A 70,773-nucleotide genomic window follows, 5' to 3' on the forward strand; every position below is an offset into this window, starting at 1 on the left:
CTAAAATGAGATACAAGTGGAAAATTATTCCTTCCTATGAAGTTTCAAAACCAATAAGCCTTCCTAAGGTAGTTGAATGCTTTGGCTTCCCATTAAAAAAAAAAAAAAAACTCACTTGAAAATACCCAATAATAACCTCCAACATATTTGGTATCATACCTCTTTATCTTATTAACGAAAGACATTAAATTCGTTAATTTTGTTCAATTCCACCGTGGGGACAACACTACAATATTTACATAAGCAAGCCCTCTCTCTTTGTCAACACACACGAATCCAATCTTATTATTTTGAATTTAAGAGAAGTTGTTAAAAAATAAAACATGCCAATTTTGTACATTCTTGAACAACAAATATTTGCATACTCAATTCAAATCCATTTGTTTTGATGACGATCACAATCTAAGCACGATCCGAGGCTTGATAATTCATCATTTCCATGATATGATTTGCTTCGTATGCTTTGTCTAGATTTTGAAATTTTGGGAGACAATTCTCTGTATGTGTGTTTTTGGTTCTTGGGGAGAAGAGAAAAATATCTTTTATATGTACTTTGTATTAATCTCCCAAGGGAGGACAGTTTTTGGAGATATATATATATATATGTAATGTATTTTTAATTTATTTTCACTACTATTTATGCTTAGGATAGGAATATTGATTAAAATAGTCACTTTTTTTTTCTATTATATAAATATGATCATATTTTAAGTTGATTTTATCTTTAAAAAAAATTATGAGATTTAAGGTTGGCTGGCCAAGTATCCGGTCAACCAATTTTTTTAAAATAACCATTGGGCCAATCATCCAGCCAACCTTTCTTTCACATTTTCATTTCATTTTATCTCATATTTTACTCTTGATTGGGTGAGTGGATAAATTTTATATTTTGATTAAGTGAGTTTATGCTTAGTGAGTGAGTCTTGGCTAGATGAATATAAAACATAAAAATATTTTATATTTTAAATTATATATATATAATAGGGAAAAGAAAAGTAGTTATATATATATTTATTTATTTTAATCAAAACCCGTTAGGATAAGTGTCACAACGCAGACTAATTTTAGAGAAGTAACTTATTATAGTCATAATTATACATAATAAAAAAAGATACAGCAGCGCATACCCCGTGTATATATCAGTACACAGCACACCTCTTACCCTCAACGCTTAACAAAAATCCTTCACCCAAATAAGCTAGCGTTAAACTAATGGAAAAAATAACATACGACACACAAGCATACTTAAAACATTCTAATCAGACCCAAAGAGAACATTTTTTACGATGGGACGAGCTCTACACATGACCTCCAATGCTTCGGCTTTGGGCATGGTGATACCTTTTCCTTCAGCCATATCAACCATTTCTTCACCAATCCTTTCCCACTCAAAGCACTGAATCAACGATCCCAAAGCCAATCCGACGACCCGCTGGGCCAGGCCAGCTCCAGGACAGGCCCGCCTTCCGAGTCCGAATGGTATTGTTAGCTTGTGGGCCTGACCTTCATCATTGAAAAACCTCTCGGGTTTAAAGTCGCTGGGGTCATTCCATAAAGTGGGGTCTCTATGAATGGCCCATGCATTGACCAATAACATTGTTTCACGTGGCACATCGTATCCCCCTATTGTGCAGTCATTGGATGACATGTGAGGAACCAGAAGTGGAGCCGCTGGGTAGAGTCGAAGAGTCTCTGATACAATGCTTTGAACATATGGCAGTTTAGATAGATCAGGTTCATCTATCAAACGAGCTTGGCCAATTTGAGTGTCTAATTCTATTCTTGCCTTCTTCAATATTTCTGGGTGATTCACCAAATTTGACATTGCCCATTCTAATGTAACTGATGATGTATCTGTTCCCGCTATTAGCATTGCCTGTAAAGGTAAATTAAATAAATGATTAGTAAAAAGAAAAGGAAATTATATAATTTAAAAGAAAAAAAATGGCTTTATCTAGTTTTAAAATATATGATTTAGCTAGAAGAACACTTTTGTTTCTCAAATTAAGAACTATGCAAAAATAAAATAAGTTACAAGACCATATTAGTTATTTAAGTGTTTCTCCACGAGCCCTAAGCAAAGTAGCGTATATTTATAGAATAACGATTTATCGTGATAGATTATATAGGTTTCTTATCCTAAGTCCAAGTGTATATGTATATATATATATATATATATATATATATAAATTAGGTGGTAAGAAAATTTAACATAGAAGAATCTAAGAGAAGATCTTTTCATTTTTATATAACATATAACTCCCTAAAGAGATGTGCATGCAATTGCCCATCAACATATAAAGATAATTTAGATGTATAAAATATAATATGTACATTCAATATGAAAGAAGATTTAGTATGAAAGAATAAAAATTTATCATGACAGATTGTATAAGTTTTTTAAAGCATAAATAGATAAAGTGCTAAGAAGATTTTATAAAAAAAAAAAATCTAAAAAAAGATTCATTTAGATTATATATAATGTATAATTCTCTAGAGAGATGTGCTTGCAATTGCCCACCAATATTTAAGATTATTTAAATAAATTAAAATAATAAATATATTGACCATAAATATTAACAAAATTAATAGAATATTAAGATTTTTTGAGAAAAAATCTAAATTCAAACATCTATGTCATAGATTTAGCTACCGTGACAATATAGGCTGACCCAATTACCAAAAAAATAAATAAAAAAAATAATATAAGTTGAATTTGACTAACCAGTATAAGACCTTTGATGATTTGATCAGTGTAATACTCTGGCTGTGATTCTTGCAATGTAAGCAGATGATCAATCATAGTATTCATGCTCTCTAAATTACTCTTTTTACATCTATGTTCATCAATTAAACCTTGCAAAAACCCATCAATGTTTTTACTAATCCTTGAAATTTTCTTCTGAAAATCACCACCATCAATCCAATTCAAGATGGGCAAGAAATCTCGTGGATTCGAGACCCCACCAAATGATACAGCCTCCTTAACAATCTTCCTAAACCTCCTTGCCTCTTCTTCATCCTCCACTTCATCGCCGTAGTACCGCTTCCCTGCAACCATTCTCATCATAATATTAAAAGTTAATTCTGAAAACATTGTCTTAAGCTGCACCTTCGCAAACCCTTGTAGTGATCCACAAGACAGTTTTTTTAGTAGCTGTCTGATTTCTTCCCTTCTGATGGATAAAAACATGTTAAGACGATGTGATGAGAGCACTTCAATGGCAGCTATGCGACGAAGGTTGCGCCAGTGATCACCGTAGGGGGATTGCGGAAGAGTGGTGTAGTTATAGCCAAGGTGCTTGCCGATGAGTAACTTTGGTCGATTGGCTAAAACAATATCGTTTTTCGTAAAACATTCCTCAGCAACTGCTAGAGATGAAACTATTGTCACAGGGCGGGAGCCGAATCGAAGGGACATGATGGGGCCATATTTTTGTGACAGTTTGTGCAGAGAGCGATGCATAGGGTGTTTGATGAGGTGAAGGTGTCCAAGAATGGGTAATGAAGGCGGGCTTGGAGGAAGATTTTTGCGGCTTTTTCTTGAATGAATCAGCAATTTCAAAGCGAGAATGATGAAGAGAAGAGAAAGAGATGAGTAGAGGATGGCTGTGTCTAGCATTTTTAGTAGCTAGGATTCAGCTTTGCTATGATTTTTTAATAATGTAGGATTTGATGATGGATGATGAGCAGCAAAAATTATTGAAAAGATTTGTGATTTGTGGCGTATTTATAGAGGCTGTGACTGTAATGAATTAGTCCAAGCTAAAATAAATAAAAATGGTGGCGATAAGAGTTTTAGCTCAATTACGAAGAAGGCGGTGTTTGGACGGAACTTGATCTCTTCTGGTTCACGTTCGCGCACGTGTCAGTGTCCAAAACATTTGTTTATCCCAAATGTATTTCCCCTTTTATATTTTTTTATTTATTTGTTAGAAATTGGAGTTACCTCTAATTACACAAATTTCAAGAAACATCAAACGCGACAAAAATAAAAGTTATCGCATCTCATGCATCTTTATAGGATCCTCTATGTGCAAGACCAAACATCAATGCTGGCTCATATCTAAGGTTAAATTTGAAATAAGTATGTTGGAGTTTAAAATAAGTTTGATTCATAAGTTTGAATGTAAATATGAGATAAACGAATACGAAATTAAATACAAGTTAGAGAGTAATAAAGAAAATGAATCTGAATAGAAGTCATGTTCGGTTTATTCAATTTGCAAGCTAAGCATGGTTTGTATTATTTAAAAAAAAAAATTTAAATCTTTTAAGATAGTTAAACTGAATAACTTGTGTGAATCTAAGTTGAGTTCAACTTGTCCACATAAACTCTTAAATCGTAAAACAAGTTGAGTTCGTGTGAATAACACAAATTAGTATTTCTTCATGTTTGATTAATCTAAGCTAAAAACGAGTCAAATCCATCTAAAAAAAGGTAAAAAATGACTTTTAATTTGTTCAAATTCGATTTGATTTGAATCCAACCCTATTATAAATAATAAGTTCAACAAAATCAATCAGTGTGATAAATTAAAACTAATAGTGAATTGAAAAAAAATTTTACTAAAATTATGCAAATAGTAATTTTGACGGCCAAATATTTACCCTTTCATTGATTTTTTTTTTCAATAAAGCCATCTTTTTTAGTCGTGCCAAAGTCCTCTAAATTCTGATTGAGTTCCAAGCAGTTGATCTTCAATATTTGAATATTTCCCTGCATGAATTATAATAGGAGAAATGCTTGCTCTTAGAAAGTGAAGTTAATTGTTTAATTATGTAATTGAAGTTAATCTCTTTTTGATAAATTTATTTTGGATTATTTATATCATAAAATGATAATTTAATATTCAGTACAATAAAACTAAATAGATTTATAGCGATTACTAATTTAGGTACGAATATTGATATGTTATTTTGTAAGTAGATTATTTTAAATTTATAATAAAATAACACATATCATATAATAACACATCATTATTAGTACTCATTATGAATATCGCATTCCGACTTCAAACTTCAAACCCTAATAATATTGAGTGGTAAGTTTCGGTGAACCGAAATTTGATTATTTTGAAATAAAATTAAAATCATTTATAAAATTGGATGAAATTAACACTTAGTCTCTTAAATGATAATTCTAGGTTGACACTTAAATTGTCTCTAAATTTGGGTGAAAGAAATTAATTTTGTCCTCTAAATTAATCATTCAAAGATGAAACTAAAATCATTTCTAAATATTTTGTTGTTGAAATTGAATGCTAAGTTTTGGTAGATGAACTTAACATTTCGCCCTCTAAAATGATTATTTTGAAATGATACTAAAATTGTTAATAAAATTAAGTGCTAAGATTTAGTGGAGTAAATATCAATTTTAATATCGTTCTCTACAATGATCAACTCAGGACCAAACTAAATTTCCCTTTAAATATTTCATTTTAAAAATTGAATGATAAATTTTAATTGACAAATTAAATTTTGTCTCTTAAATAATCATTTTAAGATGAAACAAAAATTGTTCTTAAAATTAAGTGTTGAGTTTTAGTGGACACAAATAAAATTTTATCCACAAAAGTGATTATATCGAGACGAAACTAAAATTTTATCGGAATATTAATTAAAATAGGCAAAAATTTTTCTGCTTATACCTTTTTAGGTAAACGCACAGTAGTTTTACTTTTATAAGCAAATTTTATTGTAACTCCAAAAATACCCTCCCAACCCTGTATACGTAGGCACTGGAAGGAAGGTTTGAGTGCGTGGGTGCGTGCGGAGTGTATGGATGCATGCGGAGTGCGCGCAGAGTGGGTGAGTGCGTGCAGAGTGCGTGGGTGCACGCGGTGCGCACAGTGCATGTGCAGTGCGCACACTGTACATATATATATATATATATATATATATATATATATATATATATATATATATATATATATATATATATATATATATATATATATATATATATATATATATATATATATATATATATATATTATATATATATATAATATTATATTATTATATATATATTTATTATTATAATATTATATATAATATATAATAATATAATATATATTTAAAAATTATTATTATTATTATTTATATATATTATATTAAATATTATAATATTTAATATTTTTTTATTATATTTTTTTATATTATTTAATATATATATATATATATATATTTAAAAAAAAGGGTGTGTGCACTGCTCACGCACTGTGCGCACCACGCACACACCGCGCGTACTCCGCACGTACTTATGCACTCAAATTTTCCTTCCAGCACCTACGTATACAGAGCTGAGAGGGTATTTTTAGAGTTATAAAAAAATTTGCTTATAAAAGTAAAATTACTGTGCGTTTGTCTAAAAATGTATAAACGGAAAAAATTTTACCTATTTTAATTAATATTTCAAAATTATCCCTTGATAAAAAATATGTCATCTCTTCTAAATATTATTGGACAATAAAATTAAAACTATCTCTAAATGTTCGGCTCCTAAATTAATAAATAATTGGTGTAGTATTTACTGGTTACCTAATTTTGCCAGGGAGAATATACAAATAAAATTAAAATTATCTCTAAATGTTTCACTCCTAAATTATCAAATAATTAAACTAATGTTTACTGATTTCCAACTTTTGCCACGAAGAAGATACCAAAACTAGGTTTATAGTCAACACGGGGAAGGATCAATTTAAAGTTTGTATATAAAAATATAAAAATAATATAATTACTTACATCAATTTTATATACAAATAATGATATATTATAATATAATTAGATATTAATTTATTTTTAATTTTTAATTATCTAATTATAAATAATATTATGTATAAAATTATACTATTACTATTACTCATATTAAAATCATATAATTGTTTGACAAAAGCAAAAACGTAAAGATAAAATTGTTACGTATTATTTTGTGCACCAGTTACTGTATTCGCTTGTGCAGTATGCGGATTTTTCCTCTAAAGGTGATGATGTTACGTCAGTGAATATACAAAAAATCTCTTTGATAATAAAATATTATTTAAACTAAATATCTCTGAAAAGTGAAGATGTTTACGTCAGTGAATACGCAAATAGACTAAGACGTGCTAGAATAACAATAGAAATCAGTGATGGATCACAAATTTTACTTTTCTGCCTAGGCATTCTCATCATCTCTTGCGTATATGAAGAAGAAAACAATATCGTTGTTGCAGCTTTTGTCGGGTGGCAGGCAAGTCCACGATCACGTGACTAAGAAAAAATCAATATATTAAACCTGCAGAGTAGGGCTGGATTCGAGTTAAACTGAGTTCGATTCGTAGTCAATTCGAGTTTAATTTGGTTTTTTTATGGTTGGCTCGAGTTTGGTTTGCGTTTGACTCTAACTGAATTTGGCTCGGTTCAAGTTCAGCTCATTTTCAGTTCAACTCGTTTACGGTTCAATTTGACTCGTTTTTCATATCAAAATGAATCATTTTGTATATATATGAATCAAAACGATGTCGTTTTGTATAAAAAATTTTTAAAAAAATCTATCGAATCAATCCGAGCCAGCTCGAGCTTGATCGAGCCTAGCAGAGCCCAACTTATTTCGGGCTTAAATCGAGCTGAACCGAATTTGAGCTCGAACTAGCTCGATTCGAGTCCACCCCTTATGTAAAGAAACAAAAAGCAAAGAGCTGGTAAGATTTTTAATGTGATTCATCTCATAAATTAAAAGTTTATGTCAATAAAAATGTTATTAATTGAATATTAAGAAAAATAATATTATTATAATATTAGAAGTTGTAAATATTTATATAATGTTAAAAATGTCATCCCTTTCTATCTCACAATTTAAAATTTAAATTAGTAAAAGTTAAAATGATATGAACTTCAAAAATTAATAAAATTGATGAAATATTAAATATTAAGAGGTCTTCAGTTATTCAAAAAAAAGTTAAAATTAAATGTATAACTGAATAAGTAAAATGTAATATTATACAACAAATATGTGCAGGATCATCAATTACCAAAAAATGTTACCAAAAAAAAAGTTAAAATTATATATGTAACTAAATAAGTAAAATTTAATTAGTATTATTATCATTATGTAATCCTGATATGGTGAAGAAAAAATTGGATTTTGAATATAATTATTAAAATTATGAAAATTAATTCCATGATAAAAAAATTGTTTTTGGAAGAGATTATGTTCTTACACAATGTTTTTAAAATTGGATCGATAATCGAATCGATTATTTTACTAATTTACGATTTAATCGGTTCAATCGATTAATTTTAATCTAAATCACTATAATTAAATAAATGATCATAAGCAGTTAAATTAATATTTTTATAATATTATACAATTATTCTATTAATTATTGTGAGTTTCATCTATTAAATATCCTTAAATTTATAACTATATTTAAATATATTTATTTATACTAATAATATAATACATTACATTAAGCAAAAATTATTCACATGAATTTCATTTGATTCATTAATTCTTGACTTCAAATTTTAATAGTATAAATTCTTCCACATTTGGAACAAAGTATAAAAAGAAAAAAAATTTAAACCGAATTTTTTATTTACTCACACATCAAATTTATATAAATCATTGAAAGTTCATTTTTACCAAATCATTTAACTAAATTAATACAAAATCATACTTAATACTTACTCTACCTTCTATCTACCCAATAAAAAAGTTGTTTTTGAATATTGAAAATTGAAATTTGATAGAGACATGCGAGAGAATTTTTGGTTTCGTATTTTGACTTTTAAAATAAATGTTGAAAGACTTGTTCTCACCTATAGTATGGTAAAATTCTAAAGTCTCAATTTTTAATTTTTAAAAATTTAAATATTTATTTATAAATTAATTTATATTAAAAATATTAATTAGAGTTAGGGTTGACTTTTAAAATAAATCTAATTATAGAATGGGATTAGACTTTAACTTTATCATTTTTTAATTTGAAATTTTAATATTAAAATATTAGTGCATTTAATGAAAATGAAAACTTGTAAATCAGGTTTTACTGTTAAAAAAAAAAAACTGGGTTAACCAGTTTTGACCAAATTGTTGATAGTTAATATTTAAAAATAAACTAGACTGAACCAAAAATCAATTTTTGATTGAATCAATTGATCTAATCTTATTTTAAAAATACTAATTATATGTCATTTGGTGAGTTTGACTACGAAGAAGCTTTGACCATATAACCTTTCAGTTTGTGGAGAATAAACAAGGCTTCACGGTTTAAGCTTCATTGAATTTATATGCTCTTTCCCTCGAATTTACAGAAAATCTCTGAAAAAAAAAAAAGCTAAAATTAATGTTATTTAATAAAACCAATAAACTAAAAAAAAAAACGAAAATAAAACAAATAAAAAGATAAATTAAAGCCAAATAAAATTAAAAAAATGGAAGAAAAAAATTTTAGTACGAGCAATTAGAGACGTCGATGGGCCATGCTAGGTTAAGCTAGCCCTGACATGACTCATCAGGTATTTGGGTTGGGTCCTAGGCTTGTATAATAACAAACTTTCATATCGGATCGGTTTGACCTATAAATTTTTAAAGGTCTAAAGTTTGACCCTATACATAAGATTCGGTTGGGCCTAAAATGGGTTGACCCATGAAATTTAATTGGGACAATTTATTTAAACAATTTTTAAAGATTTTTAAATACAAATTATTTTTTAATTATTAAAATTGATAACAATACCTCAAATATTTTATTTATAATCTCTTACTTATGAGTGAAAAATACCGTGATTATATTATCAAAAATATTATAAGTTTATAACATAGTATAAATAAATTAATTTACATATATAATTACAAAGATAAATATAATATATATACCATAACATTTATCTCTTCGTTCTCAACATCCAAATTTTTGAATTTATTTGACATTGAATTCATTTGATATTAAATCTATTGTAATATTTTATAATGATAAAATAAAAATAAAAATAAAATTATAAATATAAAAAATTATTATTTATGAATTCAGACAATTTCTAAAAAAAGAATTGATAAGATAAAATTAAATTAAATATATAATGAAAGAATTGAGATTGAGAAATTTATCAATAAAATTAAAAATAAAAAATATTTTGATTGGTTTATAAAAAAAAATTAAAAAAAAGGCTTTTGCTTGTGGCAAGCAGAAGCCATGAAGGCTTCTATCTTTTTTTTTTTTAATATATGAATAGAATAAGATATTGGATCAATTTATGAGTCTAATATTAAATCTTACAGTTAGGTCTAAAAGGCCTATAAGCCCGACCTATGATATTACAGTACTATGTCTGACCCTTTCGAGTCAAAGTTAAATTTTGGGCTTCACACATAGGGCTGGATTCGAGCCAAGCCAGCTCGGGCTCGAGCTCGAAACGAGCTGGGCTCAACTCGGCTCGATCGAGCTCGAGCCGAGCCCGAGCTGGCTCGGGTTGGCTCGGTATATTTTTTTAAAAATTTTTTTATACAAAACGGCGTCGTTTTGATTTTTATATATATACAAAACGGTGTCGTTTTGATATAAAAAACGAGCCGAGCCGAGCCGTTACCGAGCCGAACTCGAGCTGAGCTGAATTCGGCTCGAGTTGAGCTCGAGCCGAACTCGAGCCGGCCCTCAAAAAGCCGAGCCGAGCCCGAGCTGGCTGCGAGCCGAGCTCGGCTCGGCTCGAATCCAGCCCTATTCACACAGAGCTTTTAATTGGCCTGCCTAATTACCATGTCTAGCAATAAACAATACCTAGGTAAGGTTTGGCAAACATCAATGTGCCTATATTAGGCGTTGCACCTATCAATTGCCCCCCTAATGCTAATTAGGTGTAGTCAAAATTCGTTTTGCCCTTTACTAGGTGTCTCATCAGTAAATTATGTTAGATTCAAACTAAATCTATTTGAGTTTAAATTTAAATTTGATTCGAATAAATCTAAAACGAATCAGTCTTTTATATGCTTGGTTGAGCTCAAGTTATTCGTTAAATTTTTCAGATAAAAATTTTAATACAAAATAATATCATTTTAACCAATATATATTAAAACGACGTCATTTTAATAATAAAATAATTAAAAATTCAAGCTCAAAACTAATCAAATTAAATTCAAACCAAATTCAAATTAGATTTCTATGAGTTCAAACTCAAACATAAACTCTGTTATATATAAATTGAGCTAATAAATCGATTTGAAATCAACCCTACCTATAAATATGCCCCCCAATTTTGAATGAACATTAACTAGATGTGATGGACAGTAGGTACTTGCAATCACGTCTATTGTGTTTTAAATGTGGATGACGTGAAAATTGTCCAATTTTTGAAACAAAAAATCACTTCAGTCAACAAGTAAATCAAAAAAATTAACTAGAAGGTGAAAGGACTACTTCCCACCCAAGTTAAAGTGTTTTTTCAAAGCCACATTTACCAGATTTGAAAATAAAAAAGTCTAACTTTTCTATTAAAAATTTCAATTAGGATTAATGATAAAATTATCATTTAATAAAAAAATTAAAATTTTATTATATTTGTCTCCCTCAGCTTGAAAATCTCACAATTTCTTTCTATCTGAAATTTAAAAAATCAAAATTTCTCTTATAAAGTTTACAAACTATTATCAAATATGACAAACTTTGTTATCTTCGATGGCGTTGACTCTTTCTCTCAGCTTAACTCTCTTTGTGGATCACTTCTCAACGACCAATGAAGTTTATTTCCTTCGACGAAGACGATTTCATCTTCGTCATATTGTCTTCATTTCGGATGAAGATGATTTCGTCTTCATTTCGGATGAAGATGATTTCGTCTTCATCTGAGACGAAGACAATTGTTAGAGGTCTCAGATGGCCATGTCATTTTTGTCGAAGACCTCCAATGGTCGTCTTCATCTTGGACGAAGACGATTTTGTCTTCATCCAAGATGAAGATACTTCAATAAAGATGATTTCATCTTTATTGGTGGTTGGGAAGTGATTGGTAAGGAAAGTTAAGCCAGGAGGAAGAGCCAATGTCATTAGAGACGGTCATCTCCGGTGACAATTTGCAAACTTTAAGAGAAAATTTTTTATATTCCAAACTTCAGGTGAGGAGAATTGTGAGATTTTTAAACTAAGGAGGGTAAACATAATAAAAATTTAGATTTTTAAATTTTTTTATTAAATAACGATTTTACTCTTAATTATAACTAAGATTTTTAATAGATTGACAAGACATTTGGATTTTCAAATCTCACAGATATAATTTTGATAATGTACCTGAGCTTAAGTAGAAAATAGTCCTTTGGCCTAACTAGAAACAATATTTCAATATCTTAATTTAATTAATTTAATTTAATTTTCTTAAATAAATATACAATATTTCAAAAAAATTAATTTAATTTAATTAATTTTCTTAAAAAATATAATCACTATTTATATAACCGATAAAATTATGTATACTTATTTTTAAGTATATAATTAGTATATATCATCATCTAATTAAATAATTTTGAATTAAAATAAAATAATGTTTAATCATTATGTATACTAAAATTGGGTGTACTTAGTAATACTCTAATGTAACTAGTTATTTTTTAAAATAATAAAATTATGTATATAAATAATGATATGTCACAATGTGATTGAATATTATTTTATCTTTAATTTAAAACTATCAAATTATATAATAATATATTATTATTTATAACAAAATTATACATATTATTTATGTACATAACACTACTCTTTTAAAAAAGGCCAAAGAACTATTTCCCACTCAAAGTATATTGATTTATCAAGTTTTCTCCCTTTAACTTTGCCCACCCATGATGGTTAAACTTAACGGTTTTAAAGGCAAAATCATCATTTTATCTGAAATATTTAAAATAAACTTAAATTTGGTTTTTTTCCTCTTCTAAACCTTAAAAACTAACAATTTCTCCCAACATCAGCTTTTAAAAACTGTATTTTCCCTCAGGGTTTCCAAACTTTTAGATCCAATTTAGTCAGCGACGACCAGCAATCTCCAAGCACCTACTTTTTCTCTTCGATGTCTCCTTCCGATCATGCATCTTCGGATATCATGTGACATCATCATTGATAATGATGGACTCAATTAATTTTAATCATCTATAAGTAAATAAATGTGATTTTTAAAATTAACCAAAAAAACTTGAAAAATCAACATGCTTTTGGGTTTGGGAGGGGGTGAATAAGTCCTTCGGCCGTTAAAAAGTACCCGCTATGAGTTGTACAGATCAGAGGGAGGCCCAACACTGGCTCTAAGAAGACGTGGCAACCCAATACATTAGCTAACTCGTGAAGCCCAATCATAAAATTCTGTTCCTCTGCGCACTCCCTGTAAGCTTGATAAATTATTAAAAGATGAAAATTGAAAAAGACTAGTGCAAAGTATCTAGTACTCTCGTATCTCACTTCTAAACGACGGTCTCCGAACCTCTCAGCACCTTCACCGGTGCAAAACGCACTCGCTTCTCGCTGCGGCATCTCTCTATGTTATTGGTGGTCGCGTCGGCCGCAAAATTTGTTGGTCTCCTGCCGCAGCCATTGATCTGGAAACTTTTTCGCAACAATGTCCTCCTTCACTTCAGCTGAATTGAATTATCTCGTCTTTCGCTACTTACAGGAATCAGGTTATTTATACTGTAAATTTATTTTAGTTACTTTTGGAACTTTTTCTCGTGGAGAAGCCGAGTCTTATTTAATTTAGAAATTCTAGGGTTTTTGTCATGTTCCGTCATGGATTGTAATAAAGGAGGCTTTTGAGCTGCTTTTCTTTGATTCAATCATTGTCATATTGTGTTAGGGATTGATTGGATCGAAAAAGTTATAATCTTGGAACCGATTTTTCCAATACTGCCTCCTTTAAGGAGTAATGAACATTTACATCTGTAAAGCTTTCGTTTTCTTTTTTCTTTGCATTACGAATGTATGAATATACTGTGTGCCTAGGGATTGTTGTTTCATACAACATTTCACTAGTTTCTGCTATTTTCTATTGTATCTGGGATGACTTTAGGGCCATTTTGTAGTTAATTTTTCATTCAAAATAGTTGTGGTTGTCTTCTTATTTGATTCGTATAAAGTCAAGACTGCGGGCAGAATTTCATTTGAGTATTCTTCAAATTAGCTGGCCCTTTAGTATATAAAACCTTAGTTTACCATGGTTGAGATGTAACTCTTCTTTTCATTACTTTTTAGCGATAGGCTGAAGTTGATGTGACATTTAATTCAATCAATTACAAAGATGAACATTTGTGTCTTTTATAGTGTACTAAACATACGATAAATTCTCTGTTTGACTAGCATTCTTATTTATGCGTCTATGATTATTATACAAGTCTAAACATCCCTTTTTAAAATTAGAAACGGAATTTTGGCTGATGTTTCTATTTCTTTAAATAATGAGCAGTTGCTAGTAGTAGAATGATGGCTGTTAAATGTCATGACAAAGTGCCCTACGCATTATGAAAATTGATCAATCATTAGACAATTTTCATTAGTTGGAAAATCCTCAAAGAAATGCACTGATTGATACCTTGTATCTTTTTGAGTTGTAAATTTGGAGTTTCTTAGAAAATGATAATTAAGCATGTTCTGACGTGTCATGAATCTCACTCCTGCAGGATTTACACACTCAGCTTTTGCTTTGGGGTATGAGGCTGGTATTAACAAATGCACTATTGATGGAAATTTGTTTCCACCTGGTGCTCTTGTTACAATTGTACAAAAAGGACTTCAGTACTTGGAGATGGAGGCAAACTTGAGTAATGTTAGCATGCTTAATTCCTTCGCCTGTGCTCATCAGTATATTCACTTATGTTTCTTTAAGTGTTTTGCTTTAAAATGTCATAGAATTTATTGTGATCAAGGTATGTTTAAGCTTGCCAGAGTGATGTTGACATGGATGAAGATTTTTCATTCTTACAACCTTTGGATCTCATCACAAAGGATGTCTATGAACTGCGACAAATGGTGAAGGAGAAGAAGAAGAATGTGCCAGGGGATAAAGAGAAAGAGAAAGAGGTTGATAGGGAACATGAAGGAGAGCGTTCACATGCAAAAGAGAAGGAGAAGCATGATAAGGAGAAGGAACGTGAAAGGGATAAAGAAAAAATAGATAAGGGTAAGGAACGAGAGAAGTTGCATGGGGATCAAACTGACCAAGAAATGCTTGCTAATCAAGAAGAGAAGGTTAATGAGAAACCTGAGGAAAATGGAGTTCCCAAAGGTGAATAATATTTTACATCAGCACTTTTACTTGTCTGCATATAAATACTTTGTATTCTCATAGGTTTTTTATTTCATCCGATTGAAAATTCTCAACTGTTTTTTTGTTTTCCTCAGTAATTATGGTATTACTGTACTTTGTAACAATTGTGAATGAAACTGGTATTGATGGGTAAGGTCACTGGTCTCTTAATAGTGCGGTTGTTGATTAGCAAATGAAAGATCAGCTATTAAAATTAGCTTTTATTCATTTCGGATTAACTTAAGTTGATTCTAAACCTCTAGAATGAAGAGTTTTATTAACATATTCAGGTGATTGTATTGTGACTTTTTAACTGGACAGAGTAAAAATTACTTTGGTTTGGTTTGGTTTCTATGGCTCTTCTGTTTTGGTACAATGCATAACTTAAAATGAATCTTTAGAATAAAATATACTTTTTAGGAAAATGAATTGGGGCAAAGAAAATTCGTGTTAATGTGGAAAGAATTTCCTGGTAAGAACCTCAAAAATTGGTTTACAAGCGTCTGTTGGCTGGGTTTTCATAGTTTCTTATTTTTGACGCCTTACATGATGTGAGTGCTATATAATTATTTAAAGGAGATGCACCCTTTGAAGAAAGATGTCTTGTTCATATTCAGTTCCTTGGAATTTGTCTCATGTATAATGTTACCTGTGACTAGAAGCTATCAAGGATTAATGCCCTGAAATAATTTGCTATGACAGGGTTATCCATTTTCATTAAGAAATGCTGTAGGAGATCAATGAATGTAGTTTTCAATTATCTTCTAGATTTTCTGATCATGTTGAAATTATGAACCTTGGTTCTTTTTATTTGCAACATAAATTATGAAATATCTCTGGATCTGTTTAGTAGGACCTGAACCAATGGATATTGCGACAACTTCAGCATCACAGTCCTGTGAAATTCCTAGTTCTGATGTGACAATTTTGGAAGGACATACCTCTGAGGTTTGATCTTTTTCTCAAACATCTTTATTTACATTTGTGTTTGTGGTGTACTGATTTTTTTAATTTAATTTTTTCTTCTTACCTCAGTTGATGCCTTTTTTGATAGAATCTGATTTTGCACCCTTGCAGGTTTGTGCTTGCGCATGGAGTCCAACAGGTTCACTTCTTGCATCTGGGTGGGTATTTTCTCTTTGTTAACATTTCATTTTTGTGTCCAATTGGTTTTTTTTTTCTTATTGGGACATTTTACAATGTATTGTGTATGTTAGCTTTATGCACTATTCAATTGAAGTGCTGAACATTGAAATATACGTGTTCTTCTGTTGAAGGACAGCAATTTTTAGAATAGCTGGTTATGAAAGAATGACCTTATTTCTCGATGAAGTTCTCTTGAGAGATTATTTCAGACTCTGAAGAGCACTCATCGATGCAGGAGAAGAGGTAGGATAATGGAAATGGAATAAGAGAAAACATGTAGAATATAGGGAGAGAAAATAAGAAGAAATGGAAGAAATCTGGAATTAGATCTAAAGAGAGCTTAGAAAACAAACTTTAATCACCCATTCATCATCAACTAGTTTCTCACATAAAATTAGGCCTATTCATAGGCTTAGAACACAAACTTGAATGAAAACATAAATCTAATTCTAATGAAATATGGAAATTTAATAAAATTTCTTGGGCAAAATTAACCCTAAAATATAAAAGACAAGGACTAATAACCTGTAAGTCCAATCACTAATGGTCACTTATTGATATGAAAAACAGATTAAAAAAACCATCTAGTTGGTAAGAGGACTCAATTGAAAAGTCTTTTCTACTTTGATACGATATGGTAATCTCTGTGCTACTGTTGGATGGAGGATAATGGGGAACTGATTTTGTATGGATTGGAAGTTAAGTCATGAAAAGTTAAATTTCAGCTGGTGCTAATTGGAACCATAGGAAAATACTGTGCTGATAATACTTTTCCACTATGATATGAGTTCCTTTACTATTCAACTTTAGAATGAGTAGGATTTCTGCCAGTCGTTTTATTATCATCAAAATTTTGGTTTTAGTAAGATTACATTGGAAATGTTTGATGTTACAGACTTAGGCCTCCACAAAAGTACTTGTTGTTGGATTTGAAACAGTTAACTATCACAAAGGGTTTTTATGGCTGATCATATGTATAGTGATCCCTAAAATTTTGGAAAATTTTAACACTAGGCTACGTAATGCTGTACAACTATCTTAGCAAGTGTTGTAATGCTTATCCTTATTATCTGATCCTTACATTTCTGTTACATCACCTTGCCTTGTAGATCTGGAGATTCTACTGCTCGAATTTGGGCAATTTCTGATGGAACCTCTCGGTCAGGTGGACAGAATGGTCCTTTAAATGTTCTAGTGCTGAAGCATGTAAAAGGAAGAAATAATGAGAAGAGCAAAGATGTCACAACACTTGATTGGAATGTAAGTTACTATTTTCGCTTAACTAAAAAGTACTTGATTACTTTGTTTTATTATTTACCTCTAATCCTAATGCTGTACTTTGATTCTCATTAATTATTCTTTGAGAGGGGATAACGTTGTTTTTGAGTTGCTAGCTACTTGGAGCCTTATGTACTACCATTCTTTATTATTTATAACTGAAAACTTTCAACTTTATCTCTTTTTCTTTTTTGGCCTGGTTGAATGCAGGGCGAGGGGACATTACTTGCAACTGGTTCATATGATGGCCAAGCAAGAATATGGAATACAAATGGTAAATATTTTTTGCCAATTTATATGTATTCTTTCTTTCCCATCTTTTTGGCCAACCTTTTCTGTGTAGAGGTTTTTAATGGGTTTATTTAGAGGGTTTAGTTTTGTCATGGTGTCTTGGAAGTAACAAATACATTGATGAATGTTGATCCCTCTAGATGGGTGGATCAACTTCTGCAGAAGTTTGACCATTAATTCAAATATTATGTTCAGGAAATTACACCACCATTTAATCTGATATATTTAGCTTCTAAGTGTACTATGGTATTATTAAGTGGTATTTATTAGTCATTGTGGTATTAACAAAATGGTCAAATCACCATTAAGGTGAGAAGGGATTGTGGATTCAGTCACAAGGCTCTATTTGGTAGGAGAGGAAAACTATAAGAGCATGGATGAAAAGGAAGGGTGGGCAGAGCTTTTCTTTGTTTGGTGTGACAAAAAGTGTGATAACACTCCATTTTAAACATCATTTTCCCCCCCCCCCCCCCCCCCCCCCCCCCCCCATTCTGTCTGAAAGGGCGTTGAATATGAGATGAGATGCAATCCTAAAACTAAAAGTATCCTCTTCCCCTCACTTTTTCAGCCTTCCTCCCTAACATTCCATTTTTCTCTTTCTCCTATCTTTTCATTCCTTAAAGGTGTTTCTTCTGGCTAAAAGAAAATGAAAAAAAATGTTTACTTTAAATTCATGACTGCACAGTCAACTCTAATATTGTATTCTATTATTCTTTTACTGCAATTTCAAGTTTCTGCTACATCTCTTATGGTTGCTTTTGGTCAGGCGAGCTGAAGGCAACTTTGATGAAACATAAAGGACCCATATTTTCTCTAAAGTGGAACAAGAAGGGTGATTATCTTCTTACAGGAAGCTGTGATAAAACTGCAATTGTTTGGGATGTGAAGGCAGAGGAATGGAAACAACAATTTGAATTTCATGCAGGTGCACATAATACTAAATTTAAGGATTCAGGATGTTTCTGTGCATCAAACTTATTGTTGTTGGTGCTAGGCATTTACATATTTGACTTTTAGGTCCAACACTGGATGTTGACTGGCGCAATAATTTGTCATTTGCTACAAGCTCCACAGACAACATGATATACGTGTGTAAAATTGGAGAAACCCGTCCTATTAAAACTTTTGCTGGGCACCAGGTTTAATCTTGCGTTCTATCTTACAATTCTATTTTAAATTGTGATGTCAATGCTGAAGTGTGGAACTTTTATTGTCCAAATATTCAAATGAGGTAACTAAGTTATATGAAGCTTTATGAGGCTAATCTATTTAGTTTTGTTCAATTCCAGGGGGAGGTCAATTGTGTCAAATGGGATCCAACAGGCTCATTGTTGGCCTCATGCTCTGATGACATCACTGCCAAAGTACGTGATCTAACTTTCTTGTTAGCTATTGGTTCACCTTAAGTTAGAGATCGTTCTCACTTCCTTTCACTTGTATTAGTTTCTGGGCTTTCATTTAGAAGAAGTCATGTACATGTTGTATTTTGACTTTCTCTCCAATGATCAGTTCCTGTTTCTCAAAATTTTGTAGTTTCTCTACCTAGGAATGTAAATTTCTTTCGTAATATACGCGGCTGGCTACTCATACTATGTCATGATGCAGATATGGAACATGAAGCAGGACAAGTATGTCCATGATTTGAGAGAGCATGCCAAGGTGCCATATTTCGTCATTTTTGTGTGCACACGCATATGGACAACTATGCATATTTTTTTATATCATTGTTAAAAAACATTTGATGATTTTGTTGCAGGAGATATATACCATCAGATGGAGTCCCACTGGACCTGGGACAAACAATCCTAACCAACCATTGGTTCTTGCGAGGTAATTCTCTTACTTTGTAATGGCATTACTTTGTTAACATTTCGTATGGAAGTTGCTCTGGAATACCTTTTCTGTTCTTATCTAGTAATTTTTGGTCTTTTTTAGTTCAGGAAACATGATTGATGGTTTTAGAGCTAAGCTGATTGACCCTTAATTGCATTTATTGCCTCCATATTCTCGTGTTAAAATAAACTAAAAGTCCATATGCTTCTTATGTGTTTACTTATCATTTCATTTGAAAGTCATCACATTTCATAATGGCCCATCTTTCTCTTAGTTATTTTATGATTGATTCTTTTGCCTTGACTTGATGTGCTGGCTATCCTTCTCTATAAAATGCTGTCTCATTCTATCAGGGGGTGAAGTGAGGATCTTTAGTTCCAAGATGTTAACAATATCGAACACAAGTATTCATGAAATAAAGCATGCATCATACACACGATACATAAATCATTATATAAAGCCACGCACACCAAAATTCGTGAACATATGTGACTAGACTTCTCTCTGTTTTTTTTCACACTTTTAATTCATTGCTTCTTACATTGTGGTTCTGCTTTAATGCAGCGCATCATTTGACTCTACAGTAAAGCTCTGGGATGTAGAATTAGGGAAACTTCTCTACAGTTTGAATGGACACAGGTGAGTACACTTATTAATGAACTCTTTATACAGAAGGATGCATGTAAGAATTACTTCTCAATAATGTTTATGATAATAATATGTGCTTTGGGCAAATAAATATAATGTCTGTATGAGATGTAAATGCATCTTTGAAGTGGATCTTTCAGGTCCTCTTCCTTCATCTATTATGGTTGAGCCTCCGGACGATGGTTTTATGGTAGACACTGTTTATGAAAATTGACCTCCAAATATTTATTGGATTTCCTGTGCCATAAGTTAGTCATATATTGTTGGACATTTTTTTGAGCTGTTACCTCGAGCCTCTTAGACTCTTTAGATCTTTTTCTTGTTTGATTGACCAATATTGAAACATCCAACCTTCTATCTGTTTCATACACGGTTTAATCCAACCCATGATTTATGGTAGATGTAGTAGCTTTAACTTAAGAGTTTTAAGATACTATTTCATAGGTTTGTTTGGAAATTGAAAAAAGTAAAACATATGATTATTACCATTATATATGACTAGTGCTTTGTTATTCCATAACCAGGGATCCTGTGTACTCGGTTGCATTTAGTCCAAATGGGGAGTATTTGGCTAGTGGATCTCTCGATAAATCAATGCATATCTGGTCCTTAAAGGAAGGAAAGATCGTAAAGACATTCAGTGGTCAAGGGGGTATTTTTGAAGTATGTTGGAACAAGGAAGGTGACAAGATTGCCGCTTGCTTTGCCAACAATACAGTCTGTGTTTTGGACTTCAGAATGTGAAGGCTTCCGAAGCTCTGCAATATTACAACACAATAACTCATATATCCTCTAAAGCTTGTGGGAAACATGGTAAGCCTAATAGGCTTATCCTCAAAATTCAGCCTTAGAGAAGTTTAATCCTCGAGAGTGGTAAAACCCGTAATGTATTATTCGGTTAGCTGTTCACATTTTCTCAGTAGATTAGATATAATAGGCATTAGTTATTGATTCTAATATGTCACAAGTCCTAAGTGATAGCTTTTCTTAATTGCAGTGAGACATCTGCAATATAGAATGTGAATTGGTTGCAAATCATGTACAGGTGTATGTGTTGAGGCCGTAATTTATGGCTTGAAAAGAGTGCTTTAATTATTCCTTTTCTGTGGTATATTTGGTAATGTTGTTTGTAGCCAGTTTAACTTCTTAAATTTTATGAACAGGTAGCTAGTGCAGTGATTTCTTTGACGGGGATCTTTTTTCAAAGCATGGTTTTCAGTATTTTATGATATACGACATATATTATATAATATGATATGATATAAGTGTAAAATGATATATATGATATGGTGCAGGTGCAGATGTGTTTCCATATGAAATCAAAATTTGAACAAGACAGTAACTGTCACAAAGGTTAGAAAAAAATATACATAGGCGAACTATTATAATTGATAATTAATCAAACAAATTTACCAGTAATCACCACACGCACATGAACCATTGACAAAGTGGTGGAATCGATTGCGATCTCTCATCAGGATCTTTCGTCCGGTGATCTTTGAAATCAGCTTGGTCACAGCATGGCAGTCTGGACAGACCCGTAGGTTCTTCACAATTTTGATTGTTGTCCCCGGTTGAGTACTAATGAGTCCAAAGGCAATAGCAAGTTTTTCACTGTGGACTTCAAGTGATTGCTCTTTTTGCTCTTCTACAATATTGTGCAACACAATATCTGTCTTTGGAGTGTAACCCCGAGCCTTGAGCCAGCCATTGATCTTATCTAACATCATATAAATATCTTTGCTTTTTGGGTGCCTTAAATCGCCAGCAAGAAACTCATGTACTTTGTTATTTACTTCAATTGAACTACAACCAGGTTCTTTCTGAACCCCACTGTCTTTCATCAAGGTCCTCACCTTTGCCACTCCATCCCAGTTCCCTTTTGCAGCATATATGTTAGAAAGAAGAATGTAAGTCCCTGAATTTGCAAGATTCTGACTTACAAGGTATTCTGCAATTTCCTCTCCCAAATCTATGTTACCATGAAGACTGCAAGCTCCAAGTAAAGTTCCCCACATCACAGAATCAGGCTGAACCTTCATATTCTTAATGAGCTTGTTGGCTTCTTCTACCTGCCCACAACGACCAAGAAGATTTACCATACATCCATAATGCTCAACCTTTGGTTCAATTGCATGCTCGTCTTTCATTGAGTTGAAAAACCTCCATCCCTCATCAACCAAACCAGCATGAGCACAAGCATTCAAGATGCCTATGAAGGTTATATCAGTAGGCTTTAATCCAATCCTAAGCATTTCGTTAAAAAGTCGGATAGCATCTATGGTAAATCCGTGCATTGCATACCCTACTATCATCGAATTCCAAGCAACAACATCCTTATCATTAACCTTGTCAAAAATTAACCTCGCATCCTCTAAACTACCGCATTTACTATACATATCAATCAAAGCGGTACCCACTTGAACATTCAACTTAATTCCAAGATTTTCAATATAAGAATGAATCCACCTGCCAGACTCTAGAGCACCAATCTGGCCACAAGCAGATAACGCAGCTACTGCAGTCACTTCATTAGGCCTCACTTTCGTCTTCAACATTCGCCTAAACAACGCCAATGCCTCATTAGGAAACCCATGTTGTGTATACCCATCAATCATCACATTCCAACAAACAACATCCTTCTCTCGAAACTCATCAAACAACTCTCTTGCAGCGGCAATTTGCCCGTGTTTCGCATAACATGTCAGCATGGCTGTTGAAGAAACCAAATTCTTTTCAGGCATAGTATCAAATAGTTTCTTTGCAGACAAAATGTCACCCCCTCTTGCATAAACATCCACTAGACATGTCCTCACATATAAATCCTCATCGAACCCAAATTTTATTGCTTGTGAATGAAGGGATTTTCCGGGTTTTAATGGACAAGATTTTAAAATAGATGAGAAGGTGAATGCATTGGGTTGGAGACTGTCAGCTAACAATTGAGAGTAATATAGGAGTGCTTGTTGATGGAGATTCTGTTGTGCAAGGCAATGAATAATGGCAGTGTAGAGGAAGATATTGGGGTTGGAGTTTTGGTTAAAGAGAGTGATGGAATAGTGAAGGCAATTGAGGGAGGAGTAGGAGCGGAGGAGATGAAAGTTGAGACTGGGATGTTGATGGAGGTTGTGACGATATAGAGCCCCATGGAGTTTGAGAAGTTGTTTGGTGGATTTTGAGTTGGAGATAAGGAGGGCAAGTTTATCTGGCGGGGGAAGGACGTATTTTGTGGTGGCTGGTGCTGGAGCTGACGGTGATGGGGCGGTGAATAGGGGGGTTGGGGACATTGTTGTTATCACAGTTTTGGCGGCGTTGGCGGCTTTGCTTGTTTTATATCTTTAACTTCCAGGGTTTACGTGAAAGAAGTTAGATTAGCAATAAGTCGACAGAGGTGCATTAATGATTTTTTTAAAGTTTATTTGATTTCTCAAATTCTTATCCGGTGGTTTTAGAAAATTTAATCATCTATTCATTTATTAAATTTTTTTATTATTATAAATAAAATTATTATTTTAATATTTTATTTTTAAAAAATAATTTATTTATTAAATTTAAAAATTAACAATCCCCCGTAATTTAATTTTAAAAAAGTTATTTTTTTATCTTATTATAAAATTTTTAAGGTTTTCATATTTTAAGGCATAAATTTTAAATCATTATATTTATATTTTAAAAAAAAATAATTTTGATATCATTCTTTTCACTCATTCATTCCAATATGGTTTTCTCTTTCTCTTAGATCATTTTTCAATATAAAATCTATCAAAAATCTAATTAAAATGATGAGATTTATTATATAGATTTATACAAATCATATAGATTCATTCGATACTCTATATGTCAACCCATACATAAATTAATTGGACTACATCACATGGGTATCCACATTCATCACATGATAAACTTGAGAATCATGACTCGTTTGTCGTACGGTCGGATGACATCACACGACCAATTTGACGACATACCCAGACTTGAATCATGACCTCACCAATCAATCATCCATACCTTTTGGTAACATATAACCAAGGCACTTACCCAAAGATAAATAAACATATAACCGAGGTTGGGCCAAAGTGTTTGGCATTGGGCCCAAAGGCAAGTCAAACAATTCCAGTTCAATGTTGGCATTTTCCTTTGCTGATATGGGCCCATATCTCAATTAGTTTTTGACAATTATGGTTGATGGTATCTATGCTAACACATTATTACGTTGTTAAATAATTTTAAATTAAAAAAAAGTAAAATTTAATTATATAATAATATATTATCCAAAATAAAGAACTTGATTTCTTCTCTAAAGGCCGGTTCACCATCCATACTTAATTGCTTATATACATCCAACCAAATAAATATTGTCACTAAGGGCCGAATCACCATTCATACTAAATTGTTTATATACATCCGGCAAAACAAATATGGATCTCATAGTTTTTCCATTCTACAAATTCCTAATCAAATTCTCTTAATTAAAGAATTCATCAATTTGTTTTTTTGGTAACTAACAAACTCCGTCTAAATTGATTAAACTGATAAATTTCAAATAATGTTTTTTCTCCTTGAAAATTTTAATACTTTATTAATTTTGTTAATATATAAGACCAAGAATCTATCAATTCAATCAATAGTATACTCAAATTAGAGTAATAAAGAGGTATGTAGTGTATTTTGGGTTAATATATGATCTTGGAATACAAGCCCGAAAATTAAAAAAAAAATTGAATCGAAATGATTTTCCTATAAATAATTTTTTAATTTAATGATTAAATAAAAAAGACTTTTTTACAATTACAAACCAAGGTGTATATTAAATGAAAAAGGCTAAAACACTTATTCCCACCCATATAAGGTTTGATTAATTCTAAAATTTTCACCAGTAAAATTTTAAAAACTTAAATATCAATTTTTTTTGGGTTAAAATTCTTTGTTAGGCATAATGGTTAAAATGTTATTTAATTATAAATATTTTAATAAACTAAAATTTTATTATATTTTCTTTTTTTAATTTAAAAACTAATAATTTTCTCTATTTAAACTTTGAAAATTTACCTTTTCATTTTTGGGTTTTTTTTCTTACACTGACAATCATCTCTGTTCCAATTGTCGACTAACCTTTCTATCATCTCCCTCCCTAATAGTTTTCACATAATTTGGCTGAAATGGTAAAATGATGTTATACAATCTCTACTTTGATCAAACGACACTCAGACATGTGTATTATTATCCATGCAACATGCAATAAAATAAGAAAATAAAGTCCCATGTAAGCATTAGGGAGCATAGTTAAACAACAAATCTAGTAATCTTGACCAAAAGGATTAAACAACCAACAAAATTATAGCAAAGACTTTACCCATGTGATGGTTTGTACTGAATTGAGTCGGTCCAATACATTTGCCTAAATTAGACCAAACATACCAAGAAATGCATACACCTATTAATTGGCTAAAATTTTACATAATTCACCGACATACCTTTTAATTAGCTTGTCAACAATCTTCTAATTTTAATACATGTCACAGTTCTAGCTGGTTGGATCCCATATTTGAAAATTTTCTCTTTCTACATTCATTAGCACTCTTGTAAAGAACAAGCATGATAAGTTTCTAATTTGTTATCCAAATAATTTTAAAAAATTCATAATTTACAGAAGGATAACTCATTTTAGAGGTCATCATTAATATTTGATAAATGGATAAATACCCAAAAATAGAAAAAGGAAGTATCATTTGATCCATCTTTTCATTGGAGGAAACATAGAAGTTAAAAACTAAGTTGTATCACACACCACACCACTTATGAAAAGGTAACAGAATTAATTGATGGTAAAGGTGAGTGGGTCTCTTGATGGATAAGTAAGTGATAATAGAGGGGATTTCATACGTAAAAAGATATGAGTTGTTGGATCAATTATTGAACTTAAGATTTTATTTGTGCAACGTGATTAGTTCGATTTTGAAAGGATAATTCAATTTTGATAAGAGTTTTTGTTAAAAAAAATAAGGAATAAACTAAAGTTTACGGTTTTGGGTTTAAGTTTTTATATAAAGAGCAATTCTATATATACAAATTTTGAGTACATAAAATAGATATATATATATATATATATATATATATATCATTATGTAATTAGGTATTATTTTATCTTTAATTCAAAATCATTCAATCATATGATGATACATCATTTGTGTATCTATTTTGTGTGCTTAAAGTGTATACATATAGTTTTATTTTTATATAAAAATGAGTAATATTATGTGTACATATTGTTAATACACAATTTAGATACATAAATGATGTGTTCCCATATGATTAAGTGTTATTTTATCTTTAATTCAAAATTATTTAATTATATGATAATACATAATTTATATATCTAAATTGTGCATAAAAAATTTATATATATAGTTTTATTGTGTAAAAATATTTATAATTTTCATACTTAGAAAGTTTATTGCATTGTTGTACACCTAATTAATCATCAATAAAAAGAATAAGTTTGAAATTAATTAGTGCATATTTGATGATATTTACCTGGCATTAATCCGTATCAGCATGTTTTGATTAATCCGTAATTGGTACTTATTGCTTGATTTGCCGTGGCCTATCATTAGTTAAGACTGTAATGGATTGAATAAATATAGATTTGAATCAATCACAATTATAAAGTTAACAAATAATTAGTGAAATTCAAATTCAGGTAAATATTTTTATTGAAGACAAATTTAAGGGTTTACTGCATTATTAAAATTATGTATACATATTTTTTATATATAATTTGGATACTTAAATTATGTGTTATCATCTGATTGAGTGATTTTGAATTAAAAATAAAATAATACTCAATCACATAATGATATATTATTTGTGTACATAAATTATGTATTAAAATTGTATACAAATAATATTACTCATAATTTATCTAAAAAAATTATTATTATTTATAGACTTGATAATTCATACTATCAAATCTTATATTATTAAATTAAAATCATATCAAAATTTTTAAATTTTAATCTAATTCAAATTATGTTTGAATTCGCTTAACACAATTTGAATTAACTCAAATTATGTAACGGGTCATATCATGTTGAAACACAATCATGTTAGAGTTTAAATTAAAGGATTCATTCATATCATATTTGCCAACTTTTCAATACACCCACACTAGCTGTAAATCTCATACCTTCAACTTTGTGATTCCGTTCACACCACCACCGAAGAAAAAAAAACAAAGAAGAAGAAAGAAAACTTGTCATTCCCCTTTCTTTTTCCTCGGTACGGTAATTCTAATCTCTTGGGTGGGTGTTTTCAGTGTTTCAGTTTTTTTTTTTTTTTTTTTCAATTTTTAAATTATCATCCATCATTGGCCGCCAATCGTGCAAAGCCAACTGGTGCAATCTTCTATACCCCATTCTCTTCAACATCGTGCAATGCCTCCAAAACCAAACAAAGCGCAACCGTTTCCACATTGTTGGCAACTCATTTCGCTTCGTTGTCCCACTCCCTATCCTGAAACTTGTTCTTATTCATTATTACTATCCTATAGTTTAAGACTCACGATTCATTAACATCATATTTACTAGCAAAAAAATACCAATACAAACATGAGTTGATTCAGTTTTAGGTTGATCTGTAGTAGAGTTTATGTTAAAAACTTGTAACTTTAATCCATTTATTTAAGAAAAACTGAAATTTTTACTCTAACTTGAGTCTACGTATACATTTATATCATACTTTTTACGTTTTAAATATTTTTATTATTTTATATGTTAGAATACCTAAATTGTCTTTACCTTCAACCTTCTGAAATTAGAACAAAGGTAGTAATATTACTTTTTTTTTTATGCGCTATAGAGAGAATTTATGTGGATATTTGGTATCAATATTTGAAATAAGATTTATATATATGTGTTAGATAAGATCAAGTAAATTTAAAATTTTTGAGTTTAAATTTTTTAAATTAAATCTACAAAAATTATAAACTCACTTGTTCTTGTCTCCCTAAATTTTGGTTGGCGTCAATCTCATATTGAAGTAACACATAAAAAAAAATCCAAGATGCCACCTATGAAGAGCATGCACTAAAGGATTTGACGTTGAATATGTAAAAAATACATCATATAATATATATATATATATATATATATATATATATATATATATATATATATATATATATATATATATATATATATAAAATCTAAAAAATTATAAACTCACTTGAGCTTGTCTCCCTAAATTTTGGTTTGCGTCAATCTCATATTGAAGTAACACATGAAAAAATAATCCAAGATGCCACCTATGAAGAGCGTGCATTGAAGGATTTGACGTTGAATATGTAAAGAATACATCATATAGTATATATATATATATATATATATATATATATATATATATATATATATACACACACACCAAGAAGCAAAGCAAGTATGACATGGAATATTTGTGCAGGGAATATTACAGAGAAGCGTGCGAGGAATACTTTTGAATGCTTGTTTCTTTCATTCATGTGAATGTACAACAAGTTTGCACAAAAAAAAAAAAGAATTGAGTAGAATGGAAAAAAACAAAAAAAAATTCGGAGGGCTGGCACCAAGGGATTGGCGTCGCCAACCCGTTCTTCGTCTAAAAAGCTTTTACACTTGAATTTTCATATTTTATAATCATCAATACAATATTATAAGAAGTTTAAATAATAAAAACAATATGAAATTGAGTGAAATGTAAGAAAATAGGAAAAAATAAATTCGAGGGTTAATGTCGTCAACCCGTTCTTCATCTAAAAATTTTTTAAACTTGAATTTTTGTATTTTATATCGGTCAATATAACATTATAACAATTTGAAACAGTAAAAACAATATGAAATAACAATATTAAATATTCTAACAACATGAAATCATAACAAAATTAAATTTCACATGAAGTTATAAACATGAATTTACCATATATTATTTAATTTTAAATTGTTCATACAGGCTTAAATCAAAACTAACCTAAATATAGATAATTTTCCTATGAAATCTTTATAACAAATGTCAATCCTCTAAATAAATTTAGTAATTTTTGTCTTTCCCTCCCTTTTGTCTAATTTAAATCTTTTATGATAGTTTTATTATGGGTTTTATTGTTTAATCACATATTTTCTCTGTTAAAAAAGTATTTTTCTTATACTATAGAGATTCTTTCTTCGTTGGAAAACTGAAAAAAAAGAAAGAGATAATATTCTTTTTTTCTATATACATGAGTTACATTAATAAAAAATATTTTTAAAAAATAAAATATTATTCTAATATTTTTATTTAGATTTTAAGGTAAATAATATATATATATACTATTAAAAAAAAGATAAAAATTTTAATTTTCTTTTACATATATTTATGATTAAAAAAAGATAAAAATTCCAATTTTCTCTTATTTAATACCATATCGGGTTAACTGATTTTTGTCTACTCTATCTATGGCTATACATTTTTATTTATTTGGATAGCCGATGGCATAAAACAAATTTTTTATTTTAAATGATAAATCAATGGATAATATTCATTCTAAGCAATGACAGTTGTTTGCAATAACGTGATCATCAGCATCACGAAAGCAGATGTTACAATGATTGTGTCTACAATACAATGCCAAATAATTTTAATTTTGCCAAGGCTTATTCTGTTGCATGAGGGCAAAAGACTTGTGGGTGATAAGGTGTAGCCACAGGATAGGTGTCTCAGCTTCTCTCTCCCTCTCGGTCTCCCTTCGTCCTAGCTCTGGTCATCCTCATCTCTTGGTCGTCTTTGTTTGAAAATGCAGTTGAAGATGATAATGACATCGAAAGTGCCCACGGATAAAAATCTTTAAAAAAAAATATCATGTTTTAAACTTTAAATTAAAAAATATATATTATATTTTTAAATTAAAAAAATGATAAAATTTTAATTTATTAAATATTTTTAGTTAAATAATGTTTTTATACTTAATATTAATAATTAATTTTAATAAAAGAGTACATTTTTTAAAATTAATAGGTATGAGTATAGAGTTTTACTAAACATTGGGTGGGAATAAGTGTTTTAGCCATTGCATGATTATGGAACAGAAGTTAAAGCCTTCACGCTTTCAAGTTCAATTTTCCACGCTCGTGCTCGTACGCAAGTCCACAAAAAAAATGCACAAATGATTAGTTTATTCGATAATTTGATATTCTCTCTTTGATGTAATAAAGAGACAAACGACCGAGTGAGTAATGTCTTGGCTAGAATTTGTCATATAAATCCACACACAAAAACAAATCTTCCTTGAACGGTCATTCTCAATATAGGCATGAAAAGAATAGAAAATGTGATTCATGCATCCCCCCGACATGAAGTACTTGTATCACTTTTCGCTTATTTCAAACTCAAATCCATCAAATATTGGAAAACTGATGATATCTTGTTTTACTAGACTTCTTCCATACATCCATTGAATCCATGTACAATCCTTGCCCAATATGTTTGAACAAGTCAGATTTCATTCATATTATTGATGAATGAATTTAGGGTGTATTTAGTAAGGGAACATTTTTTATAAAAAATAAAAAATTATTATAAAGGTAGATTATTTAATATATTTAATAAAAATTGAAAGGTATAAATAATTATTAATTTGATTAAATTATTAAAATTTTTTTTTAGTATAGTTATCTCAAAATATTATTTTTGTTATTTGTTATATTAATTAAAAATAGAGATATTTTTATCATAAAAAATAATAAATAAGGGTATAATTATAACAAAATTAAGATTCACATAACAATCTTATAATACCTAAAGTTAAATCGATAATTATATTATCTTTTTGTATTACATAACTATCACATTACAAATCAAATAAATTAATATTAATGATAAAAAATAAATTACCAAGAATATATTCCATTACCATCAGCCAAACAACGGTTTATGGGTCATCTGAACTGCTTTATGATCACTTACGTCATTTTGCTGGCAAGGAAACAGATGAGAGGTGACGCAATGCTATAAATAGAAAAAGGGTGAAACAAGGCGTGCAAGAGCGAAAGAAAGAGGAAGTAGGTGCAATGCAAGAGAGGCCACTATCAGAGCAAATGCAGTGAATGCGTGTGCTCATCCATGAGATCATCGTGGTCCTAATTGATCAGATATGTTTGTCATTGACTGAGGAATTACCAAACATTGACAAAAGAATATAACACCGATGCTTATCTATAACCCTTGTAGTTTCAATGTCATGCAATAATGTAGAGAGAAAAGATGTTAAAAGTAGATTAATAATACAAATAAGAATGGACACTCAAAAGAAATAGCCATGGTAGGGAAGTTTTCGATCAAAATTAAAGGTATGTATGATCGATTTTAAACCGTAAAATTAGGTTAAACTATTTAAAAATTATGGATTAGTTTGATTTTGTTTGAATTGATAAATTTTTTAAAAAAAGTTTTCAGTTTAGTTTACAATTTAGACAATTTTTAAATCAAATTAAATCATAAATCATATTTTTTAAAACACAAATATATATAGGTAGACAAATTTTTTTAATAAACAGTTATGTGTAAAACCTATGTATTTATTTATTTTCTTTATATGTATATTTTATATATTTATTTTACGTGTTTATATTATATTTTAAAAAATTATAATTCAATTAATTTTATTAAATAATATATATATATATATATATATATATATATATATATATATATATATATAAAAGTAAATGATTTTAACATATTCAAACTATAATTTAAACTGAATCAAATCGTATTGTTTCAATTTGGTTCGATTTAAAATTTTTTCAAATATTTTTAAGTTTGATTTAAAAAGGTTCTCAAATCGTAATAAACTAGATTATATATTTTTTTTTAATCAAAATCTACACAAATAGGGTTATGGCATGGTAAACTTGACCCCCTGTTTTTTTAAAACCCATTAGTTGAACCATTATTTTGCCATATGAGGCATTAGCAATCACAATTGCGGTGTGAGTGTTAAGATCATAGAGTCTAATTCAAAATCGAATTAGTTTTCGTTAAATATGACTAAGAATAAAAATTTGTTTTTCTTTTAGAAATATGACCAAGAATAAGAATAAAAAATTGTATTAGGAATTAAATTAAGAGTTTTACTAAGATATGAGATATAAGAGTCTTAATAGAAATCTTATATAACAATTTTACCTAATGAATTTTGTCATTCCAAAACTTCATGGAAAAACAAATTAATCACCTCAATATAGATAAATTTCAAATGCTCTACAAAATCAAAAAACATATCTCAATCAAGTATTTCTATAACCCTACAAGTTTTATTTCAGTATTTGATGACAGATTAGAATAATTTTATTTGTTTTTGTAAATTTATCATACACAAACTTGTTAGACTGTAACTCTACGATCAGGTTTTCTGCAACATGAAGAAACCAACCACCCAGTTTGCTCTCCATTATATCTGCCTCCAGCCTTTACGACGGCGCTTCATCTTGCTTCTCGTATAATGATTTGTCACTTCGTGTATCATAGCTTTTTTGCTTGAAATGGAGTGCTTTTGTTTGTTTCGCAGGCAACAACGATGAATCAGTTGCATGCATGCATGGGTGTAGTTAAGCTAAAGTTAGGAATGTGATTAGCATCAATTCATCTCTTTCCTCATTCGAACGTACAATTTCTAGTGGATTTACTTTACTTACAGTACGGGCGAGTCGATCGATAATGGAGATTTATCTGGAATAAACGTCTTCTGATTTTACCTTCCATTTATGTCTGTGGACGTGATTCACAAGAGCTTAAGAACCTGATTGACTGTGTTAGGGCTCAGCAAAAGTTTAAAGAAAGAATATGGCAAATTTTTGGTTAAATAACAACTTCTAAAAGTGTATTCTGCTTTTGATGGTACTGGATGTTTTCAGAAAGCAGTCGCAGAGGCAAAAGATAGAATCCAATTGTAATAGAAAGTCTTTTTGTTTTGCCATTCTTGATGTTGTTTCATTCAAATTCTACCAAACTTTTTGTGCTGATTGTCTAAATAAATTTGGCAGCAGCCAACTAGGGTAAGCTGATCCGCATGCTGTTAAACTTTGTTGTTCCGTGTTGAAATTGAATTACTTCTAGACATAAAATTAAATAAAAGTAAGATACTAGGGTTAAACAAAACTTATAAAACACTACAATTAAAAAAAAAATTCTTAGTTAATCTCTGTTATATTTGTGAAACTCTAACTTATCTGAAACCTTAATTACTAGTGCAGTAGTCTTGAACTTCTAAGAAGAAAGTCTGAATTTGAGTTTTTATCATGCCATCCAACTACTCTGGCAGGTTCCCCAGCTAAAAACAAAAGCGAAAATTCAAACTTATATTCTGAAGAATGTTTCTTCAGACAACTCAAAACATAATGGAATTAAAGTCTTCGCAAGGAAATTAATAAACATATGAAGATGACTATCTATCTTAGACGACTTAAAACAAAAAACTAAGAAGAGAAAGAACAGTAAATTGGGTGAAAAGTCAAGAACATTACAGCCATATGTTCATAATATAGAGACACGGATTTCTGCTAAGCAGCAGACAATTATTTATTTTTAATTCATGCACCTACGTTAGACCAAGGACCGAAGAGAAATTACAGACGTATTAATATTTAATTAAGTTTTTTTTGAAGCTTCTAATGTAATTAACTTCCTAATTAAATTACAGTTGGCAGTCATTGGTGGAAGACGTAGTTGAGCAGCCAGTAAAGTCCGAGGCCTTTACTATGTCAACGTCGTGGCCTTTCTTTGGGCAGTAGTTGAAAGGTCAATTCTCATTCATATTGCATTAAAAAATTGCCTAAAGAAAATGGCGTTCCCGACCAAATTAATACTTTAATTAGTTTAGCAGATTTGTTTTAATTTTCCTTGATTTTTACAGATAATCTCTGTTAGACTTCGTGTTCTGTCTATGAAAACCCAACCATTTGCTGTTTTCATGATCATGCTTTGGAGTTGTTTTTACGGGAGTTTATATCATTCGGTATCAAAGTTATTATCATATCTCATATTCACAATTGTATAACATAAATGGTGATATTAATATTATAATATTTATTCGAAACAAATAGAGAGTTAATGTAAAACTAGTTTACATGACCGTCAAGATTACGAAATATGATGATATTTTAATATTTTAAGTATAAGGTATATAAATTAAATCTCACATTGAAAATATGAGTTTTTGATGTAAGATTTATATGATTTTAGATTTAGAGATGTTAAAAAATATATGATAATCGAACCAAACCGGTTTTTTAATTGAAAACCAAACAAAAAAAAATAAATAATTTGAAAAATTGATTCAAATACTAATTCAAAAATATAAAAAAATTAATTTTTTGATTTGTTTATTAGTTTGTCAAAATTTTAAAATCGATAAACTGAACTGAATTTGTTTTAAAAAACTTGAATAACAAATTAATAAAATATTAAACTTTTTTTAAATTAAAAAAATAATAAAATATGATAATTCTTTAAAATTTGATTCAAAACTATCAAAAATTAAGTTTGATTAATTAGTTTTTTTACTTTAATTTAAAATTAATTAATTTTAATTTAACTTATAATTTTCTTCAAATTGAAAATCCAATTTAGTATAAAAACTTATAAAATTGATCCAATTAACCGATTTTGAATACTATTATTTATACTCTTCAACATCATTAATTAACTTTTTATATATAATTTTTCAAAATTGATATATCATGGGGTATTTATGAATGAAATGACTGAAATAATTTTTAATACGTTATGTCTCAAGGAAAAAAAACAGGTATAATTCATCCAAATGGCAAGAGAAAATTACAGTTTAATTTTATTTTAAGAGGGCTGTCTGCTTTGTGTGGTGCTGAAAATGGCACCTGTAAAGCGAAATGAAAGAGACAAATTCATTATTTTATGTGGGGGAAAAAATGAAAATTATGTAATATGATTCTTCATTGGTCCCACTTCGGTCGAAAAGGATAAATCGATAGAGACTTAAAATATTTATGTAATAAGAGACAATAAACAAAGTTAAAAATATATAATGAGAAAATGGCCTTTGCCGTACAACACATCATATTGTACTGATTGATCGTCCTTAGGGGTAAGATTATATGGCTAAGGCTTTTTGTGTAATTTTAATTAATAAAAATATGAATTATTTATATTTTAAATATATTTTTTAGAGTTTTTCAATTTAAAATATATTAAACAAGTATTTCTATTTTTTATAAAAAATTTTAAAGTGTAAAAATACTCTTTATATTTTTAATTAATTACCATAATATCATAATTATATAAAATAAAAAATCAAATTTTTTATTATTCAAATCTCTAATCGCTTTTGATAATTTTTTATGATAATGGAATCTTGATTATATATTATGTTATATTTAGTTTAATAATCAATTAGATATTTTATATTTAAATTATTAACCCGAAGATCTATGAAAAATGTTAAAATTATGTTTAACATTATTATATTTTTGGAAACATATTATAGACGATGTGTTATATTAAACTTGTATATACACGTTTTGTATCTGAAGTTTACGAATATTTTTTTATAAATGTATTTTTTACTATTTATCGTATTATATCTGTACTGTTTTTTTTTTTATTCCCATATTTACTAACTAGGTTTGCAACATCAATCTCAATCTTGCTTGCCCAAATGGTAATTTGAATGGAAAAAGAGTTGATTTCAATCATAAGAAAGTTCAAATTCCTTTCAATGATATTTCATAATTGAATTCTTGATTTAGCTGATCTAATGATTATGGGGTATTTGATATAGTCAAGTCTATTATAATGAATATTTAGTTCTCCCAAGGTACATAAAATCCTGTTGAATAAGAAAAATCTTAAATCCAATTATTGGTCTCACAACTATTACATTGGGTAAGTTGATAATTTAATCTTGAATGATACAACACTATCATATTGTAATAACTGGTTCTTCTGAAGGGAAAGTTTATATAGCTAACACAGACTTGTGTAATTTTTGAAAAAAAAAACCTTTAGCAACATCAATCTTAGTCTTGTTTGTCCGAAGGGTAATTTGAGTGATAAGATCCTAGTTTTATTTGTCCGAAGGATAATTTGAATGATAAAAGAAGAGATTTCAATAGTAAGAAAGTAAAGATTTTAAATCTTCTTTAACGACATTTCATCATTGAACTTCTAACTTAACTAACTTAGTGATTGTGGGGCACTTACTTAGTGTGGTATGGTCTATTATAATGAATAATTAGTTCTTTGAAGTTACAGAAAATCCAACAAAGTAAAAAAAATCTTGATTTAATGATCAATCTCACAATTATTATAATGAATAAGTGAAAAGTTTAATTTTAAAATGTTATTAGAAGAAATTTAAATTCATTTTTTTTTATATATAAAACCTCTTAATTATCACTCAAACTACCCTTCGGGAGAAAAATCTAGACTTTACTGAGCCACATGAGTGGTTCCTATGGTTCGCTATTCTCTATCTCTTAAGATCATGCTCAGCTGCATCTCTCCTTTTCATGAGATATAATGGGGCAAGCTGCTGATCCACAACCGTCCATCCTAAAAATGAGCCAACAACTACATTCAATCACTCAAAGTTTTTGTTAGTACACAATTATTTCTTCCCATTTTTGGATTCAAATTATTAATAGCACTGCATAATTATCCCAATTCGATCGAGACAACCGAGTCCTTATGGTTATTTCTTTCTGCAATGATCACGGCTTTCACTAGTGGTCTATGAGTTGGAAAGGAAATTCATTATTTGAGCAAAGTTGAAATTTTCAGAATATAAAATTGTTAACAGGAGAGTCCTGCCCTGATTCGATGAAAGGGTAAATTTTCTCCTATAGTAATCAAACTTATATCTACTATATTAGATTAGTAATACTTTTACAAATGAAGTTGAAACTTAAAATCAGATTTTTTTTAAAAAAATTTAATATTTTATCAATTTTATTTATTGTAAAATCAATTTATTATATATTCTGTCACTGCAAAGGTGCAACATATATTATGAGATCAGTTGGTGCGCACTTGAGGGGTTTTTTTTTTTTTTATCTGTAATAACTTAAAATAATACAAAAATTAATTATTACAGAACCAATTATTGTTATAACCATAATTTATAATCATAATGAAATAATGATAAGTTGTGTTGTTCGAGCACTAATTATATTCTCTATTTATAATTATCAGCTTGTTTATATATAAAATTTAGCCTATCTAGATATTTTTCAAAGTCTAAGGGCTTTTGTTTTTTTATTTCTCATGTGCAATGCTGTAGCAGAAATTGCCTTCACAAGTAGCCGGCGCCTTCCCATCGCTATCTCATATCAACAGACTCAACCGAAAACAGCCGCGTGTTCCGGCTGACGCATAGATTCAAACCAGCCTTTTCTGACATGGAAAAATACGTGGACCCCATATGTCGGGTTTACGAAGTAAATATTACGTGTATAGGTCCACGGTGTCGGGCATTTCGGGGGACAAAATATTTGGCATGTCGCCATGACCAACTACGATCTATGCGCTTCATTCCAAAACCTACACTGCCCTCTGGCCGTGTACGTGTTCGTCGATGACGTATCACTAAGAAGAAATTCACTTCGATATTTACTATATAAACCTTGCTTCTGTCGTAGTTCTTGCACCACAGCATTTACATTTCCTCTGTATTGTCTCTTCTCCTTCCTTCTTTTCTTTGCTTAATTTGTCTCTGCTAAGTTTTCATCATGGCGGTTCTCTCAACTCCCCTTGGTCCTCCTGTTTGCGCTCAAGACGCAAAGGCGCTTCAGTTCATTGAAGAAATGACAACAAATTGTGATGCCGTTCAGGGCAGAGTTTTGGCTGAGATACTCGGCCGAAACGCTGACACTGAGTACCTACGCCGCTTTCGACTTGAAGGTGCAACAGACAGAGACACCTTCAAGTCGAGAGTTCCTGTTGTTACTTACGAGGATCTTCAGCCTGTGATCCAACGTATTGCCAATGGTGACCGCTCTCCTATACTGTCTTCTCATCCTATCTCTGAGTTCCTCACTAGGTGAGAATTGTATCAATCATTTGTCAGCCATCTCATAATTATTTTTGTCTGTTTTGTGATTTCGAGTAGTAATGTTGTGAAATTTGCAGTTCAGGGACATCGGCTGGCGAAAGAAAACTGATGCCAACCATTCATGAAGAGCTCGATCGTCGCCAGAAATTATACAGTCTTCTCATGCCGGTCATGAACCTGTGAGTAGTTTTTTCCTTCAACCATTCGGCGTAATATCACTTAAAGAAAATAATATTAACGAGAGAAAAATATCAAAGTGTTAAATATTCAATCTTTATAAATATTATTTTTATAATTTTTATAATTTATAATTTATATACATATTATAAATAAATAAATTTATAATTTTAATAAATTATAAATAATTATTAAAAATTTATTTTTTGTGTTAAAAATGATATAAAATTTTCTTATAGAAATTGTAAATTTATTTAGTTTTAATAAAAATATAAATAGTTAATTATTAAAATTACAAAAATAATATTTATAATAATCAGATTTTTTTTGCTTTCATGCGGCTCAAAAATCTATGTACATTTTATTTTATTTTTTACTTTCATGTTCATTGTTGGATGCTGCTTTTTCTTGGTTTGATGGAGGATTCGTTCTTGGTGAAAACTCAGATTGATATATTGTTAATGTGACAGATACGTGCCAGGACTGGACAGAGGGAAGGGCTTGTACTTTCTCTTCATTAAAGCAGAAACAAGGACCCCAAGTGGGCTGGTGGCACGGCCAGTGCTCACAAGCTACTACAAGAGCGAACACTTCAAAACAAGACCATATGACCCTTACAATGTTTACACCAGTCCCAATGAGGCCATTCTTTGCCCCGACTCTTTCCAGAGCATGTACACACAGATGCTCTGTGGCCTCATCATGCGCGAAGAAGTTCTTCGAGTAGGTGCGGTCTTCGCTTCTGGCCTTCTCAGGGCCATCAGTTTCCTTCAACAGAATTATAAGGAGCTTGCCCTCGACATCTCTTCAGGAACCTTAAACCCTAAGGTCACAGATCCTTCAATCAGAGACCGAATGGGGAAAATCCTGCAGCCAAACCCACAACTCGCTGAGTTCATCACCAAAGAGTGCTCAAAGGAAAACTGGGAACGCATTATCACCAGAATCTGGCCTAACACTAAGTATCTTGATGTGATTGTCACGGGAACCATGGCTCAGTACATTTCCATACTTGAATATTATGGGGGTGGTTTGCCAATGGCTTGCACTATGTATGCTTCCTCTGAGTGCTACTTTGGGTTAAATCTTAACCCAATGTGTAAACCCTCTGATGTTTCTTACACTATTATGCCAAACATGGCTTATTTCGAGTTTATGCCACATGAACCTGACTGCGCAGCTGCTCCTTCTCGTGACTCACCTCCTCGACTCGTTGATCTTGCCGAAGTTCAAGTGGGTAAAGAATACGAGCTAGTGATCACAACGTATGCAGGCTTGTGCAGATACCGTGTTGGCGACATTCTCAAAGTGACAGGCTTCTACAACTCTGCCCCGCAATTTCGTTTCATCAGGAGAAAGAACGTGCTCTTGAGCATTGACTCGGATAAAACAGACGAGGCTGAGCTGCAAAACGCCATTGAAAATGCTTCATCACTTCTGAAGGAATTCAACACTAGCGTTGTTGAATACACAAGTTTTGCTGACACAACTTCCATCCCTGGTCACTACGTGATTTACTGGGAGTTACTCGTTAAGGATCCAGCTAACTCACCGAGTGATGAAGTGTTGAACAAATGCTGCCTAGCAATGGAGGAAAAATTAAACTCGGTGTATCGACAAGGCCGAGTTGCAGACCATTCAATTGGACCGCTTGAGATCAGAATAGTAAAAAATGGCACATTTGAGGAGTTGATGGACTATGCAATTTCAAGAGGTGCATCGATTAACCAATACAAGGTGCCAAGGTGTGTAAGCTTCACCCCCATCATGGAGCTCCTCGACTCAAGAGTAATCTCAGTGCATTACAGCCCAGCTGAGCCTCACTGGACCCCGGAGCGACGTCAAAATTAACTTCAAGTCGAAAATAAGGAATAAAGTTACGTTTAAATTAGCATTTGTTTGTTTTATTTTAGCTTTTAAAAAGTGTCTTTTGGTGCCTTTTGAATTTTCCAAAGGGTTCGAGTTTGTGAAATAAGTTCGTATGATCCCTCTGTTGGCATGATGTGATTGTCAAAGCGTGTCTCCTTTCCTGGCATCTTTCTGTGTTTTTGCTTTCTTTTCTTTTAACTTTCCTAAAAGTTCACATGCGGTAGCAATGTTTCAAAAACTCGCTGATGCCATAAATAAAATAAAATAAATTTATATTACGTTGTGAGTAGGCTTTATTTGAATGGATTTTTGCGCACGTGCTAGATATTCCTTGGCTACTAGGTTTTAATTTTTTGTGGTAGGGAAAGCATATCACATGGGTTTCAGTTTTTTTAAATTTTTTTAAAGGAAATTTACTTTTATGGGTCAGTCACATTAAATAAATAAATTTTATTTAATAAATAAAAAATTTAATTTGAAAATATTATAAAAAAAATTAAACTTATATTATCATTCAAACTATTTTTAAAAGACTCTCACAAGTTTTAATAGGTAGATATATATTTTTTTTATAATAAGATATTTTATTCGAATTGATTGGACTTTGAAAAAGTCAAATTCCTTTTTTAAAACCAAATTAATTATACTAAATAGATAAAATTTTAAGTTCAACGATTAATCTTACAATTATTAGATCGAGTTAGTAAAAAATATAATTTTGATATGTAACTGGGTGAATTGAAACATAACTTTTTACCTTAAAATCACACTCATTTACTACTAAAACTATCCTGTTAGGAAATACATACTATATATAAATGTGGATCGGTTGATTTTGTTCCTAGGGCTATGGCAGCCTTATCCTGGAGATCTCGTTTTGTTATTTTTACTTTCATGTTAAATATGTAAAGCACTATAAATTAACTGCAAAGCTTTTTCATTTTTAACTAGCAAAAATCCACAGAGGGTATCTATGTCTTGACCTTATCGCCCTTCTTTCCTCACTTTCACTTGTCGATCCCCTATCTCTGTCACTTTCACCATTGCAGCACATCTTTAATTTGAAGGCCGGTGGCCTATTAATATTTTTTTAATCAAAGTAAGTAGCCGCTTCTAAAAAGTTTACCTTTAATGTCCCTCAAATCTAAAGTGCAAAAAGTAAATCTTTGAATGTCACCATGCAAGTAAAAACCCTAACAACGAAATTTAATCATGCCATTAAAAGTTCAAATCCAGCTGAACCCAGAAAGTTGAATGTGAAAAGAATTCGAGAAATGAAGCTTAGCAGCCTCTTTAATTAATAAATTTTTATATAATTCCAATTAAAGAGGCGGCTAAAGCAACAGAAATTGTTTCCAATGACAAATCTAATGGTAAGGCGGCTAAGAGATGGCAACGAAAAAAATATAAGCTCTGGTTGATGATCACCTTTGTCCCCCAAACGTTGGACATTGAATACTTTGGCTATCAATTAATAAGGAAGAGGCAAATTATTGCCAACATCTCCATCAACCACTTTGCTAGCCCTTCCGTGCTGCATCTGTAACCATCCATTCATTCATCTCATGTTTTAATTTTTCAGAGAACAATATCACATAACCACTTTGATTACATAATAAGTACATATTTGTGTATATCATTGTATAATTAGATATTATTTTATACATATTTTAAATATGTATTTATTTATTTATTCAAAGTAGATAGATATAACATTATTAAATTAATAAATATGAATGTTTATACAAATTTTGCATACCTGATTAAAGTTACTCATCCCCAGGGAAAAATCTGCATTGTAAAATTTGCCGTACTCGGACAGGCTGATATAGTCGACTAACTCCGGTGCTCCTCTCTCGGCACTCCCACCTGGGTACTGGTTGCTATGAAGACACGGCGACGGCGACTGAAGCGTTTCCCCGAATAGTTGTGACTGATTTCTGAGAATTAAGTTTAGACTAAAATCAATGCACAGGAGAATATCTCTAGTTTGTTGGATGAACATAAGGACGCACCTCAAGGGCTGAAATGGAGTTGAATCAGCAAAATTTGAAGCCAGAAATTGTGTTTCATGTTGCTGAGGCCAGTTCAAGAAATAATTTCCGAACATCAAACTTGCATTCGGGAGATGCAGTGGTTTCTAATTGCAGCAGAAAGGAAATGGAATGATTACATCTCAGCGAGCATAGTTTTTTAATTGCCTTTCCACATTAAAACGAAAAATAGGAACATACCTCCAAATTGTAACTCAGCTGGATAGCCAATTTTGCTTCCAAGGATTCCTGCATAATCATCAATGGCTGTGTCAATTTTATGATTTACGTATAAATTTCATGTGTTGGAAATTTTGGATGTGGGCTAATATTAATTATAGTTTTAGTTTAATAAAATTGAATAATTGAATAGTCTACTACAAGTTTATAAAAGGACTTGAGTGATCAATAAAAATAAATTTAATATACTTAAAGGTTAGATGGATAACATAAGTATGAGTCTTGAGAGTTATTGAATTTTATTAAATCAATTAACCTACTACATATTGACTAAGTCATTGCTTTAAAAACCTAATACAGTATATTTGCAGTATAGTTTATCTATTGAAAATTGTTATTCATGGAGGTTTATAAAATAGAAGGTTAAGTAATGTCGAGAGGAAATCTCAACAGTTTTATGGATTCAGATTGTATAATAATTCAGGTATTTATAAAACCCTAAATTTAATTCAATATTTTATATCATATGCATAGATATTGAAATTAAGATTGATTGATTTATTTTATTTAGTGTATGCAAAATAACCCGGAGATGCATGATATTTTACCTTGTGAATACTAACGAGTTTCAAAGTTTCTTCCAGGATCTGCTCATGGCTCTCAGCTTCACTTATTGTTTTGATGGAGCTTGGACTTCTTACAAAGAACCTACAAAAACAGAAGTTTTCTCAGGTTTTTCTATTGAAACTTAGACATATTATTGGCCTAAAATATGAAGATCTCAAGTTTAATATTCCATACTGTAATTGCCTCTCCACTTCTTCCAGTTCAGCATGGCGAAAACTTATCTCAGTTTTAAGTTCCTGTAATCCGGCAAGACTGATTAATTTACTTTGTTTATAATCTGACACTAATAAAAGATCATTTAACTGCTTAATTTGTTCTGCTGTTACCTCCAATCGAGAATCAATACTCATTCTGCCCTCCCTATCACTGTTGACATAAAATTTATATCAAATAATTCAACCAAAAGGAAACGATTCAAAGAGATAAATTAAGAAAAGAAGGCCAACCCAGATGAGATTATTTGATGGCGGAGCTCAGCTTCGAGACACATTTGAGTAATAATCTGGCGGACCACCTGAGAATTATTAATCCATAAACATTGAGTTATTTATATATCTATTTATATATATATATATATATATATATATAAAATGGTGTATGGTGTTACTTGCCTCTTCATCATTCAGCCTTGTTGATGGGATGGCAGATGAGAAGTCATTTGAGCAAATTCATGTTCAGAAGGAAATACATCAAAGTCAGCTTAGCATTCACGTATTGGAATCTATGTCTTCATGTAAATATCTCCCAACATTTTTCCATTTATTTATTGATTTTTTTTTTTGTAAAATTAATTACAAATGCTTGGGGATTAATTAATTAAAATATTGTTTGAGAAATGTCATAGTTAATTGCGACATTATACAGAGGGACACAATTATTTCTCATCCAAACCATGGTAAAATGTCCAAGTTTTCAGTCTTAATTTCGGTTTTTTTCCCTTTAATTATTTATTTTATTTTAAATATTAATTATAATTATATTATTATATTATACAGTGGGTTGTTTTCCTCTTGTATGCATCTTTTTTGAAGTAATAGTTGAGTATCGTTTGATATTGCATCACTACAATGCAATTGTAGTTGAAATTGCATCAAAATGATGTAATTTCCAATTGTAATTGCACTAACCAATGTCTTTAAAATTGGATCAATAATCGAATCAGTTATCTTACTAATTTATGATTTGATTAGATGGTTCAATCAGTTCCTAAATTATAATATATTTTTTAAATACTATTAAATGTATATCACATTTTTTAAATATAAATAATATGTATTTAGACAATTAATATTTATTTTTTTAATAATAACTATTTAACTTTCAGACAATCATACTTTTTTAATGTTATTTATTATCGTTTTGATTTTTTCTTTTTTTATAAATATATATATATAAAAAAAACAAAAATCAGTCTTTTTTAGGGACCAAGAGATGGTTTACACTTGAACCGGTCACTCCGGTTTGATTTTAATAACTCTGACACTAACATATTGTAATTCCCATTATTATTCTGGCCGAATCGCATAATCACAATGAGATTTTGCCAAAATTAAACTTGGCCAAATGATTGAGAAACTATTTCAAATTTATTTTTTATAATTATTAACGCTAAAATTAATATAAAGTAGAGTTGAAAATAAATTTAATGGAATTTAGCGACAAAATTTTATTTGATTTAATAACTATTGCAAAGTAATATGGATATTTTTTGTCTTTTCATTAATTTTACCTTAATATATAATATAACTCACTAACAAAACCCTATAGAATGTAAGAATTTGTCATTTTTTCTTTATTTTAAAATAAAAATTTGTCTTTTTTTACTTAAAAAAGTATAAAATAGGTTTACCTTTTCTACAAAACAATTCTCAATGTATTCTTGTTATTGTCTAAGAAGTCGACTTCAATTTATAAATGCACAACTTAATTAAACCCTTTGAGACATAATTAATAACATACCGTCCACGTTGATGTTCAGGGAGATTGATGTAATGCATAAGGATTTTTTCGACCCTACAACGGAAAAATTAAACAGAATAAATTAGCCAATAAGAAACATAAAACAAGCATTAAAAGAATAAAGCAAAAATTCTACAACTAAAAAGGACCTTTTCTTTCCATCAAAAAGAATCAATTTTCCAGCAGGGGAAAATATCATAAGAGCAAGCTCCACATCACAGAGAGTTGAAAGCTCATAAGCTTTCTTGATAAGCCCACTTTTCCTTTTGGCAAAGGTGATATGCCTGTAAGTCTTATTCTCAATCTTCTTAAGCTGTAATTTAACCCTACCCATTTGTTTTTCTCCTTTCTTTTGCCTTGGAAAGGTTTTGGTTTTCTCTTCAGCACTTAGCAACATATAGCATGCAACTTTTCTTATGGGTCCACCTTCATAATTATATTTCTTAATCATCATTAATTAGCTTCTTAATTTTCGTGGTTTACCTGCCAAATTTCAATTTTATTTCAAATATTTTTTAGATTTTCCATTAAAGAGGTATTAATAAAAGACACAAAGCAGCAATAATGTCTTACCATATGGAAGCTATAGACCACTGACTTTTTATATCAATTAATTTTTGTCTTACAGAATCTATAACAAAGCTGAAAGCTGATTTGTGGAGCGGTAGGAGTTGGACCCATACATGATGTTAATAATGTTTGTGAAAATATTTTTATATTATACTTTTTAACTTTTTTATTTTTTATTTATAACCAGGGACTCTATTTGTATTTGTTAAATAAATAATTTTACAATTATAAAAAAAGTTAAATTCATGTTTTTATCTTAAAAGTTCTAATATTTCACCAATTTTACTAACACTTAGATCATCATACTCTTTAAATTGATTAAATAAAAAAAAGTTAATAACATTTTCATACCAAAAATTAAACCACGTTAAAAAAATAATGACAAAAGAGTAAAATAGTAATTTTATGATCTGTTAATTAAAAAGAAAAAGATAATTTTTTTTCTTAAACCTAAATGTTTTAAATATGATAATTTCACTTTTAAAAATATTTTAAAAACTCATAAATTAATCTATAAAAATTTTTATAAATTAAAAAGATTGTAATATGATATTTGTACATATAATTTGTTATATTATGTTTAATTTTTTTTTTTTTGTGGTATAACTGTTAAACTAATATAAGTAGACTAAAAATTCAAAAACTTATTTTGAATTTCTAATTACTAGTTGAAATTTCTTTAAAAGACTCATACTATTTTAAACAATTACAGTTTACCCCTTGATTACAATTTTACAAAGAAGATATTCTTATCTTAAGGAAGATGGGAAGAAATGTCGAGGGTATAATAGAATGGAAATAAGAGACTTTTTATATAATTTGGTTTTAAAAAAAATAATATTATGCATATGAATTTTGAGTTTATAAATAGATACACACTTACGTATGTCATCATGTGATTAAGTGTTATATTATCCTTAATTTAAAATTATTTAATTATATGATGATACACATAAAATATATATTTATTTATATATTCAAAGTGAGTATGTATAGTTTTACTGTATTTAAAATGTTATTTTAAATTTTTGATAATTTACGGTTATATGATAAATTTGTAAAATAAAATAATGAAGATAAATAGTAATTTTATTTTTTAATATTGTTGTTTTATTAACAGAGTGTAAATTTTGGTGAAAAAGTTTATTTGTATTTAATTTTGGATAAGAAAATATTATATATATCAATTAAGGATAAAAAAAGTCCTAAAATCAAACTTTGGTGTGAGTAATGTAAATTTCCCTATAAAAAAAAATAACTGTTTACTTTAATGAAATACAATAAAAAGAAGTAAAAATTTTAAGTAATATTAAATATATATAGTTTTAGTATACAATTTAGATTAATAAATAATATATTATTATATGATTAAATATTATTTTATTTTTAATTTAAAATTATTAAATTATATAATATATATATATATATATATGTTTTATTGAAAATTTTGTGTTGGATGCTGGGGAGGTGATCTTGGTAGTTGAAACAAAATCACCATAATTAGGGCAGTAATGAAGGACATGGTGTTGTCACTGTTGAAGGGCCAGTGAGTTTGAGTAATCAAACATGGGTCAGCCCGTTGGATTAGGCCAGTGCTTTCGGGAGCTTGTCCCTCATTGCCAACTAATATTTGCTCAAGGTTGGGCTGACCCACGCCGCATTCAAACTTCAATTTGCAAAATTAATACTACCTGACTTTTGTATTATTATTATTATTATTATTATTATTATTTTTCATAAGTATGTTTAGACAAAGAAAATAGTAAAAAAAAAATCCGAATAATCTAAGCTTGTATAAGCCATAAATGAAAAAGACAATGGGAAACTAAGCAGCACACTGGACTGTAGGACAAACCCTTAGGTTATAACTAATAAAGACTTGCTTCTCTCTTGAAAAACTATCAAAAATAGGCCAAAGATTGAGTTTAAGAGAAAATAAGCTGAAGAGAAGAGAAAGGAGATCAAAGCAAGCCAAAGAAGCCAGCACCAAATACATCCAACACACAAACAAAAAGAACAGCAAGGAGAAACAGGAGACCCAGCAGCTCAAGAAGAAGGAGCACCCAAGAGCAGGAGGTAACTCATCGACCAACCGGAAGCCAAACTCCAAAACAGGCAGCAGGAGAAGAACAAGGATCTCCTTGGAAGACAGCAGCTCCAAGAGCAGACTAGGACAACCTCTTTAGGGCTCACTTACCTTTTCAAGAATCTGAAAAATCTAAATGGGATAACCTTCGAAATTTGTATTATTAAAAAATAGAACTAACAATCTGTTTTTATACAACCTGATTAGTAGTTGGTGACAATTGTTCTTAATTTGAGTCATTCATCCACAACAAATGAAAATTACAATCAAAATAATCAACATCATTAGATATGTTTATAGACAAAATAAGAAGAAGAAATTAGACAAAATTTGTTGAGAGAATGAAGAAGCAAAATGAAAGAACAATGCAATGAATCGCCATTTATTCCTCGCGAAGCAAACTTCTACAACTACCAACTGAAAACAATATTTCTTAACATCAGAGACTTCACATCAAAATGCTCTATTTTCATCATCTTACTAATGACTCCCTTAATTTCTACTACTTTCGTTATTCGGAAGAAAACAACACACACGCATTCATCATTTTTCACATCCTCTCTCAAGCATAATCTATAAGATTTTGCTTGCTCTGAACAATGATATCCACGATACTTCAACAACAATCTACATATTAGAAGTAACTACTTTCAATCACACCTATACTCTCTTTTATACTAAAACTTCATTTTATCATACTCAACTTAGCAATAACATCAATTCAAAACAAAGAAGTACAAAAGTTTAATACTTGAAAAAATTTAAAGCACATTTTCACTAACACGTAACAATGACTAGCACATATCACATAATTATAATAGCACATTCAAACGTTACCCATTCATGCAAACTTACACCCTGAAATTATATCACCAATTTTAGAGGAAATTTGTCCAACTATACTATTGTCACAATCTCATATTCATTCTCATTAATCTCTTTCTCTGAAGATTTTACAAGTACACCCAAAGTCTTCCTAAACATCTCAAACCTTGTTGCTGACAGTGGCTTAGTCAAAACATCTATAATCTCTTATGAAGGGAACATCAATTTTTATGTGTTTGTTAACCATTGTGCAAAATTGAATTTGGGGCTAAAGAACCAGCTCTCTAATTGTCACATCAAACCACAACTCTAAAAACAGCAAGTAACTTGTATTTCTCTAAGAAAATTATTCAACCAAACTACCTTAGTTGCCACTTGACTCAATGACTTATGCTTAGTTCCTGTTGTGGATAAAGCAATCACTTTTTGTTTCAAGGAACCCTACATCATTGAATTTTTTTTTTTCCCCAAAAAACACACAAAACCCAATTGGTGACTTTTTATCTCATATATTTTTTGCCAATCTACATCAGCACAGGTCAGGCCTCAATCTAAACCAAAGTAATTGGCCTAAACATCATTCCAGAGTCAACAATGCGTTTAATGCACTTAAGCGCTCTTTTACATGATGAATGGTATATTAATCATTTTCTCTTATTTTAGTCACGAAAAATAATTGAAATCGTTCAAAATCTCACCGAAACTTGACACGTGTAGCTTTCTCTCACTGTACGTGTTTTCAAATGTCAAAAATGAATTTAAGCTCTCTCTCCCGATATGTACATTGATTACACTTTTATAATCCTAAAAAGCTTGTAAAGTGTGTTTGGAGAGTAATTAACCAACCGATAATACAATAATATTAATATATTATTTTATTTAAATATTTTTAAATATAATTATTATAAAATATATTTTATATTATTATATTAATTAAAAATAAAAATAGTTTTATTTAAAAAAATTAATAAGTAAATAATAATAATAATAATTTAAAATTATTTTTTATATTATATATTAGATTATTATTAATAATAAAAAATTATTAAAATCTTAATATTTTATTATTGATAAATAAAATAAAATAATTTTAATAATAAAAAATAGATTGTCAAAGTTACTTTATATACCATAAATTAAATACCTTTATTCAATTTTGTATAAACCGTTTAATAGGAATTTTTTAATTAATTATCTACTATTTCATTTGAACAACCTAAAAAAATTTTAAGAAAATATATTTGTGTATAATTTAAACATATAGATAATATAGATAATATAATTAAATAATTTTAAATTAAAGGTGAAATATTATTGAACCATACGATAATATAATATTTTTTTAATTAAATTTAAAAAAAAGTATTATTAAAAAGGCCAAACGACTATTTCCCACCCAAGGTTTAGCGTTTTCTCAAATGTCCCCCCTTTAACTATGGAAACATCAAACACCTACCCATGGCCGGTTAGATTTAACCAAACTCTAACGCCTAAAAATTTTATCTCCTTTTACCCCCCTAAACTTTAAAAGCTAAAATTTTTCCCCAGCCTAAGTTTTAAAAAATCGCAATTTCACCCTAAGGTTTGGTTTTGAAATCTCCGACGACCGTTCCGGCTCTGTTGCCGACGGTCTCTCCCTCCCGAAGCAGCCTCTCCTTCCGGCGAATGCTTTCCTCCCATTTGGAGGCTCGATCGGCGTCGGAAACGGGAAGAGAGACGAAGAACTTCGTCGGGAAAGACGAAGTTCTTCGTCTCCCCAGACGAAGACGAAGTCGTCGTCTTCGTCTGGGAAGACGATCGTCCTCCCACTGGGACGACGATCGTCTTCCCAGACGAAGACGACAACTTCGTCTTCGTCTGGGGAGACGAAGAACTTCGTCTTTCCCGACGAAGTTCTTCGTCCCTCTTCCTGTTTCCGACGCCGATCGAGCCTCCAAATGGGAGGAAAGTATTCGCCGAAAGGAGAGGCTGCTTCGGGAGGGAGAGACCGTCGGCAACAGAGCCGGAACGGTCGTCGGAGATTTCAAAACCAAACCCTAGGGTGAAATTGTGATTTTTTAAAACTTAGGCTGGGGGAAAATTTTAGCTTTTAAAGTTTAGGGGGGGTAAAAGGAGATAAAATTTTTAGGCATTAGGGTTTGGTTAAATCTAACCGGCCATGGGTGGGTGTTTGGTGTTTCCATAGTTAAAGGGGGTACATTTGAGAAACGCTAAACCTTGGGTGGGAAATAGTCGTTTGGCCTATTAAAAATTAAAAACAACAACGAATGACCTCGTGGTAATGCGCTGAGAAATCACAACTATCCACGCCCAGAAGGATTACTAGTTTCCCACCGTCCGTCTCCTTCTCTTGTGCGCACCATCCTATCCTACGCACCCCCTCGCCCATCCCATGACCTTAACTTCACCTGCATAATCTATCTCGATAGTTCCATCGATAAGATTGAGAAAATTAATCTCTGCGAGATCTCTCTGCCGGTGATGTCGAAGGCTCGTGTTTATGCGGATGTCAACGTTCTTCGCTCCAAGGATTACTGGGATTACGAGTCTCTTACTGTTCAATGGGGGTAACTTCAACTCCAATGTTATATTTTAGCTTGAGTTTGCTGTCACTGATCGGATCTAGTAATTAGTTCTTCTTCACGCAATTGAAAGAGCGATATTTTGAATTCGGGAAATGAATTTTACATGCTTGATGCAGAAAACTGTATAATTTTTGTAATTTCGTTTGTTTCGATAGACGATATTTTTGTTAGTGATTGAGGAACTAAGTATCACGAGATATCACTTAGCTTCTGAAACTTGTTCTTTTGTTTTATAGAAAGTGATAGAAATGATTGGTGAATGTCAGATTCTTTTTGGATCATTAGTTTTCCAGATTGATTAAGAATGAGCTTGGCTTGGTGTTTATAAGCAGGACTTCACTTTGCTATTGTTTCTGATAAAAAATCTTTTATTCTATTTGCAAAAAAATAATCATAGCGGGTTGATTGCATACAAGTGTACCAGTTATGAATGGGTAGCAACCCTATGATGATTGTAAAAATGGAATGTGAAGCGTGATATGATTTATTATTGTTAGTTTTATTTAAACATTAATGAATACAAACTTGAAAATGCATCAATTTGTTTAATGTCTTGATAAGAATATCCTTTCTTAGCATTTTACCCTTTTCTTATGTTGCGTATGATGATATTATTGTTTCCATTATATTATATTCATTGTCAATGGCTTTTCTAATACGGTTTATGTGATTTTGATTTTCTTCTTCATAAATTATAAGTTAGAGCTATAATATAATCTTTTTCCTGCTATAGCAATTATGACTTATACTTCTTTTTGTTATTCTCTTCTCTGTTTGTAAAAATAGTAACTATTTATACTTCTCTAACTTTTTTCTATGTCCTTTTCAGTGATCAAGATGATTATGAGGTTGTTCGGAAGATTGGACGAGGAAAATACAGTGAAGTTTTTGAAGGTATAAATGTTAATAGCAATGAGCGTTGTGTAATCAAGATCCTCAAACCTGTCAAGAAAAAGAAGGTAATCTCTTCATATCTTTTCATGAGGGTTTGTAGCTTATGAATGAAGATGCTGCTTTGCTTTAAGTTACATTTTCAACAATCAATGTCTTCTTTGCTTTATTTATGATGTTTGACTTTATGGTTTTTATTATTTAAGTTAAAAGGTAACAATAATTATGTACTTCCAGATGGGTAATATTTCATGATGTTGTTATCCAAGATGGTGTATTTTATAAGATATTTTTTATTGATGTGCACAGAAGGATTTGTTGCTACTTTATTTGATAATGTTCAAGGCTTAACTATAATGATTGTATTTATCTTTTTTGCAGATAAAGAGGGAGATAAAAATACTTCAGAACCTTTGTGGGGGCCCAAACATTGTCAAGCTTCTTGATATTGTTAGAGATCAGTATTCAAAAACTCCTAGCTTGATATTTGAGTATGTGAACAGTACAGATTTCAAAGTTTTGTATCCCACATTGACTGATTATGACATACGCTACTACATATATGAGCTTCTCAAGGTACATTTTCTATTGATTGATTATTTTGGTTTAATGTTTCTAAATGCTTCTTACTTGTATACCCCTTCACAACTTAATTCTGTCTAATTGTGCTCAGCCATCAATTTTTTTGGTGAACCCTATCATTAGAACTGAAAATAGGAGCCTTTTTATTTCATCATCATTGGTTGATTCGAAACCATCAAATCAACAATTTGTAATTGTCATCTTGTCGTTTTATTTATTCTAAGAGATTTTTTTAAACATGTTTTACCCTACTTAACTTTTGGAATATTTACCACCTACTTTCAGAAATCAACAGGAAGGATTTTATGATTAGCTTTTTTCATGCACTGCTTTTTATATTTTTAATTTACAAGTAGTCTATATTAAGTAATTATGTCACTCATTAGTTTGAAGATGAAGGCTGGCTATTTAGTTTTTTTAGTGGGCTTTAAAACTTTTTTTTGTGACAATCCTCTGACAGAGACCCTTTTCCATGCTAATCCACTTTGTTGCACAACTGTAAGTTTGATTTGAATGGCTAGAGAACTCTGGCAGGAAGGTTCTATTATCCCACTTTTCATTCTAATTATTTTCTGTATTAAATTTGCAGGCATTAGATTACTGCCATTCACAGGGAATCATGCACAGAGATGTCAAACCTCACAATGTTATGATAGACCATGAGTTGCGAAAACTCCGTTTGATAGATTGGGGTCTTGCTGAATTTTACCATCCAGGCAAGGAATATAATGTTCGTGTGGCTTCTAGGTAAAGTTGTAAAGCATTGTAAATTATGGTGGAAAATTGTCTTTTAAACTTTTTGAAAATGATCAGTTGAAATTTAATCCCACATAATTAACTTTTAATCTTAAGAATCAAAAGATACATCTTGCATCATGTAAGATACATGATTAATCTAGTAATGTTGAAAATTATTGAGTAAAGTGGCTTGAAGGTTTTTTTACACTAAAATTATTGCAGCCTGCAATGAAGGATTTTCTTGGCCTGACAGTCATTAACCTAATACGTATTCCCAAGCTTTCACTGTACTGAAACTGTGGTGTTTTTGTTAACATCTGGAAGGGTGTAATTCTGACAAGGAGTGTATGGATTTGTGCTCACTCTTATATTTTGTAGAATGGCATGACAAACACTGAATATCGCAGTTGTTTTGTTTAGCATTAATTTTAAAGTCTATGATCCTTTAAGAATTTAAGCTCTTGGGATTTACAGTTCATGGAGACAACTTTCCTGAAAAGAACTAGTATTTTGTCTGTTGAGCAGCTAAACTAAATGGTAATCCATTTATCAAAATTTCTAATTATATCAATCTCAAAGAATGGAGTCTGGAAATCACTGCCTGAAGTTCCTAATAGAAGCTTGTACACCTAGTGTATCCACTGTTTCTTGCTTAAGTTAAAGCTCCAGGGCATAATGATATATAGGTTACTTCTTCTATAAGTTAATGGTAGTTTAAAATTTGAAGTGAAGGCAGTTTGTGGCAGTAAGTTGTTCTTGTAATCAGTTTGTGGGCTAAGTTGTGGAATTTCCATTAATGGTTTGCACATTGTGAAGGTCTCTTTTAATGTTTATAATTCATACTGCTGAACTGATTCATCCTTTTCAAGGGACTAAAGTTTCTATTCTTATTGCCCAGATACTTTAAGGGACCCGAACTTCTTGTGGATTTACAGGACTATGACTATTCTTTGGATATGTGGAGCCTTGGTTGCATGTTTGCTGGAATGGTAAGGGTTGCTTCTGCTAGATTCTACTTGTATTAATGTAAAATTTTCACTTGAAGTGCTGTCTACTCTCTGGATTTAATTTCAGTGGATCTATTTGCGTTTGTTTTCTTTTATTTATATAATTTCTTAAGTGGTCGATCCGATTCAAGTTGGCTCAGCTCTAATGAGCCTATCTCGAGCTAAAGCTCCAAATGGGCAGCTCTGATTGAGATCGGCTTGTTTGTCCTTCCAGTGACATTGTTCATCCTGCTGGTAGTCCTCCAATGGCACCGTGCACTGCTAAGTTTGGATTTGATCCGAATCAACCCCACAGTTTTTTTGGAAGATATACATGGATCATGTTTTATTTACTTATTATGATTATTCCTTTTGTAGATATTTCGAAAAGAACCATTCTTTTATGGTCATGACAACAATGACCAACTTGTCAAAATTGCTAAGGTAATTCCACTTCTAGCTTTATTTGTTGAGCAGCTAGAGATATATATTCATTGTCTTTCATATTGTTGTGTATCATAACATATCCATTAGGATCATTTAGTGAGTCAGAAATATTTTTTAGTACTTTATTTGGCTGTAATTCCTATTGTAGTTTTCTGTCGGCATGTCCAATGACCAGGCTGCAATGACCCTGAAGGGAAGTTTCTATCAATATAACATGCATTAGTTGCCAAGCAGGATGTGTACTAAAGTTTGATTGCTTTAAAACAAACAAACTTGTAAATCTGTACAGGTTCTAGTGCTCTATATGAGTTTTAATTCTTCAAATTCAGCTGTCTTTGAGGAAATTCCCAGAAATTTTGATTAGTATTGTGACTCTTTAGATTCCAAATTACAGCATATTGGTGGACGTATTTTCCTGTGCGTGTTGTTGGTCTGCACAACCAGACTGAATGTTAATGGTTGTTACTTTGAGAGTCCAATGCTCAAGGATTTTCTCTTGGTTGGAGGGGAAATTGCTAATATTGTAGGATTGAAATCGAGCCACCTGAAGCCAAAGATTATATATTGTTGCCTAAAACTTTAACAAACGCATTTTGCTATGTTAACAGTCCAATTAAGGCTGATTTGAATATTGTGTCCTGATATTTTGTAGTATATTAGTGCATGATTTATTTGATGATTTTGATGCCCTTAAAACTGCCTGATGATTTCAATGATTTTCTGTATACATGTTACTGCATGCATAACCAAGCCTCGTTTGTGAAATGAAAATTTGATGCCATAGATCCAATGTTTTAATGCTTTTCCAGGTTCTTGGAACTGATGAGTTAAATGCATACCTGAACAAATATCATTTAGAGCTTGAACCTCAACTTGATGCACTTGTTGGGAGGTATACTAAACATGAACTTCATCCTTGCTTTGATTTGATACCTTAACATGGACCTTCTGTGGGAACATCTTGTGTGCAACATTCTGCCCTTCCTTCTGGATGGAAATTTCAATTATGATTGAATTACCTTCTCTAGATGGATCGATAGATGAAAATCACATATCCTCAATTTTAATTGATATGCTAATTTAATATAATGCAGGCACAGTCGCAAACCTTGGTCCAAATTTATTAATGCAGATAATCAGCATCTGATTTCTCCAGAGGTCATCTGTCTCTTCTTATGAGAAAATGAACTGTCAAATCATTTTTAATTTAGCCCAATGATTGATACTCATTCTTTAAGGTATTTGACATGCAGGCTATTGATTTCCTTGACAAGCTCCTTCGGTATGATCACCAGGATAGACTAACTGCCAGAGAAGCAATGGTAATTTTATATTTGCTTTTTGCTAGTATTTATCTCTCGTTTTTCAAATGAATTTAGAATCTGTATGTTGCACATCTCCTTTTTCCATTCATTTTATCGATTTCCTAAGGAGCAATGGTCACTTTGTCCCTTCAAAAAGCATGAAGTGACTGATTTTAGGTTGAATAGATGGGCATTAGTGGCCACTTAAGGACTTCCTAACTTGCTTTGCATTCTATTTGCATGCACTAGATGCTAGGGTTGGATTAGAGTTGGCTGAAGCTTGATTGCCAATTTGGCTCCTTTGAGATTGAATCAAGCAGTTACGGATTGAGCTTGATTTCAAGCTATGGGTATGCAACACTATTGAGCTTGATCCTTGGGGGTGCTTGACTTGATAGACTTTAAGCAGTTTGTGTATGCAAATAAAATGCCGTTTTGTGTCAGTGTTACATTATGTAAGTTGCACAAAAAAATGGTGTTGGTTTGCTATGTAACTTAGAAGTTTATCAAACTCAAGTCTGTGTGCATGGCTCAAGCTTGTATCTACAACACCGAGCCCATGCAAGCCTAGCTCAAGCATCACCCAGCTTGAACTCATCTCCTTCAAAACTTTTCGAGCTCCAACAGACCCAAACTCAAGCTCAGATCAGCTTGAATCTAACCCTACTAGATGCCAACTTTTATAAAATTTGTGTCTGATTTGCTATTACATGTTCCTGTTTTGTATTTATCTTTGGTAAATAGTATACGATTGTTGTTTAAAAGCATATATTTACAGTATGATAGATCAGTTTGTTTAAATTGCCCCTCAGGCTGAGAGCCCAGAGTTACCCTAGAATTTAAATAAGCTTTGTATAGGGGTTTTTATATGAGTTCAAATTGACATGAATTTGGTACTTTTCATTTTTTCCCCACTCCCTGCAGCAATGTAATATAAGTACAGCAGAAATAATGCATTTTCACCTTTATTATTATTTTTTTTTCTTGAAACTTTTGTAAGAAATTTTGTTATTATAATTCCAAGAAAATTATATGCACTCATTTTTAAATACACACAAATGATGTGTTATTATATGATTGAATGGTTTTAAATTAAAGATAAACTAACATTCAATCACATGATGATATATAATGTGTGTACTATTTTGCGTACTCAAAAGTGTGTGTGTATATATATATCATTGTGCTTTTGATTCACACGTGTTTTGGTAATAATATGTTGTCTTAATTCAGGGCCATCCATATTTCGCACAAGTTAGAGCTGCAGAAAGCAGCAGAACACGGACGCAGTAACTTTTCTGATGGAGTTGTTGGGCATTTGAAAAATGTAATATCATACAATAGCATACCCTATGGAACGGTCTTGGCCGGTTGTAACAGTGTTAGCCAATTAAGGGTTGTGGATAGCTGTTTATTGTTTTATCCAGTTGGTTTGTTAAGACCGATCTTAAAACTATTTTTACCCTTGGAGCTTTTACCTTCTTTTTGGTCACATTTTTCTATCTTGAGAGGCGAAAAAATTAACAAAGCAAAGCTAAGAGCAAACGTAAAAGTCGGTGAGCGTTTGCTTTCGCCATTCTTGAAAATGTTTTAGTAATCAGGATATCAAATGTAGACATTTCCCAAAGAAATGGCATAAATAAACAGGTCACCGCGCCCAGGAAACTCGACAGGCGAGAAAAACAGTTGTACCAAAGTTAGTCACTTGCTCCTTTAAAGGCCATCAAGTCACGTAGTAATTCAAATGCATTAGGATTTCTATCCATTAACCATTACTAATTTATGGAACTATAAAATTTTATGCATAAATAATAAATATAAATTTGTTTAATGGGTATAAATAATGAACATAAATTTGATTAATGGTTATAAAATCAATAACTAGATTCTAAATTTATTTTATTTAATATTAGTAATTCAATCTCACAAATGATAATATGATTTGAATAAGATTTTTCATTATCTAAAAAAATTTAAACACAAAATTGTTTACAAAAAATAATATATTATTATATTATTATATAATTATATAATTTCAAATTAAAAATAAAATAATATTTAATTTTATAACAAAGAATTTTATATGTGTTAGTAAATGGTGAACATTTCTAGGTGGACCTTATCTTGGAACAGTAAGAAAAGTTGAGAACCAATTGCATTGCACCGATGTGTTTAACATGTCAGTACTCAGCAAAATTCCCGTTCTAAGTATACATAATTTTTAATAGATAATTATATATATAATTGGTATATTAGTATTTAGATAGGTATTATATTATTATTAATTTAAAATTATTCAATCATATAATGATATACCAATTATATGTAATTTTATTATATTTTTATATGGTAAAATGAAATGATAATTACAGTAGACTTAGGAACTTTTCAACACCAACCTTCTATTATCTTTGTCCTCTTTTATTTAAAATGCATGAAGGGTTGTTGGCCTAATTTGAGACATAGGAAAATAGTTTGATTTAAAAGGATTCAATTGGCTGCTATAACATAGGAGATCTAGTTTATGAGTTTTTCAAATTGGATTTTAAGTTTAGATACAAGACCCGTGGGTTAGTATGGACTAACTTGATACTATTTATATGATTAATAATTATAATATAAAATTTTATTTTTTTATTAAAATTAATGAACTAGTCTATTTAAAACCTGCTCTAACCCAACCATATATATATATAATATCGAGCTTCGAGTTTTAAAGTTTTCATAGGATTATCTTAACAGAATGGTCCATTTTTATACGAGCCTAAGGTTTGGCTTAGCTCAATAAATCATGTCAAAGTTAGTCTAACACCTCTAGACACGCATATGGACCTTGAAGTGTTGGCAACAACATTCATGGTCGTGCTTGGTAAAACATATTCCATTGCAGCCATGATACCAAGATGCCCAGTGTCCACTTGATATAATATTATACGACCATTGCATATTGACCATACTTGATATAATAAGGGCCCAGTGTCCACTTGGCCATATATACTAACATTCTAGGAAGTATGAAGTAGTCCAGGAGCAGAACCTTTTCCGTAGCTTGCGTCTGCAGAACAAGGAGCTGAAATTTGTAACCACCACCGCCTCTCACAGCATACCGGTCTTTCTGTTAGTGGAAGAGTCCCTTTCAAATGCCTCTTCCTTACCTGCAAGATGGGGCCGAGAACTTGTATTTTTCCATTAACTTCAATCTGCTTTTTTCTCTCTCTAATAAAATTCTCTTTTTTTTTCTGTCTCTTCTTCTCTTTTCGGTAAAACCCAATTCAAACGAGAAAACGACCATGGAGCTTTTTATTGAGTTGGTCTTCGCTGTTGCTTTTTCTCTTTTCGTCTCCTTTTTTCTGGCCAAGTTTCTTTCAGGGTCTTCTTCTTCTCGTTTGACTTCCACTGATGACTTGGTCGCTGAAGAGCGAAGATTCCAAGCTAAGATGAAAAGGAATGGTTTTGAATGTGAGAGAAGAAATGCGTTTGTTGAAGAAGTTGTGGAAGTTGCGGATTTGGGTGAGATGAGGGAAGATAAGCTAGTGCTGGAAGAGATCTTGAAGGATGGTTGTGGATCACCTGATGATGTCAAGATTGATGAGAATAAAGTTTTGAGAGAAGTGGAGATTGAATTTGGGGAAGAAATTGCTGATGGTGTTTGCGAATGTGAGGATAATTTGGTGGCGGGAAGCGTTGAGAGTGAAAAAGTTGCTAACTTTGAGACAGTTTTAACTAAAGATGAGGTTTTGGAGAGTGAGAAAGATTTAACTAAAAATGAAGTTTTGAAGGGTGAAAACGAGAAGGAAGAAGCAGATGATGACAAAGGCTGTGTGTTTGAATGTGAAGAGATCGTTGTGGATAATACTGGTGAGAGTAAAAAGATTACGAAAATGGAGACAGAATTTAGTAAACATGAAGATGGTGTGACCAAAAGTGGAGAGATTGAAATTTTAAAGGGTGAAGCAGAACAAGATGGTGTTAAGGAGGTGTTGTTTGATGAGGATGATGATTGGGAAGGAATAGAGAGAACTGAGTTAGAGAGGCTCTTTGGTGTTGCATTGGCATTTGTTGGGAATAAGAGTAATGCTCATCGGATTTCAAGTCTTGGCAGCGATGTTAGGATTCAGCTCTATGGACTCCACAAGATTGCCACTGAAGGCCCTTGCCATGATCCCCAACCGATAGCATTGAAGGTCTCTGCTCGCGCGAACTGGTATTAAGCTTCTTCTTTCAATTTTTAGATCTATGTTCACATATCATATTCTGCTTGGATGTTAGTTTGCTCAAAAATGATTATTTCTACATTCGGTATTTTTTATCCATCTTTTTTTTTTGGGTTCACGGGCGAAGAGTCATTTGTCTTAATTAGAATGCTCCAATTATATTATTGGTCAATTGGGTCCAGTACTGCCATGGAGTTGATTAGCTGCACATGTATAGGAATTTGAATAAGCTCAAGTTTTGAGAAATGATTGTGTCGCTGATTTAAGGGAATCTCAATTAGTGATATTAGCTTTTCATTTAAGGAAAGAAAGAGAAGACATGGTTTTTGCACCCTGCATGTTCTGGCATAGAGCAAACTTTGAATTAGGTTCAGGACAGTAATGCAGATAAATTTAGTGTAATTTTTGAAATAGCTAAATAAGGTCTTCCCTTTATGGGCTATAGCTTGATTGCTAGGCATATAAAAGGCTCATGGCTTCATTGATGGAGGAAATTTTATTTTCTGATAGGAAGGCGTGGAGACAACTTGGGGACATGGCTCCAGAGGTTGCTATGGAGCAGTATGTCACTGTTCTCTTGAGAAATATCCCTGGGTGTATCCCAGATGAAGTCAGTGTAAGTAGTTCCTCTTGAAGCATTTATTGCTACCAGTATCTCTGAGGCTTCAACGGTTGAGAAACTAAGAATCATGCTCTTTTGATGTACAGGGAGATAGTAAGCAGATTTTTGCTGATGATGAAACTTGTAGGAAGCTAGCTTCTGATCTAAACAGATGGAGAAGGGACCAACTAGCTGCTGTAAATGGGAGGTAGTTATCAATAAAATACTTTCATTTAGGTTGATTTTATGAGGCTATCGGAGTTCCTTAGTCCTTCTCTTGTTCTTTGTCACTTCCACTATAGGAACAAGGTTGAGCTATCGTCGTGTCATGAAGGCTTAGTTGTGAATGGATCTTTGATTCAGTTGCCTTGAGCCAAGGTGTGTATATAGTTGTTTTTTTGTGAATGTTCATGATTTTTAATTTCTTTATGCCCAACATAGGACTAGTTTCGAGCTGAGCCAAGCTCAAGCTCAAGCTCGGCTTGACTTGAGTGGAGCCAGCATGCCCAACTACATGAACAAAATACTCAGCAAAAGATGATATGTATGTCGATGTCTTGTGCCTTGCATGTGATTAATAAAAAATCTTTATTTATTTGATGTCAAGTGCAAAACAGACAAGTATGCTCATAGAATTGTTGCAAAAGGATGAACATATTTTCAATGTTGCATAGAACATATTTTTTCAATGTTGCATAATTCTTATAAATCATACTTGGAATTGCCTACTGTTGCTCCATGAGAAAATAGTTAAGGAGATGCAATTAAGCAGAGTCACATCTCCTAAATTTAATCACATTGTAATGTCTTTTTTCAAAACAAAGATATTTATTGGCTTTAATAACTTAGCTTGGTTTAAAATTCAGGCAATTGAAGTGCAATTCTATTTCAATTGCTTTATCAACCAATAAAATTCTGTATACATACTTTTGAATACACAATTAGATACATAGATGATGTGTCAGCATGTGATTGAGCAATTTGAAATTAAAGATAAAGTAACACCCAATCACATGATTATACATCATCTATATATTCAATTATGTATTCAAAAGTGTGTACGCTCAACATTGCTCTTCATCAACATAGTGGGCTCTCGAGAAATCTCACAGCTTACGAGTGTGAAAGATGTTGAGTTCACTTCTAGTATTGCTAATACTAGAATGTTTATACGCAAGTAGATCTTATACTTTCAGTGCCAAAACTGTACGTATGGCTATATCGATTAATTTCCAACTGATTCCTGCAGCTTATGTGTTTAATATAGTCAGATAATATGATTTTAGGGTAGGGGATTCATCAATTGCCTGGGAATTGTTCATTTTGAAAATAATTTTATCAGTTTCAACCAAGTTAAAGTGCAGGAAGCTTGTGAAATTGTTTTCAAAATTATTTATTAATTTTTATGAAGGGAAGCCCTTTGCTACAGAGGAACTATTACATTGGATTGGATTGTATCCTTAATAGCATATGATGTTTGAATAAAATGGTTGTAAAATTAAATGCAAGTGGAGTTATTATATAGTCTTATTCAATTAGCTGTATAAGGAAAGACCGAGGCTATATGAATACACTTTTAGATATACAATTGAGTATAGAGATGATATGTCGTCATCTGATTAAATGTTATTTTATTTTTAATTCAAAATCATCTAATCATATGATGATTTATTATCTGTATTTTCAATTGTATATCTAAAAGTGCATTTATATAGTTTTATAGACAAGGAAAAGGGCTTGATGGGTGATGGGTGATGGTTGGTGGTATTAAATTGTGGTCTGATTCTACCGATTATCAATGTTTTTTTGTTTCTAATAATTATTGTAGGAATGTTTCTTTTCTTTGTGATATCGACATTCATTTAAGTTAAGAATTGATTAGTGATTTCAAAGAATTGATGGCGATGCATAATCAGTTATGTATTTATCAAAAAAGACGGACTTGAATTATTATAAGACCAAAAGACTTATTCCCACCCATGGTTTGGTGTATCTCTAAATTCTTCCTTTTAAATTTTAAAAATTTAAATATTTATTCGTCTGTTAAATTTTATTATTATTGTTATAAGTAAAATTATCATTTAAAAATTTTATTTAAAGAAAGAATAAATTATTTCTTTTTCTCATCTTAGTTTTGAAAACTAACATTTGCCCTATAATTTAGTTTTAAAAAGTTATTTTTTTACCCTTATCTGGAGTTTTCATATTTTGGGGTTAACAATTGCCCCTCCAAAGTTGAAAACATTACATTTACATCCCAAAAAATTCATTTTCTTTTTTTGGCTATCATTTTTTTTGGCAATTCACTCTCATGCATCATCAACTCATCACTAACACCTTCTCTCCTTCTTTGGTCATTTTTCGATGCAAAAACCATCAAAAATCTGGTTGAAATGGTCGAATTTGTCGCATAGATTTGTGCGACAAATTTGGCCATTTCAATCAGATTTTTGATGGTTTTCACTCCGGAAAACCACTGAGGGAGAGGAGGTGTTGGTGATGGGTTAACGACACGATGGAGTGAATCACTGGAAAGAACAATCGTCGGAAAGAGAGAATAAATTTTTTGCAGTGTAAATGTAATGTTTTAAACTTTGAGGGGCAAATGTAGAATCCATAGATGGTTGGGATAAAAAAGTAATTTTTTAAAATTAAGTTTGGACAAAAATGATTAGTTTTCAAAATTAAGGTGGAAAAATGAGATAAATTGTTTTGCTTTAAATAAAATTTTTAAATGATAATTTTACCCTGAATAGTAACAATAAAATTTAACAAACGAATAAGTATTTGAATTTTTAACACTTAATAGGTAAAAGTTTAGGAATGCAATAAACCTTGGGTGGGAAAAAGTCTTTTCGGCCTTATAATAAATATATATCTTGTAATTCACATTATCAACAAGATAGATATACAAGTTATTGGAGTTCAAAAGCATCTACAATATTCTTTGCAAATATACCATTCATAAATTATTCCAATGTTCCATCCCTAAGGCGATGAGATTCATAAATGATTGCAATAAAATATAGTAATGAGGACAAATTAAAACTCCTTTTATCCACATCTCTAACCTTAAGAATGTAAGCCGTATAAACATTTTTTTATCCACAATTTTATCTAAAATTTAGTTAAGAATCAAATAAATTTAGTAACAAATCCATTTTAATCAAATAAATATTTTATTGGGTTGTTTTTTATTCTTCAAGAATTAAATCTGAAATTTTATGATTTTTTAGGGTTAATTTGAATTATAAACATGATTGTTAGCCTTGTTTATATGATTCAGAATTAGATTTTGTGTTAAATATGTAGAATTCTTAAGTAAAATTAAGATAGAAGTGGTAGGAGTGATTAATTTTACCCAGTTTTTTCGTCAATTCTGATTGTTTATGGTTAATTTTAATTTTAAGAATGGTATTTAATCATTTATTTACTTCAAATTTCAAATTTACATTAGTATAAAAGATTGATATGATTTTAATATTTTGAGTAGGGTAGCCAGGGCATGCAAGGTAGGGGCAATAGGGTTAAAATATAACTTTTAAATTTTGGGAGGTGACTTGTAAATGTATAAAATATAAAGGTTTTTTAATAAATTTAACAAATTATGTTATATATAGTTCAACTTGTAGAATTTGGTGAATCTATAACAACATTTTACAAAATGTTGTTGTAACCAATTTTGTTTTATTAATAGTAGGAATTTTTCTTTTTGAAAATCACTAAAGTAATATTTAAGATCGGATACAGAGGACAATGAAAATACATATATGAAAATATGACGAGAAATATTGGTGGAAATAAGAAAATGTTGATAATTGAACAAAAAAACTACATACGGGGGATTAATTAAGACTTCAAGGTCTTGTTTGAGAATCGATATAAGATAAAAGCGTATTCACATAATAATAAATGATGAAAATTCAATCAATTAATTGTTTTACAATATCCAAGATGATCATGACATGTGATGTTTAATAGTGTTTGCTAGAAAAATGAAACAAGTGATACTTCTTTACATGCCAATCACTTGTAAGGAAACAAGGGCAAATTTGTAAAGAATAACATTTTCAAGGAAATTACACAAAAGAACCTTCCATTTCAATAAAAGAGTTCACTATTGTGTGTTAGTTAATCCGAAAATGGCACAACTACAGTGTGACCTAAAAGAAGATGAAAGATATAATATGAACGTTGATATTGATGAATGATATTCTAATGGAAAATCTTGAGTTTGATTAAACGATTCATATTAAAACAAGTTTACATTTAATGGGGTGTATATTAGAGTGGAGAGAATCTAATCTAGTGGACGATTTAAAGGTCTAGTTTGTTACGGTGCAACTTTAGTAAATATTTATGTCACTGCTTTAAAAACAATGCATTGAGTTTTGTCATCTTTTTAGGATCTTCTTTATGAAAGTATTAGTAATGGTTAGACATGGCGGTGGGTCGTCTCGGTCTAAAGTTTGCATAGTTGTGAGTCTTTGAGTCAAACTGACTTGTAAAAATATATAGAGTGGAGGGAACCTAATCTAGTGGATGGCTTAAAGGTCTAGTTTGTTACAGTGCAACTTTAGTAAATATTTATGTCACTACTTTAAAAACAATGCATTGAGTTTTGTCGTCTTTTTAGGATCTTCTTTATGAAAGTATTGGTGATGGTTAGACATGGCGGTGGGTCGTCTCAGTCTAAAGTTTGAATAGTTGCGAATCTTTGTATCAGACTGACTTGTAAAAATATATAGGTCCATGACATAATTCATGTTATAATTGGTCATGCCATACCGAGCCCTTCATGGGCCAACCCATGGATTTTTGGTAGGTCAATTTGTTAATTATATATTTTTTATTTTTTAATTATATTTTGTTATGTCTTTGGGGTTTTCCATACTAATTTTTTATTTTTTTTCACAAGAATAATGACAAATAATTAATAAATTTAGATGCTTCACATTATTTTTTGGTTTTCTCATAAAATTAATAATAAATTTATTATTACTTTTTAATTTCTTATAACATTAATGAATACTTTTATATTCTTCATGTAAATTATTTGGTTTCTCTATGTAATAATAACTAATCAATAAATTTTTTAAAATAATTAATAATTTAAAAAAAAAAGTACACAGTATTGTGCCAGGTTGGGTCGGCCTGTGCTCTAAACTTCACAATCTGTAGACTATTACAGTGTGTGTAAAACCCCTACGGGTTATGCGAAAACAAGGGGGCTTGGGCCAAGTTTATTTCCTCATCGTGTCTAGTAATGGTTCTATACAATGCGATATGAATTTTAAAGTACATGATATTTTTGACAAAAAAAGAAACGTTATAAAATGCATTTCAAAGACATACATTAGAAAGTGACTTTCAATACAACTATTATAGTCAACCAAGTTTTGATGGGAGATCAAATATTTACATAAGCAACATCGTTGGTGGGCACAAGTAATAAGGATTAAGTATAATGTTTTTTTTATTTGAAGGGAATGACTGTTAATCTTAAAATATGAAAATTATAAATAATGAGGTTGAAAAAATAACTTTTTAAAATTAAGTTAAGAGAAAATTATTAGTTTTTAAAATTAAGATAAAAAAATGAGAAATTATTTTTTTCTTTAAATAAAATTTTTAAATGACATTTTTACTTTTAATAGTAAAAACAAAATTTAATATATAAGTCGATATTTAGATTTTCAAAAACAAAATTTAATATATAGGTAGGTACTTAGATTTTCAAAACTGAATGGGTGAGACTTTGATCGCACTAAATCTTGGGTGGGAATAAGTCTTTTGGCCCAACAACGAGTGAAAAACAAAGCACGATCCTGTGGACCGTTTCCAGATTTTTCATCTTTACCCTGTTGTTACCATGTGCTGCACCAGCAGCAGCAGTTGCAGTGGCAGAACTCCTATTAAGTACCAAACGAACGTAACGCTCACTTTTAAAATCTCTACTGTATCTTCTCAATAACAATCTATGATCTAGGGTTTCTGTGAGATCCGATTAATCACAATCCTTCCTTCAAATTTAAAAGCAAAAATGGGCGTCGTAATCGAAAGCTCCGTTTGGGAGCCAAGTCCATTTCTCCATATATTCATATTCCTGTCGTGCTTCGTTTCAATATCTGTCCTTCCTTATTCATCAAACAAACCTTCCTCTGTTTTCGACATCGGACTCTCCTCTGCGTTTCATTGCTTTCAACGAAACTTCCTCTTCATCTATTCCCTCGCTTCAGGTAGCCTTGCCTTCCTTTTAATTGTGGAGTTAAGTAATCTTTTTTTTTTTTTTTTTAAATTTGAATTATTGATTATTTGTTTTAATTGTATTGTTACGTTTTGGAATCAGTTTTGGAAGGTTTGTGGTCGGTGTTTGGAGAGTATGAGTTCGTTTACTATGGATTTAGTAAGGAGCAGATGGTGTTGCTTCTTTGCCTTGGTTATGCAGCTGCTCTCTTTGTTGGAACTTTTCTAGGCATGCTCTCTGATTTAATGTAAGTTCATTTGTTATTGTGTTTTCGTCAATCAATCATGCAATGTTTGCTAGAATCGGTAGAAATTTCACAGTGATTAACTTATTGATTTGTTTCCAACAACTTGTGTAAATTATTATGGATTCAGTTGTAAAGAAGAAGAATAATGTAATCGTGATTTTTGAATTTCAGAGCTTGTACTGTGTGGGGTGTAAATTGGGAAAAATTAAAATATGATCTTGTCTTTGTAAGTGAAAGGGACAATTAATATTCTTTGATATTTTGGGGATCCTTTAATAATATCTTTAGTTTGAATGAATGAAGTAATTGTTTTGTGTTACACATTGATAGCATCTTCATGGACTAGGATTTCCTACGTGGAAATTTGGGGCTCTGCAACTGATTGTTTCATGTTTGTGTACTGTAGAGGTCGAAAGAAAGTTTGTTTGGTATTCTTCATCCTGCACCTCTTTGTTGGCATATGGAAGAAGATTTCAGTGCATCCAGGCGTCTGGGTTGCGAATATTTGTTTATCACTTGCCTCCTCAGTATTTTCTTATAATTTTGAGACATGGGTGGTTGTTGAACATGAAAAGGTTTGTGTATATAATCTTTTTTGTTTCTGTTTCTTGCATTTCACATGGATCCTGCGAATATACTACCCTTTTTTTCTTTTGAATATATTTGTATTCAAAAGATTGGTTTCAGTTTCCTTTATCCACATAACACTTTTGGGTCATTATTATGTTACATCTGCACATGTGAAGAAATCATTCATGGTTGTTCATACATGTTTCCTTTTTGCAGCAAGGGCACAGGCAAGATTCTTTGAGTGACACCTTCTGGTTAATGACTTTCTTTGAGTCTGCATCCCTAATTGGAAGTCAAATACTCACGAACTGGTTGGTGGGGAGTAATGTGGAGAAAGGCATAGCACCTGCTTCCAATGCATCTATTTTCATGGCATTATTAGGAGTCATCTTGGTCACAAGAGGATGGACAGAAAATCCACTAATGGAATTTAAGGAATATAAGGCATCCTTCTTTACACATATTTTTGGTGGTAAGAATTTTTTATTTTTGCATGTGGTGCCTAATTCAAATTAAAAAAAAAAAAAAATACATATGTGTTATTTATACCTTCAGTGAGGTAGTTCCTCAGTTCTTATTTAGGTTCAATGGTTGTGGTGACAAATGCATCGAAGGCTTTGTTAAATATGCTGGATATGTATGATATCATCCACGATTTAGATAAACCTGTTCTGTAGCCATTGCTTCATTCTGACTGTACTTCATGCACTATTGATGAAAATCTATTTTATATTTTGCACTTAATTGGCATCTCTCATTCACACAGACTGTTTTTGTTTATTATTCTAGCTATGATAAAAACAAAGTCATTAATTTGCTTTGTGAAAGAGCGTTAGAGTGTTTCTTGTAGTTTATTCCAGAAATTTGTCATTGTTTTTAGGCTCTTGAGGGAGCATCAGCATTTCTTTTCATTTTAGAGGTTTGATTATATGAGGGTGTTATTCTATCATCTGAGGATTCAACAGCTGATCACTGATTTTGCCTCCTGAAATCTTGTGTGCCATTTTAGGAATTTCTATTTGATTTTGATTTACTAAAGGAATTACCTGCATGTAGCTTAATTTAGTTTATACTGAATGCATATTATGATTGATAGGCAGAAGTAGGAGTTATCTAGTCCAAGAATTTTAGAGATGCAGATGACAATCTTACAGGGTAGAGTGGATTTTTGTTTGCTATGACTCTTTGAATAAAATATCTTCTCAAATTTTAATTTATATTGATGCTGAATTGTGTATTATAACCAGATAGAAGGATATGGCTGTTGATATGGGCACAAGCTTGCCTCCAATTTTCTATAGCAGTCTTCTGGATTCTGTGGGCCCCAACATTGGTGGTATGATCCTATATCTTATTGGAAAAGCTAAAAAGATTGCTTCTGACATTTGGTTTTCATTACTCATTTTCTTTCATTACTGGAGATTCTTCTAACTTCAAGAATTTTAGGCATTATGGCTAGCTTTACCAAGGTCATAATGTTTTTTGAATAAATTTCATGTTTTGTGACAGAATTTTGGTGAAATCAAGCTTATGGTGCTAAAGTGTACGAATTTTGTGAAATTTCAGGATAAATAGTTCTCTTAGACAGGTTAAGTGGTTAAAAAAAAAAGTGCTTAGTGACAATATAGAATACCCTAACCAAACTGCACACAATGATGCCATATGATTATTACTGAATGTTGTTTCTTTCTGTTTTCCCTTCTTTAGGTAACTTCCTATTGTGCACCTGAATCACAAATTTAATTAATAAAATTGAAAAAGGAATTGTCAAGGACAATTTTCTATAAATAAAGAAAACAGCAGAATGTATACATATTTTGAAGTAAGAGTTGAGTTGAAATCACTAAATTGCACTCATATTATCTTTTTTATCTAGCAAGTATAAGCCTAAGGACATATATGAAAAAAAGACATTAAAACTCAAGTCTTTCCATGCCATATATGCTTCACAATTACAAATGTGGTTAAATTAATTATTCAATTGATAAAGATGCTTTTACAAAAAAATGAAACAGAAAAAACTAAGAAGCTAACTGGCAGTTATTTTGTAATAAGTGATTTTATTTTTTTATCATGTGAATTTAGGCTGATGGGCGAGAAGTGCATCTAGGATTGATATATCCATGTTTGCTTGGTGCAAGAATGCTGGGAAGCACTGTATTCCCATGGCTCATTAGTGGACCATCTTCAATTCGGACTGAGGACTGCCTATTACATGCATTCATTGGGCTGGGGTTTGTCTTGTCTATAATAGCTTATGATTATCAGGTATGAACATGACACATATCTTAAAAAGATGAAGAATTATGTTAATCCATTATGATTCTGGCACTAAATAGAAGCTGACATCATCTATCCATGATTTGCAGGAGATCGGAGTCTTAGTCACATTATTCTGCTTATTTCATGCCTGTGTTGGCTTGATTTTGCCTTCACTTGCTAGATTGAGGACCATGTATGCTGAATTAGTGTCTTTTCTTTTAATGT

The 70,773-nt window shown here is 31.0% G+C and overlaps 8 protein-coding genes and 1 long non-coding RNA gene across 14 annotated transcripts in view; 5 read left to right on the forward strand and 4 right to left on the reverse strand.

Moving 5' to 3' along the window:
• Positions 1 to 1,062: 1,062 nt before the first annotated feature.
• On the reverse strand, positions 1,063 to 3,772 carry LOC123198601 (cytochrome P450 81E8-like). Its single transcript, XM_044613315.1, has 2 exons — positions 2,726 to 3,772; positions 1,063 to 1,876 (listed from the first exon to the last, which is right to left on the reverse strand). Exons 1-2 carry the CDS (start codon positions 3,620 to 3,622, stop codon positions 1,256 to 1,258), a joined length of 1,518 nt encoding a protein of 505 aa, XP_044469250.1. The 5' UTR covers positions 3,623 to 3,772; the 3' UTR covers positions 1,063 to 1,255.
• A 9,593-nt stretch (positions 3,773 to 13,365) lies between these two features.
• On the forward strand, positions 13,366 to 21,552 carry LOC123199197 (WD40 repeat-containing protein HOS15). Of its 2 annotated transcripts, none has more exons than XM_044614087.1 (14): positions 13,366 to 13,642; positions 14,636 to 14,781; positions 14,901 to 15,240; positions 16,115 to 16,209; positions 16,339 to 16,385; positions 17,517 to 17,667; positions 17,896 to 17,959; positions 18,743 to 18,901; positions 18,994 to 19,115; positions 19,266 to 19,340; positions 19,582 to 19,635; positions 19,733 to 19,806; positions 20,374 to 20,448; positions 20,982 to 21,552. In XM_044614087.1, the coding sequence occupies exons 1-14, from the start codon at positions 13,582 to 13,584 to the stop codon at positions 21,199 to 21,201; spliced, it is 1,683 nt and encodes a 560-aa protein (XP_044470022.1). In that variant the 5' UTR covers positions 13,366 to 13,581; the 3' UTR covers positions 21,202 to 21,552. The 2 variants fall into 2 exon arrangements, with proteins under 2 accessions (XP_044470022.1, XP_044470021.1); XM_044614086.1 differs by having other exon boundaries at positions 13,367 to 13,642; positions 16,112 to 16,209.
• Positions 21,553 to 21,737: 185 nt separating this feature from the next.
• Positions 21,738 to 23,833, reverse strand: LOC123199198 (pentatricopeptide repeat-containing protein ELI1, chloroplastic). The gene has a single exon (XM_044614088.1). The coding sequence runs from the start codon at positions 23,742 to 23,744 to the stop codon at positions 21,867 to 21,869; it is 1,878 nt and encodes a 625-aa protein (XP_044470023.1). The 5' UTR covers positions 23,745 to 23,833; the 3' UTR covers positions 21,738 to 21,866.
• A 3,733-nt stretch (positions 23,834 to 27,566) lies between these two features.
• On the reverse strand, positions 27,567 to 28,794 carry LOC123199824. The gene is made up of 2 exons (XR_006498432.1): positions 28,681 to 28,794; positions 27,567 to 27,969 (listed from the first exon to the last, which is right to left on the reverse strand). It is a non-coding gene; the product is annotated as an uncharacterized LOC123199824 (long non-coding RNA).
• Positions 28,795 to 38,131: 9,337 nt separating this feature from the next.
• Positions 38,132 to 40,872, forward strand: LOC123198653 (probable indole-3-acetic acid-amido synthetase GH3.1). The gene is made up of 3 exons (XM_044613389.1): positions 38,132 to 38,536; positions 38,626 to 38,727; positions 39,196 to 40,872. Exons 1-3 carry the CDS (start codon positions 38,226 to 38,228, stop codon positions 40,574 to 40,576), a joined length of 1,794 nt encoding a protein of 597 aa, XP_044469324.1. The 5' UTR covers positions 38,132 to 38,225; the 3' UTR covers positions 40,577 to 40,872.
• Positions 40,873 to 41,787: 915 nt separating this feature from the next.
• On the reverse strand, positions 41,788 to 45,743 carry LOC123199734 (agamous-like MADS-box protein MADS2). Its single transcript, XM_044614785.1, has 11 exons — positions 45,543 to 45,743; positions 45,394 to 45,447; positions 44,046 to 44,061; positions 43,881 to 43,948; positions 43,761 to 43,800; positions 43,609 to 43,670; positions 43,416 to 43,515; positions 42,829 to 42,876; positions 42,610 to 42,734; positions 42,354 to 42,534; positions 41,788 to 42,134 (listed from the first exon to the last, which is right to left on the reverse strand). The coding sequence occupies exons 1-11, from the start codon at positions 45,725 to 45,727 to the stop codon at positions 42,066 to 42,068; spliced, it is 948 nt and encodes a 315-aa protein (XP_044470720.1). The 5' UTR covers positions 45,728 to 45,743; the 3' UTR covers positions 41,788 to 42,065.
• A 5,410-nt stretch (positions 45,744 to 51,153) lies between these two features.
• LOC123199390 (casein kinase II subunit alpha-2) lies at positions 51,154 to 57,899 on the forward strand. The gene is made up of 10 exons (XM_044614360.1): positions 51,154 to 51,441; positions 52,289 to 52,418; positions 52,732 to 52,926; positions 53,522 to 53,679; positions 54,569 to 54,659; positions 55,035 to 55,100; positions 55,913 to 55,995; positions 56,198 to 56,261; positions 56,357 to 56,425; positions 57,641 to 57,899. The coding sequence occupies exons 1-10, from the start codon at positions 51,356 to 51,358 to the stop codon at positions 57,698 to 57,700; spliced, it is 1,002 nt and encodes a 333-aa protein (XP_044470295.1). The 5' UTR covers positions 51,154 to 51,355; the 3' UTR covers positions 57,701 to 57,899.
• A 1,447-nt stretch (positions 57,900 to 59,346) lies between these two features.
• On the forward strand, positions 59,347 to 62,986 carry LOC123198807 (acyl-CoA-binding domain-containing protein 3-like). Of its 4 annotated transcripts, none has more exons than XM_044613590.1 (5): positions 59,353 to 60,611; positions 61,132 to 61,237; positions 61,330 to 61,430; positions 61,525 to 61,600; positions 62,634 to 62,986. In XM_044613590.1, the coding sequence occupies exons 1-4, from the start codon at positions 59,548 to 59,550 to the stop codon at positions 61,592 to 61,594; spliced, it is 1,341 nt and encodes a 446-aa protein (XP_044469525.1). In that variant the 5' UTR covers positions 59,353 to 59,547; the 3' UTR covers positions 61,595 to 61,600; positions 62,634 to 62,986. The 4 variants fall into 4 exon arrangements, 3 of the variants coding, with proteins under 3 accessions (XP_044469525.1, XP_044469528.1, XP_044469524.1); XM_044613593.1 differs by having other exon boundaries at positions 62,639 to 62,986; XR_006498154.1 differs by lacking the exon at positions 62,634 to 62,986 and having other exon boundaries at positions 59,347 to 60,611; positions 61,136 to 61,237; positions 61,525 to 61,822.
• A 4,090-nt stretch (positions 62,987 to 67,076) lies between these two features.
• The window catches only part of LOC123199658 (molybdate-anion transporter-like), a 5,699-nt gene continuing 2,002 nt past the window's right edge, over positions 67,077 to 70,773 (forward strand). Inside the window, exons 1-7 of one of the 2 annotated variants that reach the window (XM_044614689.1) lie at positions 67,077 to 67,461; positions 67,572 to 67,716; positions 68,123 to 68,291; positions 68,503 to 68,758; positions 69,534 to 69,622; positions 70,372 to 70,554; positions 70,656 to 70,741. In XM_044614689.1, coding sequence (XP_044470624.1) covers positions 67,266 to 67,461; positions 67,572 to 67,716; positions 68,123 to 68,291; positions 68,503 to 68,758; positions 69,534 to 69,622; positions 70,372 to 70,554; positions 70,656 to 70,741 — 1,124 coding nt within the window. In that variant the 5' untranslated portion in view covers positions 67,077 to 67,265. The remainder of the gene's footprint in view (positions 67,462 to 67,571; positions 67,717 to 68,122; positions 68,292 to 68,502; positions 68,759 to 69,533; positions 69,623 to 70,371; positions 70,555 to 70,655; positions 70,742 to 70,773) is intronic. The other variant, XM_044614690.1, reaches the window with a different exon arrangement.

The sequence above is a fragment of the Mangifera indica genome, chromosome 16 (genome assembly GCF_011075055.1).
Source record: "Mangifera indica cultivar Alphonso chromosome 16, CATAS_Mindica_2.1, whole genome shotgun sequence".
NCBI classification, from domain to species: Eukaryota; Viridiplantae; Streptophyta; class Magnoliopsida; order Sapindales; family Anacardiaceae; genus Mangifera; species Mangifera indica.

Bases quoted from the DNA above. Each gene is read 5' to 3' on its own strand.
- LOC123198601 (XM_044613315.1), bottom strand. From the start codon at position 3,622: ATGCTAGACACAGCCATCCTCTACTCATCTCTTTCTCTTCTCTTCATC. The intron at 1,877-2,725 runs GTTAGTCAAATT...TTACCTTTACAG, and splicing joins TCATCAAAGGTCTTATACTG to GCAATGCTAATAGCGGGAAC.
- LOC123199197 (XM_044614086.1), top strand. From the start codon at position 13,582: ATGTCCTCCTTCACTTCAGCTGAATTGAATTATCTCGTCTTTCGCTAC. The intron at 19,341-19,581 runs GTACGTGATCTA...GTCATGATGCAG, and splicing joins CTGATGACATCACTGCCAAA to ATATGGAACATGAAGCAGGA. The intron at 19,636-19,732 runs GTGCCATATTTC...ATTTTGTTGCAG, and splicing joins ATTTGAGAGAGCATGCCAAG to GAGATATATACCATCAGATG.
- LOC123199198 (XM_044614088.1), bottom strand. From the start codon at position 23,744: ATGTCCCCAACCCCCCTATTCACCGCCCCATCACCGTCAGCTCCAGCA.
- LOC123198653 (XM_044613389.1), top strand. From the start codon at position 38,226: ATGGCGGTTCTCTCAACTCCCCTTGGTCCTCCTGTTTGCGCTCAAGAC. The intron at 38,537-38,625 runs GTGAGAATTGTA...TGAAATTTGCAG, and splicing joins ATCTCTGAGTTCCTCACTAG to TTCAGGGACATCGGCTGGCG. The intron at 38,728-39,195 runs GTGAGTAGTTTT...TTAATGTGACAG, and splicing joins CTCATGCCGGTCATGAACCT to ATACGTGCCAGGACTGGACA.
- LOC123199734 (XM_044614785.1), bottom strand. From the start codon at position 45,727: ATGGGTAGGGTTAAATTACAGCTTAAGAAGATTGAGAATAAGACTTAC. The intron at 43,671-43,760 runs GTAACAGCAGAA...GCCGGATTACAG, and splicing joins GTATTGATTCTCGATTGGAG to GAACTTAAAACTGAGATAAG. The intron at 43,516-43,608 runs GTATGGAATATT...CTGTTTTTGTAG, and splicing joins GAAGTGGAGAGGCAATTACA to GTTCTTTGTAAGAAGTCCAA.
- LOC123199390 (XM_044614360.1), top strand. From the start codon at position 51,356: ATGTCGAAGGCTCGTGTTTATGCGGATGTCAACGTTCTTCGCTCCAAG. The intron at 52,419-52,731 runs GTAATCTCTTCA...TCTTTTTTGCAG, and splicing joins AACCTGTCAAGAAAAAGAAG to ATAAAGAGGGAGATAAAAAT. The intron at 56,426-57,640 runs GTAATTTTATAT...GTCTTAATTCAG, and splicing joins TAACTGCCAGAGAAGCAATG to GGCCATCCATATTTCGCACA.
- LOC123198807 (XM_044613590.1), top strand. From the start codon at position 59,548: ATGCCTCTTCCTTACCTGCAAGATGGGGCCGAGAACTTGTATTTTTCC. The intron at 61,238-61,329 runs GTAAGTAGTTCC...TTTGATGTACAG, and splicing joins GTATCCCAGATGAAGTCAGT to GGAGATAGTAAGCAGATTTT. The intron at 61,431-61,524 runs GTAGTTATCAAT...CTTCCACTATAG, and splicing joins CTAGCTGCTGTAAATGGGAG to GAACAAGGTTGAGCTATCGT.